The sequence below is a fragment of the Papaver somniferum genome, unplaced genomic scaffold, assembly GCF_003573695.1.
Source record: "Papaver somniferum cultivar HN1 unplaced genomic scaffold, ASM357369v1 unplaced-scaffold_107, whole genome shotgun sequence".
Taxonomy (NCBI): Eukaryota; Viridiplantae; Streptophyta; class Magnoliopsida; order Ranunculales; family Papaveraceae; genus Papaver; species Papaver somniferum.
The window spans coordinates 7770801-7842889 of NW_020619603.1; the positions used below are offsets into that span (position 1 = coordinate 7770801).

The 72089-nt window shown below is 39.1% G+C and overlaps 3 protein-coding genes and 1 long non-coding RNA gene across 6 annotated transcripts; 2 read left to right on the forward strand and 2 right to left on the reverse strand.

The window, feature by feature from the left end:
• The first annotated feature begins 7762 nt into the window (after positions 1-7762).
• Positions 7763-9622, forward strand: LOC113327755 (cytochrome P450 71B10-like). The gene is made up of 2 exons (XM_026574883.1): positions 7763-8725; positions 8844-9622. Exons 1-2 carry the CDS (start codon positions 7808-7810, stop codon positions 9462-9464), a joined length of 1539 nt encoding a protein of 512 aa, XP_026430668.1. The 5' UTR covers positions 7763-7807; the 3' UTR covers positions 9465-9622.
• A 2160-nt stretch (positions 9623-11782) lies between these two features.
• Positions 11783-16039, forward strand: LOC113328434. Of its 2 annotated transcripts, none has more exons than XR_003349403.1 (5): positions 11783-12357; positions 12459-12820; positions 13293-13394; positions 14179-14283; positions 15613-16039. It is a non-coding gene; the product is annotated as an uncharacterized LOC113328434 (long non-coding RNA). The 2 variants fall into 2 exon arrangements; XR_003349402.1 differs by having other exon boundaries at positions 12459-12751.
• Positions 16040-28033: 11994 nt separating this feature from the next.
• On the reverse strand, positions 28034-31901 carry LOC113328380 (3beta-hydroxysteroid-dehydrogenase/decarboxylase-like). Of its 2 annotated transcripts, XM_026575499.1 has the most exons (9): positions 31822-31901; positions 30514-30766; positions 30165-30254; positions 29933-30066; positions 29561-29731; positions 29320-29445; positions 28986-29065; positions 28658-28856; positions 28034-28439 (listed from the first exon to the last, which is right to left on the reverse strand). In XM_026575499.1, exons 2-9 carry the CDS (start codon positions 30740-30742, stop codon positions 28377-28379), a joined length of 1092 nt encoding a protein of 363 aa, XP_026431284.1. In that variant the 5' UTR covers positions 30743-30766; positions 31822-31901; the 3' UTR covers positions 28034-28376. The 2 variants fall into 2 exon arrangements, with proteins under 2 accessions (XP_026431284.1, XP_026431285.1); XM_026575500.1 differs by lacking the exon at positions 28034-28439 and having other exon boundaries at positions 28679-28856; positions 28986-29013.
• A 4745-nt stretch (positions 31902-36646) lies between these two features.
• Positions 36647-38144, reverse strand: LOC113327745 (probable inactive nicotinamidase At3g16190). Its single transcript, XM_026574875.1, has 5 exons — positions 37985-38144; positions 37796-37900; positions 37468-37702; positions 37271-37387; positions 36647-37113 (listed from the first exon to the last, which is right to left on the reverse strand). Exons 1-5 carry the CDS (start codon positions 38024-38026, stop codon positions 37040-37042), a joined length of 573 nt encoding a protein of 190 aa, XP_026430660.1. The 5' UTR covers positions 38027-38144; the 3' UTR covers positions 36647-37039.
• Positions 38145-72089: the final 33945 nt, after the last annotated feature.

The window sequence follows — 72089 nt, forward strand, 5'->3', positions numbered from 1 at the left end:
TCTAACCAGGTTCGAACCAGTCTTTGGGCGCCTGTTCAACCAGCGCAGTATCCTAGAACCACCCCAAGACTAAGGAAGCATGGCCAACGGTTTTGGATCATACCTATCGAAGTGCTCCCACAACCACGCTTGGAGAAAGGCGGCATGAATATATGAATCCACTTCCATGTAACCATTCAAAGCGCACATATCCGCGACCAGCTGATCCAAGTGTGTGTACAAATAACCAAGAAACTAGCCGCCGAGAGGGAGAACGACGCCTTTTGCCAATTTTATGGCAAACTTGATCAGTTTCAGTCTTATCTCCTTCTTACCTGAGCCGTCATCGAAAACATCCCTGGATAACTAAAGGGACATGAATGTCGCGACATGAAGCGTGATGTTCTTCTTATTAGGCTCCAATTCGTCAGGAAACCACTGAGACACCCACCATCCATAGAAGCACCTCGTCTCGTTTTCCTTCCAAACGAACCCTTTTGATTTCGCAACCAGGACGGCGTTCATTTCTTCTTCATCTGCAGACAATTTAACATCGAGGTTTCCTATTACGGGAAGGTTCGACAACACGGCCACACTCTCTAAGGAGATAGTCATTTCACCCCACCTGCATATAGCCGTGTGAGTTTCTGGACACCATCGGGAAATAAAAGCAACCAAGCCCGAAATATCTTTCCTAATCTGAAGCACTATGGAAGCCGCGACAGCATCAATAATTTGCGCCTTGGTCAAACTAGCTTTTACACACTCCTGGCTCATCATGAATCGCATCCATTTCTCAAAGGGACGCAATGGACTCACAGATATTTAAAGTCAATAGGAGCATGATACTCTTTCCTCTGAAGACAAAACCTTATCACACATCCTGGCCGAACCGACCGGGCCTCTCCTTCACTTTCCAGACCAGTCAGAAGAACCGACACATACTTGGGATGATTTTTCCTAATTGTGGAGGACGTTGTGAAGAACTCATCATCTATATTTTTCTTGGAATTGCAAACATATTTTGGTACGGCAGAACTCTCCTCAAGTGACATCCTAACGAAGATTTTCTCACGCTACTTCCACCCTCCAGACAACTATAATGGAACATCACGAAGAAAAATTATTACGGAAAGTACATGGAAACAATTTTATCACACAGAAGAACCATCCTGGACGCAAGCCGGTTTGTTTGGAAGTTATAATGAGCATAGGCAAAGAAACGGGGACCGACAGACCCTGCATTACCACCTCATGCCAAGGCCGCATCTCGCAGCGAGAAATATGCGCCCGTCCGAGGAGACACGCCCCACCATGGGAGTCGTACGCACGGCCATACAAAGGGGGAAACCCTAGAAGCTAAATTTTCGCGGGAAGGGGATAACGGTTACTAGCACACGCACGCCTACTTTACGCGGTAATTAAGGCGGTCAACATTACTACAATATTCACGCCTAAATGTTACTACAAGCTCATGCAAAGCATATCTACGGCTAAGATTCATACCAACTCAGAAGAACAATATTTCTACAAGTTCATGAAAACATACGCCTATGGCTAGGGTTTTGCACCAACACAAGAACACAAGAAAAACTAGTTAAAGAGGAAGCGCTGGAAGACATACCTGGGATTCGTTCGCTTTACTACTACAACATGGCCAGAATGAAATAAAAATGAAGGTGTGAAGAAGGAGAGGCCGGCCCCCTTTTTATATAGGCGTGATACATGGGAGTTTGAACAAGGAAATGATTTCCTATTTTGATCCAAATAAGGAAAAGAGGAAACCGGTCCCGCAAAGACCAATTACCACGCCAAAGCCGTCCGCATGCTTTGCTTCTCCAAGTCCGTGCCATGTCTTGGCCCCACATGCCAAAGTCGTCTGCACGCTTCGCCTCTCCAAGTCCGCGCCATGCCTTGGCCCCATATACCAAGGGCATCCGCGCATGCTTTGCCTCTCCAAGACGTTCGCGCATGCTTTGCCTCCCCATTGCCTTGGCCCCTGCATGTCGAGCCGTCCGCGTCGTGACTTGCCAATACCAACAAACTCGCCGAGCAGCATCACGATGTCCCCTAAACCCAGCCAAGGAGATGCAAAACCAGATCAGGCCAACAGTTTTCATCTCACCACATCAAGGTCTGCGTTACCAGTACAATTTATGCAAGGCCGCCAACATCGGAAACACAAACTCTCTTTACCTCTCGAAAAAGGTTAGTCGGACTTTCCTGACCATCTTATCGTGACTTGTTGTTTCGATTTCTTGTCCTAGCCTGACACCATCTTATGCTTACCTCGCAACGATGCTCCCGTTCCGAGCTAAGCAGGGGACTTAATGTTGATGGTGGTTTTTTAGCCTAGGGTTAAAATCGTAAAAACGCACATCTGACATGACGTCATTATGACCGTTAGCACATTTATTGATCCGATCATCATGCTTACTAAGAAATATCAGGGTACCTTTTTTCTTTCTATGTGTCATGTTCCACGACAGAACCCTTAACATTGATTGACATCACCTGTGCAAAACCCTAAAATTCGCATGTTACCGCGCCAAGGCATGCCAACCATGCCAGCCGCACCACTGTGCCAAAGGCAAGACGTGCCATCCACATCTCCGCGCCAAGGCATGCCAACCATGCCAGCCTCACCACTGTGCCAATGGCAAGCCGTGCCAGCCACATCTCCGCGCCAAGGCATGCCAACCATGCCAGCCGCACCACTATGCCAATGGAAAACCGTGCCAGCCGCATCTCCGCGCCAAGGCATGCCAACCATGCCAGACGCACCACTGTGCCAATGAAAAACCGTCCCAGACACATCTTCGCGCCAAGGCATGCCAACCATGTCAGCCGTACCACTGTGCCAATAGAAAACCGTGCCAGCCACATCTCCGCGCCAAGGCATACCAACCATGCCAGCCGCACCATTGTGCCAATGGAAAACCGTGTCATCCACATCTCCGCGCCAAGGCATGTCAACCATGCCAGCCGCACCACTGTGCCAATAGCAAACCGTGCCAGCAACATCTCCGCGCCAAGGCATGACAACCATGCCATCCGCACCATGTGTCAAACGACATGCCAAGCCATTGGCCCTACCTCTCCAAGCCAAACGCACCTTTCCTTGGCCCTAGCCATGCTAGTCGCACCAAGTTCCAAACGGCGTGCCAAGCCCTTGGCCCCACTATGCCAAAACGCACCTAGCCATGCTAGCCGCACCATGTGCCTAACGACATGCCAAGCCATTGGCCCCACCTTGCCAAGCCAAACGCACCTTGCCTTGGACTTATCCATGCTAGCCGCACCATGTGCCAAACGACATTCCAAGTCATTGTCCCTACCTCGCCAAGCCAAACACACCTTTCCTTGGCCCTAGCCATGCTAGCCGCACCAAGTGCCAAACGGCATGCCAAACCCTTGGCCCCACCATGCCGAACGCACCTTTCCCTATCCATGTTAGCCACGCCACCATGCTGTCCTTCCCTATGCGGTTACTAAAACGAAGGCGTGCGACAATCAACGGTCGCCCTTCAATCCCAGGAGCAAATCCTAGCCATCCAAGGTTACCAGACAACGTATGGTAACCTTTGTCCAAAACCCTAATTTGGCCGCGCCAAACCGCGCCAAGGCATGCCATGCCAATGTCATGCCAACCTAGCCGCGCGACCATGCTGGCCTTCCCTATGCGGCTACTAAAACGAAGGCGTGCGACAATCAACGGTAGACCTTCCCAGGACCAAATCCTAGCCCTCCAAGGTTACCAGACAACGCATGGTAACCTTTGGCCCGAAACCCTAATTTGGTCGCGCCAAACCGCGCCAAGGCATGCCATGCCAATGGAATGCCAACCTAGCCGCTCCACTATGTTGTCTTTCCCTATGCGGATACTAAAACGAAGGCGTGCGACAATCAACGATCGCCCTTAAATACCAATAGAAAATCCTAGCCATCCAAGGTTACCAAACAACGCATGGTAACCTTTGGCCCGAAACCCTAGTTTGGCCACTCCAAACCACGCCATGCCAATGGCATGCCAACCTAGCCGTGCCACCATGCTGGCCTTCCCTATGTGGCTACCGAAACGAAGGTGTGCGACAATCAACGGTCGCCCTTCAATCCCAGGAGCAAATCCTAGCCATCCAAGGTTACCAGACAACGCATGGTAACCTTTGTCCCGAAACCCTAGTTTGGCCACGCCAAACTGCTCCATGGCATGCCAACTTTTCCTCGCCTCCATATTATCCTTCCCTATGCGACTACCAAAGAACGGAAGCGTGCGATGATCAACGACTACCTTTCCTCATAAGATGCGAAATCTCGACCGTCGAAGGTCACCAAGCTAGCAAGTCCCCAAAGCTCGACTTGCCAGGCAAACAACAACATGCTACATATTTTCCACGAAAACATTCGAGACATCAACACATATCACAAACTGGGGGATCCTATTTGGGTATTGGTTTGGCGGTTTACAGCATGCCGCGTACACTAGACCCGTTATGAGAAAGTGTAATAAGAATGAGGCGGTTAGTAAACATGGAAGTAATGGTGAAACGCTTTCTTTTATGGAACATGAATTCCAAGCGTGACCGGTCATCACCTCCTCCCATTTACTCACTCATTTACCATTCTTTAATGAGACCAGAGTACGTTTCACTTCGACTTGTATAAATAGGTTTTACCTATTTCCACCGAATAACAAGTTCAGTCAGGAGCAATACAACACTCGGAAACATTCGCTATCTTTCCATACGTGAGCTTCCCATTTTTTTATACAAGTCGTGAAATAACTACTCTTCCAGAATCAACCTGGTCTCAACACTTTCTTCGCTTCCCTCCCCAAAACCAACCCATTCTCCTTCATTTTGTGACCGAAGCAAGTCTGGAACGACCATTTCTTGGTTTAGGCCGGATATGTACAGATTGATCTCTCGAATCTAAAGTACTCCCTTGAAGTACATTGTTGAGGGTTTAAACTCGTTTCTCACCCACACACCCGAAATTACCGAAATCAGCAGAAATCGTTTTCACCCATGAACAGTACTCCACCTCCAGTAAAGGGGGAGACACCAGTTACATCTAGACAAATGTCACGACCATTATCCCAATTATAAAATAGAATATCCGAAGGTCTCAAGGAAAACCATTGTCAGAAAGGAAACCCATGTCCACTTCTTTTCTAACCGACACGCCTGCACAATAGCATATGTCAGCAAGGGTGTCGCGTACTAAATCACTTTTATTATATATATATATATATATATATATATATATTTTCTTTTAATATTTTTTATTAACTTTAGTTTGACGAGGTGTTTTAATTTTTTTTAGCCGATTTCGACTAGTTACATTTATGTTCTAGACTAATTTAATGAGTTGAACAACATACAAATTGGACTACGTTTCTTTTCTTTTTTTTCTCCAAGGCGAAACCAATACAATTGGTTTTTCTTCTTCCTTTTTTTGGAAATGTAAAAAGTAAAAAATAAAAACAAAAAAATAGACAAGATGTTCCTCTTGGTTTCCTGACAGATGAAGACAAAGGTTTGAAGCCTGCTGATATTTTCGTGCTCAATTGGGAGAATGGACAAGATGTTTGTATGGATGTCACAGGAGTATCACCCTTTATCGGCGAAGGGGTTAGATCTTTTGTCCAGGAAAGGAAATATCAAGTGTTGTTTCACGTAAACATAAATATTTGGAGAAGTGTGTTTCACATGGCCATGTTTTTGGTGTCCTAACTTTTACTATTTTAGGGGAACTTGGTGAAGATACTTTGTTTTTTTCAAGCGTCTGAAAAATTGTTTAGTTAGCAATGATGCTAGTAGTGGTTTTGGCAATTTTATTTTTCATAAATTAGGAGTTGCTATTCAAAGAGGTGTTGGAGCCCAACTTGTTACTAGGTTACCAACCAATAGCTTTGTTTAATCATCCTACTAATATAATATCAAAAGTAATAAAAAAATATATAGAAATATAAATATTTATTTAATCAAAAGGTAACTTAATCATTTGCTAAATCTAAGACACCACTTATAAGTGGAGGGCAGATGGCCTAAGCACGTTCCCCATAAACATGAGGGGTGCCTCCAAAAGGGACTAGCTGGTTTCCTTGTCTTGGCCAAGCCCACTGTCCATATATAAATGGGCCATAACAAACATAGATATGTGTAACGTTTGTATCGACTGTCATTATCATCCGTGCGGCTAACTTGCTCGTAATGGCCAATTATCATCAATAATACATACAGGAACTTCGCATCAGTTTGTATTATTGCAGGAACCACAACCATGGTTATTACAAGGATACTACAAGAATACAAACAGAACATCTGAGAAAATATAACAAGAAAGTTTAGCGTCCACAGTAATAGTAATTCTTTGAAAATCAAGATTTACTTGAGAATTATACTCAACGAAAATCAATAGGAACCTAGGAAAGATCATCCACAGTAATACTGTGAAGAATCAATACTGTTGGAAACAAGATACTAAGTACTTGCAACCAAATCTGTGAAGAAGATCTGAAAAATTCAGATCAAATCCAACAGATTTGGAAGGAAATATTTGGAGATCAGGAATTGGAAAAAACGGTTACGAAACCAAGAAAGGAGAAGAGTATAAAAAAAATTTTCACTGGATTTTGCTTTGGCTCTATAAAGTTCATTTGCTTTTTATGTGATACATGAATCACGATTAAAAGAAATTGGTATATCATGTGATAATTAGATAGAAATATAATCTAGGCTTCCCAGTTTGATCATTTTTGATGATGGATATGTAACTTAATTCCACCCTGTAATTTTTGATGATGGATATGTAACTTACCCATTGAGTACTCACGCTTATAAATGTTATTAAGTTGTTACAAACGCTGTTACAAAACTATCACATAAAACCAGCACCCTGTAATTCCACCGGAGCGCTCCACCCACCCACACCGCATTGCGGTCATCTAGTAAATAGAGTAAAATCTTGTTAAGAAACAAAACAGAAAGCAAACATGATAACAAGGCAAACCCAAAACTGAAATCTTTTTGAAATGGATTCCAAGTTGGCAACTGAAATGTAATCAAATAATTGATATGTAGTCATATTTTTGAACTGCTAAGCAGCCGACACAACAAATTATATTAAATAATTGATATGTAAGCACATTTGAACTGCAACCCAACCCACTATCTTTTGTCTTCACTGGAACAATGGGAGAGTTGTTTTCCGTATCATAGTAGTATGTAAAGATTTTGTCTTAAGATTATTGGACTTTTTTTTTCTATGCAACCAATGTAGACTGAATTACGACAATCAAAAGATCTGAGAATGTTAAATCCTCTGTCCTTAGAGAAGAAAACAAGGAAACCGACGTAGGCTGATTTGTGACAGGAGTTCATTTGTCGGAGGCGGCGAAAATGGTGGCTTATTGAACATTGATTTTCTTTTGCCTAAAAAGCAATAATAGAATTAATCTTCAATCGATTGTATTTATTTGCAATCCAATCGATTACATCAGTGATCACAAAAATATAAAAAAAATACAAAAGTTGAAGTCTCGAATTCAAAGAACTACAAACGGAAAAGATACTTCACGTGTTTTAATACCCCAGTTAATTCGTCATACAATGAACAATTCGTAGAAAACAACTAAAAACCGAACTATACAGGGTAATTTATACTCTATTTGACCAGTTGGTACGACCGATGGTCGTAGAGGATCAATATATCAAAGAAATTGATAATTAATAATGAAAATCCTTGATATCTACGTAATTGTCCGATTCCATCCACCACGCCTTATAAAACAAGCAACGAAAACACCATTGATTCACAACAAAATATGAGCATCATGGAGCTTCTTCTTCCTTATTGTAATTTCTTTCTGCTTCTTCCTCTACTTCTCCTCCTAGCTCTATATTTTCTCAAAACCAGAAAGAATGGTCATCATCCTCCAGGTCCACCTAGACTTCCCATCATTGGTAACTTGCATCAACTAGGAAAACCGATGCATCAAGTACTAGACGAACTATCTAAAAAATATGGTCCAGTCATGCTTCTACAACTTGGTCGCGTGCCAACACTCGTAATCTCCTCCCCTGAAGCTGCCAAACAAATCTTGAAAACGTACGATCTTCAGTTTTGCAATAGGCCTTCGCTTGCTGCATCTAAACGTTTATCGTATAATCACTTGGATATTGCTTCTGGAACTTATGGAGAGTATTATAGGGAGATTCGAAAAATATGCCTACTTGAACTTTTTAGTACAAAAAGGGTGCAGTCTTTTAAGACGGTCAGGGCAGAGGAAATGGAGTTGTTGATTGATTCCTTATCGTCTTCTTCTGCAAATTCTACCCCTGTTGATGTTATTAAAAAGTTAACAAATTTTACACATAGAACAGTTTTTAGGATTGCTTTTGGAAGCAAAAAGACTGGTGATCATAGTAGGAATGAACTGGCTGATTCCAGGCTTATGGAAATCCTTGACGAGCTCATGGTAGGTTTAACTGGATTCTCTGCGTCCGATTTCTTTCCCAAAGTAGGCTGGATTATTGATAGGATTACTGGAAGTCATGCTACAATTGAAAAATGCTTTCATGATTTGGATGAATTTTTTCAACAAATGATAGACCAACATCTCGACCCCGAGAGACTCAAACCAGACCGGGATGATATTATAGACGTCTTGCTGAAACTAGATAAAGATCATCAAGCGAGTAAAATTCGTTTTACGAATAACCATATCAAAGCAATTCTTATGGTATGTATAGCTAATATTCTTCTATATTTGGCTTCCTATCATTCTACTTGTGCTTATATAATGATTTGATTGATTATTTTGAGCATGAACTAATATTATGAATAAAAAATGCAATCAGAATGTTTTTGTTGCTGGAATAGATGCACCAACCGTAACAATGAATTGGGCGATGACAGAACTGGCTAGAAATCCAGAAGCAATGAAGAAAGTTCAAGAAGAGATACGAAACTATGTGGGATCGAAAGGAAAAGTAGAAGAATCAGACCTTGATAATTTCCACTACTTAAAAATGGTAGTCAAAGAGGCTCTACGGATGCACGCACCAGCCCCACTGCTATCTCCAAGAGAATGCATTAAACACAGTAAGATTGATGGATACGACGTATACCCGAAAACAAGGGTCCTAATTAATGCATGGGCAATGGGGAGGAATCCTAAGTATTGGAAGAATCCAGAGGAATTCATGCCGGAGAGGTTTAAAGATAGCTTCAATATGGATTTTGCAGGTACTCAAAATTTTGAATACGTACCATTTGGGGCAGGTCGAAGGATTTGTCCTGGAATGAACATGGGAATTGTGTTGACAGAGTTCGTCCTTGCCAATATATTGTATGCTTTCGATTGGAAATTACCAAATGGACTCAAGAAGGAAGACATAAACATGGAGGAATCATCAGGGATTAGTATCCATAAGAAATATCCACTTGAGCTTGTACCCGTCAAGCAGATGCAAAGTTAGGAAATTTGACTAGGAAAAAATAAAATTGTGTGCTCTATGTTATGTAATGTATGCTTTTGGAATCACCAAACAATCTTTTATTTTGTGTGAAATGTAATGTAATAAATGCTTTTGCGATCACCAAGGTATCTTTTATTTTGAGCGAAATGTTTGGCTAATCACAAGCAAACTATTATCGGTTGGTCTTCAAACAATGATATGCTCCATGGCTACTCAACTTCGCAAATTATTTTCAACCAGTGGGGGCAAGTTTATTTTTCTGATTTTGTATGTTGATGATATCATACTTGCTACTAATAATCTTTATATGCTACATGATACGATGAAGTTTCTATCAACTAATTTTGAGATAAAACACTTTGGAGAAGCACCCTGAGTCCTAGATATTAAGATAAGCCCTGACAGAAAGAGATGTTTATTAGGCTTATCTCAAGAAGCTTATGTAAAGAAGATTCTGAAAAGGTTTAAAATGCATAATTACGCGGCGGATGAAGCACCTATTCTTAAAAGTCGCAATAATAATAAACTGCATTGTCCAGGATCAGAACTGGAAAGGAGTCGAATCGACTTAAAACGGTGTGCATTAGCAATCAGTAGCTTAATGTATGCCATGATTTGCACCCTTCCACATTTAAGTTTTGATGTTGGGATGACGCGACGCTGTCAGCATAATCCAGATGAATCTCATTAGAAGGAAGTAAAGAAAGTATTTCGATACTAACAGCGAACAAAGTATTTTCAGCTTGTTTACGGAAAAGTTTCTCTGATTCTGATTTTCTGGGTCCGGATAGTCTGAAATCTACTTCAGCATATGTTTTTATGTTCGCTAGTGGTGCTATTTCATGGAAAAGTGTGAGTATCTTGCTTGTTACTAGGCATCTACTCAAGTTGTTTGGTTAAAGAACCTTATGAGGGATCTTCAAGTTATAAATTTTGTATCTAGACCAATGAAGTTTTGTTGTGACAACCGAGCTGCAACAAGTTTAGAAAAAGATAATCAAGGAACACGAAGAGCAACAAAATGTTGTTGTGAAGTATCTCATGGTAAAGCAAAAATCAAGAATTATTTAAATCTGTAAACCAAGATAGGCCTCCAATTAAAGTTTGAAAAAGAGGGAAAGAGATGATAAAAATATTTTCCATACTAGTTTTTAACTAAGTACGCCTTAAGTTGTGCACGCGACAGGGAATTCAAAGCTTTTTAAGATGCAAGAAAGCTATAATATGACGTAGAATTCAGAATAACACCATTTATGCTCCATATCCATAACATCTTGATGGTTCAGGATCATCCATTATGTATGAAGCATCTCACATAGTCATAACCATGACAATGTTAGTTATAGAAGATAGGGGTAGGGATGACTTTACATTCATGAGGCTCCAGGTTTCGAAAGTCTTACTAATAACTGAAAAATGAGTTGCACTACGTATTAGATAGGGCTGGGAAATTTTCACATTTTACATTCATGAGGCTCCAGTCAGGTTTTGAAGTTCTACTAATAACAGAAAAATGAGTTATACTATGTTATTAGATAATACCACGATGATTGCACAACAGAAGACAGATATGCTAACTCCAACCCAGGGAAACAAAAATGAAATTTCGACCTAAAATACAAAGGCATGACGATTCAGTGACCAACGTGTAAACCATGGATTTCTGTAAATTACATTGAACAGAGAATCCCCATGCATATTATTCAGGATTACGTTTGTTCAACGGTACCTAATATCGTGCGGCAAAATATCCAAACAACATACCAAACTGGAAACAGAAAACTCATATTTGAGATATCAATGCCAGTCAACATTCATCCCTAGCTGAACACGTCAAACCAGAAACTGAAAACTCATATTTGAGACAACAGTGTCAGTCTACACCCATCCCCTAGCTGAGATAGGTCCCCCACCCTACCCAACCAAGCCCAAAACGAACATCTTCCTCCTGAAAGGCCTCGACAAAATAAGCTCTCACGCTGAGCGAAGATGGAACCATCACTTCCTATTGGTCGAAATAAATCTTTTTTAATGCAGAAGTTATGGTGAGGACACTTGGCATAACTCTACTGGTCAGGATATTAAAAATAGGGTTACACTTTGTTTACATCAAGTATTTAACCGTCAGTTAGTAACGCCGTCAATAAGGAGGAAGGTGGACAACATTTTTATGAGAGTTTTAATCTAATTAATTTACTTACATCGTGTTTACACCGAACATTTAACTGTACGTTACTAACACCGTCTCGGGCGGACAATACCTCCATCATACCATCGAAAAATTTAGGCAGCCGACAAAACAAAACAATAAAGAACAAAACAAGATTGAGTTAGGAAAGCTAATACAATTTTGGTTATTCGAGAACACCGATTCCCTTATTGGGAATTCAATACAAATTTAATTGCATGGAAGCACTGTTTTTCTTAACAAAGGCTTCTCTGAAACCTATATACAAGACACACGATCGCACAGTTGTGTTGCTATTGAGCCGAAAACCAGGAAAGAAAGTGACAGACGTTTGCTGCCATCGATTGTGGATGATTAACAGAGCCAAAAGAGCGAGTCTGTGGAAAGATCACGAAGGATGGGTTGGCCTTGAATTCGAGTTTGATAGGTTTTTGGTGAACTATTGCCATGAGACCAAACCAAGTTTGCTGCCATCAAAATTAATGGTTGTTTTTGAGAATTTGTGAATGTTTAGAAATGTGGATTGTGTACGAATTCGTATTTTCAGGGAAGGAGAACAAATAAGGAACAAGAAGAGGACCTACAGTGTCTTCTCAATCAACCTCTCGAAATGCAAATAAGCTGTTTGTTTAAATGCCTGAACGACCAGATTAGCAGCAGCTTTTGTTTTTCACTGAACCGAGCTGTTACTGACAGTTAACTAAGGTACGTAGGCTGTTTACCAATAGTTAAAAGAAGGCTTTTAGGAAATTTGTGTTTATCTCCAATTTTAATTTTTCAATTGTGTATGTTTGTCACGGTTGCAGGAGTTTACCAATTCTGTCTTAATGTAAACTCACTGGAAACCTGCAATGCGTGAATATGGTGCAGGATACCTGTTTGGTGATTGATTGTCTTGCTTCCAACAGCAGTGGTGATCATGCTCTTATAGGGTGTATAGGGCTATCAACGAGTTCATAACATTATCTTTCAATGTTAATTATATTTAAATTACAAGCACACATGTGTAAATTTTGTCAATGTCTACGTGTATGTTTCTTTTTACAGCATGAGTAGACCAGTGATGGCCGATTTGGAGAGCGAGAAAGACCTGTTCGAGGTAAAAAGCTTGCAAATTTTAACCTCTGAATTGGTCTTGCGAATTTGCATGAGATGCATACATGGTCTGGTTTGTATTTCAAAACCTACTATATTCTTTTCTTCCTTTTCCTTTTAAGTTTCATATATATATTTGGGTCTACTTTTCCTCTGAGGAACACAAGATTTTACTTACTAAGATATTTTTTCTTTGGTTTCGAAAAATGAGGATATTTTTTCATTACTAAGGTTTTACTGTTTTTTTGGTTTAAATGGGATTCTCTTTTAAACTGTTTTTTTCTTCTTTGGCATGGTTGAGGAGGAGTGGATTCCTTGAAACATCATGCAGGTAGACCTTTAGGAAGTACGGCGGATCCTTTTGCATTATTAATATGTTGGATAAATGGGAAAATGTAATTTCAGAAGCAGAGTTATCAGTGTCTTGCATTGTGATAGCTAGAGGGAATCCCTTTTAAGCAATTGTTTGCAGATATGAAGTTCTTAATTAAGCAAACAAATGATTGATTAACCAGGAAATAACACTAATTTCTCAAATTATGTAGCTTTGGATGGCAGTGAAGCCACCCCTATAACACTCCATAGAAGTCCTAGGATAATTGTGTAAGCTCGCCATCGAGGAACTATACATGTGCAGAATCTACTAGGTAGGATCTTCTTTTAAAAAAATAAATTAATTGTATATGTATCCTTTTGTTTCTTGGTTTGTTGATTGTCTAGAAGTTGACGTTCAGGCACCCTCTAATTTTTGTCGCACCCTGCTTATGCTTTGTCTTTGGGTTGCATGATTTTTAACCATATGATTGTTTGCAAAGTAGGATTTTGCACACTACTTTAGCAGGGATTGAGATGACTCTCGGGATAAAGTAGGATCTTCTTTTCCTTTTTATTTGGTGATGAATGTGATAAACTTCAGAATAGAGCTAAGTCATAGTTCCAGAACTGAATCCTCTGTTAGAAGCTGTGGAATGTAGTTTTATATTTTTTGCGCAGCTGAGCGATGAGTTTTTATTACTGTTTCTACCTATTATTTGTAGGACTGTAAATGCCCGACACTAAATACCACACTAAATACCGGTAAAATACGGGTAAACTGTCTGACCTAATCGCGTAACTGTTTACAGTTTACAATAAATTGTGATCCCCTCTTCTGGAATTGTTTTCCATATATGCGGAGTGACAAACTAACTAGACAGTGACTTCCTACTCGAATTCTTTTTTTTTTTAATGTGGATTGAGAAACTAGCAAATTACACATTCTGGGTATTATTTCTATTTGTTTCATTCGAAGCCTGTGAACTAAATAAATGGAAGGGAAAAGAATTAGTACATTTTAGAATAAAGGGTGATTAATTCTTTTATGATTCGTGGAATTTAGCATTGATGTGATTTGATTCAGATGGACTAATCAGAAATTCCTTTTTTCTCCAGCATCTCAATCTACCAGAAGTTTTAACAGACGACGGACAATGCAGTCAAGGTTTTGTGGAGTTTCTGACGAGGTACTTCATAGATTGATTGGTGGCCTTGCACAAGGTGATTTTGGTTTCTTGATCATGTGGGTCATAAAATATATTAGTAACCTTTTCTTCCTAGATCATGAAAAATACATTGACACTGGGCGGGGGAAGCTCCACGCACACCAATGCATCGCCACGGGGCGGGGCTAAGCCCCGCACATGTCAAGTTAAAAGAAAGAGAATGCCCGGTACGTAGCACGGGCACTAATCTAGTAAATAAGGACACCATTATCACGGCATGAACACAAGTGAAGAATGAATGCCAAGGTCATTGCATTAGAAAGATGTGTATATTTTGAAATTGAAGCTAACCAATGGTATAATAATGAAGCAATAAATCTATGTAAGAGCACTAATTCCAGAAACAATAGAAAACCCTAACTAATAGATCTGATTCGGTGAAACTTGTTAAACCTAGAAATACCGACCCCAAAGAGACAGAAAATTTCTGAACTACACCAATAATCGTCTGAGTCACAACCAAAACTCTACGTACCAAACCTAAATAACGAGAATTTTGGTTGCCTGAACGAAAACCCTACCTAATCGACTTCACGACAAGGTTAGATAAAACAAGGAGATCAATCCATTCTTAGCTACATACCTTCCGTCCCTAGGTGATGCACGGGTAAGGAAGATGGATTTGTTTGATGGATTTGGTAAAGACAGCGTCTATCGTCTTTCTTCCGAGTTCAGAAAGTGTGTTTAGATAATAAAAAAAGTGGAAATTGAATAGTTGCCCCTCCTTCTTATGGGCCTTCACAAATATCCCTAACAAACTTTACAAATATCCCTCATGATATAATTGAAAATTTATTTAAAATCATATTTTCCCTAGTTTCCATTTTTAACCTTTATGTGATATATACTTCAATTCTGATAAAAACACGTACCACATCATCTCAGTCTCCGTTACCACCACAACAATCTCCGTCGCCACCACAACCAACACCACCAGTACCATAACCACCACCACCACCTCTTTATTCACCGTCTCCATCTTTATAACAGATTCAGGAACCAATATATTATATTTGAGATTGATAAGATTTGAAATTGAGAGAGATCTGTGATTCAAAATCAAACCAAACCAATCCCACCGCCACCATCTTCATCGTCACCGAACCTACAACTATCACCACCTTCGCCGTCGCCAACTAATTCAGGATGTTGAAGATTAATTTTAAATAGTAAATCTCATCCAAGGATTCAATTTCTGGTAATTCGATTTTCTTTGAGATTCGGATCTACAAATTTAGGTCTAAATTCATAAAATCATGCTTAGATTTAAAACTATATAGAGATTGTTGAAATTTGATTTCATTTGTTTTTGCTGTAAATGCAGTTGCATGTGTGGTACTAATACTGTTGATTTGTGAGGAAGATTTGGAGTCGGATGTGTTGTTGGTGGTGACAAAGTTGGAGGTGGTGCTGGTGGAAGTGGAGGATTAGGTTTGGAGAAGGAGATGCTTCTGTGTTGGTGATGGAATTGGTGGACTTGGTAGTGGTGGCAGTGGACTTGGTATGGTGGATTTTGGGACCGATTATGTACAACACTCAGAGTCATGTTAGGAATTTTTCACTTTGTGTGCTTTCACAATAGTAATTGTTAGTGTTACTGTCAAGAGTGGTGTTACTGAAATCTACGTTGAGATTGTATATCATTATTCAGGATTGAGCAAATGCTTAGTATTCAACCTGAACAGTAGTGTAGAATCTTATCCCACTTCTTTCTTTTTTATTTATACATTATCTCCCATTTGAAACAGGAAGATCAGTATAATGGATGTCTCAAGAAAGTACAGTCTGGAGTATAGTATGCTTCATGTTATTACCAATGGGCATCCTTGGTATAGTGGACGGGGTTATGAGTTTGGTGCTGGAAGCTTTGCACTCACAGCTGATACTTATAAAAAATTAGTAGCAACGTTGGTGTTAATGTATTAGCATTTTAGGTATTATGTATAGTAGTGAGCATTTTATTTTTGGTTGATTTCTCATTTGTTATTATGTGTAGTAGAGACGGAACATAAGTATGATGTGCATGAACTTGAATTTTTATTGTTGGTTGCGATTTTAGATGACACTTACATTTTGTATTTATTGTTGCAGCCGTTACATATATTGACTCCAGCGTTGTTCAAGCAATAAGAGACCTGCACATTTATTTTGGTTGCATTTGTTGATGGTATTCCAGCAATTTTTCTTTCAGTAAACCTATTTACTTCAGTTTTTACAGGATCAACTATTGTTGTTGATCCAATTTATGGGATCAACTATTAGTGTTGATCCAATTTATGGGATCAACTGTTATTGTTGACCCAATTTTTTATGGGATCAACTGCGGTTGTTAATCCATTTATGGGATCAACTCCTGTTGTTGACCCAATTTTTTATAGGATCAGCTATTGTTGTTGATCCTTTCAACTCATACTGTGGCATTATTTCCTTGGATAAGTATAATTATGCTTGTAGTTTAAATCATGATTGTAGTTTAAATCATGATTGTAGTTTAAATCATGCTTGTAGTTTAAATCATGTAATTTTCTTCCAATGTTAAACTTGTGGTGCAATGGTAGCATGACTGACTCCATGTCAGATGATGCGTGTTCGACTCATGCCAAGTTCACTCCATTTACATGGATCAACATCATTGTTGATCCAATTTAGTGGATCAACTACCATTGTCGATCCTGAAAAAGCGGGGGTCTAACAACAACACCCAATATTTCTCTTAGCAATCTGTATGGACTAACTCCGAAATACTTTGTTGGAGAATCAACTAGACAGTCAGACTCAATCTAGATAAAAGTATCTCAAGGAGTTAATATCTCTTTCTTGATTTGATTTTTACTCAAGCTAAAAACAATAGCGAGTCTTTATCAAATACAAGGAATACTTAGACGGTACCAAAGACCAATGTCCAAGGATCAATCGATATCAATCAACAACCAAAGGTTGGATTTCCAATTGAGCACAAGACAGTACCAAAGACGAATGCACAACCTATATTATTTAAATTATATAAAATATAATGCGGAAAAAAAATAACACAGACACCAGAGATTTTGTTAACGAGGAAACCGCAAATGCAGAAAAACCCCGATACCTAGTCCAGATTGAATACACATTGTATTAAGCCGCTATAGACACTAGCCTACTGCAAACTAATTTTGGACTGGACTATAATTGAATCCAATCAGTCTCCCACCGATCCAAGGTACAGTTGTACTCCTACGCCTCTGATCCCAGCAGGATACTGCGCACTTGATTCCCTTAGTTGATCTCACCCACAACCAAGAGTTGATGTAACCCAAAATCACAGACTTGATAATAAACAGATCTGTCTCACACAGAAAAGTATATAAAAGGATAAATCTGTCTCCCACATATAAACCCTAGGTTTTATTCCGTCTTAAGATATAAAATCAAGGCGAACATGAACCAATTGATAATCCGGTCTTATATTCTCGAAGAACGGCCTAGATTAATCAATCACCTCTCTACAATCCTTCCTGACTACACAAGCGGATTGTCGAGGTATCACAAACAGTGAGACGAAGATGTTTGTGAATTCTTTATCTTGCCTATCGGAGAACTCTCACGATCTCAAGCAATCAATCGATTGTACTCGTACGATAGAAGATGCAAGATCAGATCACACAACTACGATAAAGTAGTATCGGTCTGGCTTCACAATCCCAATGAAGTCTTTAAGTCGTTAACCTGATTTTAGAGAAGAAAATCAAAGGTTAATGGAGATCGACTCTAGCGGGCGCACTAGTAGCACACAGACGTGTGGGGATTAGTTTTGCACAATGCTAGATGTCTCCTTTATATAGCCTTCAAATCAGGGTTTTGCCTTAGTTACAAAGCAATCCTTATTCACCGTTAGATGAAAACCTGATTTAGATTCAAGCTAATATTTCTCAACCGTTAGATCGAAAACTTAGCTTGTCACACACACTTGGGTAGACGTTTACTGGGTTCGTGAAAACCATGCCCAAACGTGTACGTGTATGTTGGTTCAACATAGTAACCCAAAAGGTTAACCATATGAGCATTTCATATTAACCTTGTTCTTCTTCACCATAACTAGTTCAATTGACTCAAATGAACTAGTTAAAGAGTTGTTCAATTGCTATGAGATCTTATGTAACTACACAAGACACAATTGAAACAAAGATGATTCGATTCGATTGAATCGGCTCATGAACATTATAGCCACGGTTTGCATAAAGCATTCCTTAGTAATTTAATGTTTCATGTTCAGAGCACATCTTTAGATCATAACCTCTTAAGTTCACAAACAAGTTCGCGGACTTAAGTTAATCGGTTGAGTTTTCCAAACTCAGCAGAAATTCTGAAAGAGAACTTCCGCCAGTTCGCGGACTGGGTTCGCGACTTAGCACACAAACGAGTTTTGGAAAATCCAGCAGAAATTCTCGGTCGAGAACTTCCGACAGTTCGCGAGTCGGACTGGGTTCGCGACTTGGCAAGCCAATTCCACAATCCTCCCGATTTCTCTTGATCAACAAAGTTCGAAAACTTCGGTTCAAGGAATACATGGTTATGTAATCTAAACTCTCATTTCAATCATTGAGACATTCTCAGAGGACGCTATGTAGCCGTTATTCACAGACCGATTCACGTCAGAGCAATTCTCAAAGTGATTGAAACTTTTCATGACTTTCGTCACTAGGTGAAGATAAACTTGATCAAAGCGAAACGCTTTACCAACACACGATTTCGAGATAAAAGATAAGCAATGAATGCTCAGCTCGAAATGTCAAATGTGTATGATCTAGTCTATATAGCATACGACTTTTGTCTCATAAGAAGTAGGAGATAGAAGAGATAGACTTTTGAGTGATAGATAAGTTCAAGTCTCCACATACCTTTTTGTTGATGAAGTTCCACGGTTCCTTGTATAGATCTTCGTCGTTGTATGATGAATCGCCATGAAGTCCTTGAGCTCAACTACACTTTTCTATCCTAGTCCGAGACTTAGCTATGTAGGCTAGAAATCAAGACTTATAGTTTTGATCACTAACATTGACAAACATGCTTGAGATAGCAACGCATGCGAGGTTGACCGAGCTATGCTCTAACAAATCCCCCTTTGTCAATTTTAGTGACAAAACTATTAATACATATGGAATACAAAAAAGATAAACTTTAGTGGCTCCTATTCCATAGTCTAATCTTCAACGTTCCTTGAAATCTTCGTCCTTCCAAGTACTCCAATGATCCCAAAGGTTGTAAGTTTAGCACCATCGTTGTTGAAGATCCGTAGCTATAACAATGAGAGAAATCGAGATTCTCGATCATTATTATAGTGTCATAGTATTATTATATACATCAAAGTCCAATTGTATCACGACTTTAACAATAATACTACGGTGATATGTATCACTCCCCCTTAGTCAATACTCCATCTCGATCATGGAAACCACTCCCCCTTACACAATGATCCGAAAACCATATGTATTTGTAGTGTGAACTACAATATTCTCCCCCTTTTTGTCAATAAAATTGGCAAAGGTACAAGAATGGGATCATAATGAAATTTCCACAAGAGACATTTCATGACCAAAAGAAAAATACATACCAACTTAATTTAGATGCAATCTAATGGCCGAAGCTGACAGCATTCGTCAAGGAGTTTTAAGATACAAGATAACCCTTATAAAATTCCACAGCCGCACTCCCTGCAAGATATTACCATTAAGCACAAGTTCAAAAAACTCTCCCCCATTTGATGTCATTCCCGAGAGAAAAACAAGAGCGACCTTAATTTCGAAAGAAAAGAATGATTTTTATTGGACACCAAGAACCATAGGAATGATTTTCTATATCCAAAGCTCAACCAAACTAACCACAAGTAAACCCATGATTAATTCAATTAGAATGCGCAACTAAATCAAACCACAAAAGTGATCAATTTAATTGAAAGTGCTCAACATAAGTAAACTCACGGAGCTACGACTAAGTCAATCACACGGAGGTGACTAATTTAACTGTTCAAATACTCAACATAAGGAAAACCTTACGGAATATATGACTACATTAACCAAAGAACATGATAGTGTATCCTTTCATATACTCAACACAATAACTTGTGGAATATATGAAAACTCAACTAGATTAATTACAAGAGAACCAATAATTAATTTAATTGGAATACAAACAACCAAACTAATCACCGAAGTAATCAATTTAATTATTTTGGGCTCAACATAAGAGAACTTATGGAACCCCGACTAAGTTCATCATAGAATATGACAACCTTAACCGTACATCTACTCGACATAAAAAAAATTATGGAGTACTAACTAAATAACCAAACTAGTTGATTAATTTAGTTTCTAATGCTCGACATATAGCATCTTATGGAACAACCAACAAAGCCAAGGTAAATCGACTTAGTTGTAAGGTGCTCAACATAAGACACACAATGGAGCCTTCATGGTAAAACATAATAAAATGGATCAATGAAAATCAATATCGTGGATAACATACAAGGATTTATTCTATTATCCATCATAACGACATAATAGACTTTATCCTTGTCGAACAAAAGATTTTATCCTATTTTCCATCAAATACATGACTGCATAGGTATAAATTTTGTATATGTCAAAAGTCCATTCGTCTTTTCATCCATACGAATACCGATTCATGAACGACTTTACTTTTAACTGCAATATGGGACCTTCAAGTTCACGGACGTAAACAATACATATCCCATAAAAATATTGCAATATCACAAACCATTAAAATACTGCAATAAACATCATCCTCCAAATATTTTTAGAATTTAATACCAATAATTCTAAAAAATAACATAAGAAGCTGAAAACAAAAATAGCTATGTATAGTCACAATCATCGCTATTCAAAGCACTAGTTATTCTTCCAACTAATCCAAAAAGAAGACATCCTAGGCGACAATGCCTTTGAGAAATTCAGCATCATTCCCAAACTCCTTGTTGTTAACAACCATTGGAACATACGGTTCACGAAGATAGGAGTTTATATCAACGAAGTGTCTTGGTTGATTATGTCGTACCAAGGCTCTCTGAATTTCTAAGGACTTTGACACAAAAGCCTTTATTTCACGAATCTCCTTTCTTACTTCCTTCAACTCATCAAGAACATCGGAAAACATCTGAGAGTTAGAAGGCACAGCCCTGGGATTTCTTGTATTCCTTCTTTTTCTTTTCAGGGACTTAGAAACATGAGATTTTTCTTTTTCCTTGATTGAAGATTTAACAATCATGTTGACATCCTTTCCATCTGACATGGTGCTTTGAAAACAGTTATAAACAACTGGATTTGTTTGATTGAATCACTTAAATCAACAAGTAATCTTATATAGGATGTTAAAAAGGAAAAAGGAATTTAGGGTTCGAAACCTATTGACAGGTTCGTATACGCCCAACTCTAAAACCCTACAAAGGGTAAAATTGTCGATAATAATCCTTAATTTTATTTGATAGACAGAAAATAACAAATCTAAGAAAGGAAGGAAAAACTTTACTGAAGCTCGAATCAACACTCAATCTTGTCTATTTTCGATCAGGCACATGAGACAAGATTTTCCAACAACACAATCAAGTTGTGTTGCGATGAACAACGATTTGTCCATCTTTTTCCTCAAGGTAGGAATCTTCAGACTTCTGTCTATCAAAACGATTCGACCATACTTTCTTTTCAAATGGTCTTAGTCTATCCCTGGAAACCAACTTCTTATACGAAGATAAGATCCTATATACCTCGGCGGTCTTCTGAGCAAGTTTCAGCTTCCTTGCTAATCGATCTGCTCTTCGTTGAAGTTTGCTGGCATGCCTTATTTGGTACTTGTACTTGTAACACCTTGATAGTTCTTGTCCCTTCATTGAACAAAACGATCACGTCAAACTTGGATAGTATTCAGGCATTTGAGATGTGCAAGCAGCTAGACATACAGTAGGTCCTGAAACATTACTGACATGGTTTCCAATTAGAGAATCTTCCAGCTTGATTGGGTTTCCTTCTTCTTCGAACCCATTGAGGTTGATATATGTATTTCTACAAGTATCAAAATCGATGTTTCACCAAGGAGCCCTACACTTGATTTCCTATCTTCATCGGAATCATAGGTTTCACACAGTTCATCAAGTGTTACAGCTAGACCTTTGTTCCCAGTGTATTTTCTACGATTTGGGAATTCGTTAGCGAAATGGCCAAAACCCTTATACTTAAAGAACCGAGGCATGTCCTCGTCATCAGCCTCGTCAGCATCCCTATTTTTGGCAGGTACGCGACCGTGAGGTTTGTCTGATGACCTAGGTTTGTCTCTTGAAAACCGTTTACTTCTCTTCAACAGAAGATCCCTAAACTGTCTTGTGATCAAGGAGACCGACTTGTCAAGGTCTTCATCTGAAAAATCATTCTCAGAGACATGAACACTTTTACCTTTGGCAAGTAATTTAGTGCTCTTCTGTTCTTTAAAGGCAACATCCTTACCGACTTTGGATGTATGCTCATGGTCAAAGATCTTTAGCTTTCCAACCAAGGTGTTTCTGGTAAGATTATTGAGGTTATTTCCCTCAACGATGGCATGCTTCCTAGACTCGTATCTAGACGGCAGCGATCTGTCACAATGTCCTTTTCAGGAATAGTCTTACCCAATGCAAAAGATGCATTAACAATTTCAGACACTTTGTGATTAAACTCATCAAATGTTTCTTCATCTGTCATACGAAGATTCTCCCAATCGGAATTAAGGTTTTGAAGCCTAGCTTCCTTTTCACTGGAGTTTCCTTCAAATACAGTTTCTAAGATATCCCAAGCATCTTTAGACCTAGTGCAACTAGTCACATGGTGTTGAAGACTTGTGGCAATGGCATGTATGATAACATTTAACCCTTCAGAATTCTACTTTGCAACAAGAATCTCGGCAGCATTATATTCACCAATATTCTTGGGAACAATTCCGTCTCCGGCTGCAACAACGGGCGCATCATAACCATTCAGCACATATACCCATGAATGAAAATTACGCGATTGAAGAAAAGATCGCAGAGCAATTTTCCACCATAAGTAATTGGAGCCATCGAAGACTGGTGGTACGTTAATAGAGATAGCACCTCTGTCCATAGAGTCAGATCGCTGCAAAAACGGACTTGTTAGGTCTTAAACGTGTTTGCCTCCTATGATACCAATTGAAAAGGCCGGGGTCTAACAACATCACCCAATATTTCGCTTAGCAATCTGTATGGACTAACTCCGAAATACTTTGCTAGAGCATCAACTAGACAGTCAGGCTCCATCTAGATAAAAGTATCTCAAGGAGTTAATATCTCTCTCTTGATTTGATTTTTACTCAAGCTAAAAACAATAGCGAGTCTTTATCAAATACAAGGAATACTTGGAGGATACCAAAGACCAATGTCTAAGGATCAATCAATATCAATCAACAACCAAAGTTTGGATTTCCAATTGATGATCACGAACGCACAACCTGTATTATTTCAATTATATAAAATATAATGCGTAAAAGAAATAACACAGACACCAGAGATTTTGTTAACGAGGAAACCACAAATGCAGAAAAACCTCGGTACCTAGTCCATATTGAATACACACTGTATTAATCCGCTACAGACACTAGCCTACTGCAAACTAACTTCAGACTGGACTATAGTTGAACCCCAATCAGTCTCCCACCGATCCAAGGTACATTTGTACTCCTACGCCTCTGATCCCAGCAGGATACTGCGCACTTGATTCCCTTAGCTGATCTCACCCACAACCAGGAGTTGATGTAACCCAAAATCACAGACTTGATAATTAACAGATCTGTCCCACACAGAAAATTCTATAAAAGGATAAATCTGTCTCCCACAGATAAACTCTAGGTTTTGTTCCGTCTTAAGATATAAAATCAAGGTGAACAGGAACCGATTGATAATCCGGTCTTATATTCTCGAAGAACATCCTAGTTTAATCAATCACCTCTCTACAATACTTCCTGACTACACAAGCGGATTGTGGAGGAATCACAAATAGTGAGACGAAGATGTTTGTGACTTCTTTATCTTGCCTATCGGAAAACTCTCACGATCTCAAGTCAATCAATCGATTGTACTCGTACGATAGAAGATGCAAGATCATATCACACAACTACGATAAAGTAGTATCGGTCAAGATTCACAATCCCAATGAAGTCTTTAAGTCGTTAACCTGATTCTAGAGAAGAAAATCAAAGATTAATGGAAATCCACTCTAGAGGGCGCACTAGTAGCACACAGACGTGTGCGGATTAGTTTTGCACAATGCTAGATGTCTCCTTTGTATAGCCTTCAAATCAGGGTTTTTCCTTAGTTACAAAGCAATCCTTATTCACCGTTAAATTAAAACCTGATTTAGATTCAAGCTAATATTTCTCAACCGTTAGATCGAAAACTTAGCTTGTCACACACACTTGGGTAGACGTTTACTGGGTTCGTGAAAACCATGCCCAAACGTGTACGTGTATGTTGGTTCAACATAGTAACCCAAAAGGTTAACCATATGAGCATTTCATATTAACCTTGTTCTTCTTCACCATAACTAGTTCAATTGACTCATATGAACTAGTTAAAGAGTTATTCAATTTCTATGAGATCTTATATAACTACGCAAGATACAATTGAAACAAAGATGATTCGGTTCGGTTGAATCAGCTCATGAACATTATAGCCACGGTTTGCATAAAACATTTCTTAGTAATTTAATGTTTCATGTTCAGAGCACATCTTTAGATCATAACCTCTTAAGTTCACAAAAAAGTTCGCAGACTTAAGTTAATCAGTTGAGTTTTCCAAACTCAACAGAAATTCTCGGAAAGAGAACTTCCGCCAGTTCGCGGACTGAGTTCGCGTACTTAGCACACAAACGAGTTTTGGAAAATCCAGCAGAAATTCTCGGTCGAGAACTTCCGACAGTTCGCGGACTGAGTCTGCGGACTGGGTTCGCGGACTTGGCAAGCCAATTCCACAATCCTCCCGATTTCGGTTTGAAAACTTTGGTTCAAGGAATACATGGTTATGTAATCTAAACTCTCATTTCAATCATTGAGACATTATCCGAGGATGCTATGTAGCCGTTATTCACAGACCGATTCACGTCAGAGCAATTCTCAAAGTGATTGAAACTCTTCATGACTTTCGTCACTAGGTGAAGATAAACTTGATCAAAGCGAAACACTTTACCAACACACGATTTCGATATAAAAGATAAGCAATGAATGCGCAGCTCGAAATGTCAAATGTGTATGATCTAGTCTACATAGCATACAACTTTTGTCTCACAAGAAGTAGGAGATAGAAGAGATAGACTTTTGAGTGATAGATAATTTCAAGTCTCCACATACCTTTTTGTTGATGAAGTTCCACGGTTCCTTGTATAGATCTTCGTCGTTGTATGATGAATCGTCATGAAGTCCTTGAGCTCAACTACACTTTTCTATCCTAGTCCGATACTTAGCTATGTAGGCTAGTAATCAAGACTTATAGTTTTGATCACTAACATTGACAAACATGCTTGAGACAGCAACGCATGCGAGGTTGACCGAGCTATGCTCTAACAGATCCCCTAAATTGGATCAACTTCTACTGTTGATCCTTTTTTTGGATCAACTACCGTTGTTGATCCCCTAAATTGGATCAACTTATACTGTTGGTTCTTTTTTTATTTGGATCAACTATTGTTGTTGATCCAAAAACATCTGAACTAGTGGTGGGGGCGGTGGTGACGGTGGCGGCGGCGATGGACTAGTAGTGGTGGAGGATTGTTGGTGGTGTAATGGTGGTGGTGGAATATTAGTGGTGATGGTGATTGGTAGGTGGTGGTCGTTGAACGGTGGTGGTGGAATGGTAGTTGAATGTTGGTGGTTGTGGTGCTAGTGGTGGTGATGAAGTGGTAAATGAAGAAATTTGTTCCATTTTGAAATAAAGAAAAATATTATATAGGTGAGGGTATTAAGGTAATCTAATTTTAAATGGATAAGGTTATTAAATAGTAGGGACATATTTATTGTTGTATAAGGATATATTTATTGAGTGTCAAAAGTAGGGACATATAAATAATGTACCAAAAAAAAAGGGTTAATAGTGAATGTAGTCACAAAACGGTTGGGGTTTTTGCACTCTAGTCCCCTCTTCAAAGCCTCTTCCGCAGTGGCCCAAGTTGTACGATTTTGTCCGAATAATTACGATTTGGGGCGTGTGAATTTTTTCACTAGTACTAGGTGTGACGCCCGTGCTCTGCACGGCCCAGATATTTGCAGAAAAATATGTATGTCGACATCATATCTTGGATCCTCGCCTGATGTCGGCATCTCCCCCTGATTACTTTCAGAGTTGTTCCAGACAAGGGCCGAGCCTTCCCATTACAAGGGTGTGCAGTTGCACCACATGCCCAGCTGGTTCCAAAGCCCATTTTAAGCCCTTTAAGATTTTTTTTTTTATAGTTAAGCTTGTTTTAGCATTTTGCACTCCCTAAAATTTTTGGTTGCACCCACACCAAATTTTTGCACCCCCTTCCCATGATTCTAGGCTCCGCCCCTGGTTCCAGACAGTTCCTTTAGTCTACCATATCTCCCCTGATTACTTTCGTTGGAGAAGAGATTATTGTTCCTTCATAATCAACAACTTTTGGATTGTACTTTCATTAGCATTCCTTTTTATGTCTTTGCAGGGATAAAACAAATTTATCTCAATGGTTACTGTTAATTACATGATTACATTCACTGTACCATTCCAATGACGTTGTGTTGGCGCTAAGCTATATCTAGTTAACAAGTTCCCTGAGAATGTAAAAATTTAATCGAGTACATTATTATACTAAGTACAACAATGCGTCTATTGTACTTAGCTATGGGAATTTCATCTCCCAATACGTCTTCATCATCTTCCTTTAGACGAAATGGTCACTTACTTACATTTGAACCTCAACTAATCATGGGAGTGCTATCAGGATGCATGTCTTTGTTAAATTGCCTGACAACTTTAGACATATGCAAATTGGTGGAATAATATACCACAAGCTCAGTCTTCGATCAAGCTTTCTCCATATTTTTATCTCAATTTTCGGATTTCAAATAGCTTTTAAGGTGTCTTATTACATCAAGAGTATCCATCATGTCTGTACCATCGACATAGATAGCTACAATTTCAAATCAGGAACTTTCTTTAAAGAAGACGAGTTCGACAGAGCATTGAGTCGACATCGCCCACAAATAAAATGAAGACACGTGTCCTTAATTAGTAGTGTTTCCTTTATTAATTGTGTTTCCTTAATTTGATAGAACTGTAAACACCCGTTGTAATTCAAGAAGGAAGATCAAATAAAAGTTGATGATGTCTGCCGACGAAGTTAGCTCTGAAGGAAGCAGCGGGAATACTTCTGATTCAGAAGGATATGCCTCCTCTATCAACTATTGTTACTCAGAGGAAGAGACATATTATGTCCCGGAAAATGATGATACATGTGATGAAAATCGTGCGAAGTCCCAAGATGAACATGTAGATAAGACTGAACGTCTACAGATGTCAGTTTACGAAGATTACCAGGTTTAAAAGGGGATGATAAGTCACCTCTTGTTTATCTAAATGCCGAAGAATCCACTTTAATGTTAAGAAAGACTCCCTCTAGGGCTAATTGGATAAGGACTTGGCCAACGACAACCAAGCAAGCTTTGGTCAGCAATTGAATAGCCAAATCTGTAAAACATGGAACTTCAGTGATGAAAATAGTATGGGATATGTCGTCTTCATTATATGCCAAGGGGCGATAAAAAGGCAGTTCTTAAAACTGGGTCGAAAGATACATGTAAACTTCACAAAGTTACTTTAGAGAAGATGTAAATACTATATAGATTTAGAAGGTAGAAACCCATGAACAAACAAGAAGAATGTTTTCACCATGATAAGCTTTGAAACAGCGGTAATGATGGTATACTGACATGCAAAGAAAGCGAGAAATCTCCAGACATCATCAACTTTTAAGTGGAAAAAAATAAATGAAAATCATGAAAATGGAGGTTCATGTAGCCTTTCCACCAATAAGATTTGGACGGTCCTTATCTCTTAGTTAAATCAGCTCTTAAGTGTGAGTACGACTCAATTGTTCTCTTCAGGCCCTCCTACATTCGTCAGTCAAATACATTGAAATAAGCAATGGACTGAATATCAGCTATATCACAACTTTATTAACCAAGTCCAAAAGAGCACACTCAACAACTACCAAGTCAAGATTCTTGTTTCCTATTTGTAAAATGTCAGATGCATGTGTGAATGTTCTGTTCTGTATGTGAAAAGAAAATTAAGGAACAGAATTTTAAGAACGCTTCCAGAGACATACCTGAAGTGAGACAATAGGTGTATAAGAGATCCGGTCCTCGGCTTTCGAACAACTGAAAGTTCTGTTGCATGTGAGCAGACTAATCCTTGAAGGTGTCAGTTGTGGAACAGGCATCCCGTAGGGCCCTAATACCTTATACGCCAAAGCTACCAACTGCGCTATCGGCTTCATGACAGGGGCTGGAATCTTGATACTTGGTCTGTTAGGGTAAAAAGAATTATAAATAGAGAAGCTAACAATATGGAAATAATTACCTAATTAAATCCTACGAACTCCTCCATTCTTTACTTCAAGAAAGCTGTAGCTCAATAAGTAACTCAAGGTATACCTCTCATAGCCAAGACCATCAAGGATAACTGCGACAAATTCCCAAAACTTCATTGGTTCCATATTCGTGATAAAGTAGGCCTATGAGCAAGCATCAGAGTTTAAAGTTTAAAGATTATATCCCAGAACATGGACTGATCCGAACTAGCATTTATATGGATTTAATGATTAATGCAGAAAACACATGTGTAGTGCCCCAGAATTGGGTACATTTTGACAAGTTATAAATGAGATAATGACACGTTGAACTATCTAGTGCTTTATCTGTGTGGACATTGACAGCTGACCCGTCCCAACTCCCAATTCATTAATATATCCAGTGAGAATATAAGTACCTGACCAGCTGCTCTTTCCGCAGTTTCCCCACCTGAGGATAGAGCTTTCTCAGCACATATATGGGCATGAGCCACGTTTTCGACATACGTGAAATCGTAAAAGTTATTGCCATCACCGATGATGAACTGATGAAAAATTTAAACAAGAAAAAAAGATATAAGAGAAAGCAGATATTCAAAAGAGTAAAATTATCCGACTGCTATAAGCAAATAAGCTACTATGCGATTGATGTATCCTTACTTTAGACTTTCCGGCTCTTGCAGCCGTAACTAAGGATGGAACGAACAGCCTATCACCAGGACCAAAAATGCTACTGGGGCGTATGCAGCATGTTAGGAGCCCATTTTTACCATTTGCCTTTAAAGCTAACACCTCTCCTTCAGTTTTAGTTGCTGAATAGGAATCATTATGCTGAAAAACAAGTAAAAATCTGACTGAATAAAAAGAGATAGGCTGCGAGTTTGAGGATGCACTTAAAAATTGTGAAATATCCATTAGCGGTCTAAGGAAAAAAAAGATTTTTTTATAAGATGGCTTAATACGAGAATGTCTTGAACATATATCTATCAGCACATAACCAGGTGTGTACAGTATAAAATGCTTGTAGAAAACCTTAGATGGGTATGGCATTGTTTCATCTGCATTATCTGTACCATGAACCCCATCAAAGACGACACTAGGAGAGCTAGTATGGATGAGTCTCTTCACTTTGCACTCAAAACAGGCATCAATAACGTTCTTGGTTCCTGAAAACCCACTTGAAGCAGATAAGAAAATAAACATCGAAAAGTGAACTCTTAAACATTTGACCACTAGGTTCACGCATGAAAGCACCACTCTTTACCTTCTACATTGACTGAGTAATGCAGCTTGTGATTGTTGATCGATGAATCTGGAGCAGCCATGTGAAAAACAGCCTCTGCCCCTTCCAAGGCTGCAGAGACAAACAGTAGGCTCATAAGATTAAATAACAAAGGAGAAGGTTCTATTAGAGCCAGTATAGTAAAATGTCCAATCACTGCTCTAGACCACCTATCTTCTCATATGCTTTAATCAATGGACGCATAAATTTTTCATATGGTCTCAGAAATGAAGAAAGTCACTTAATGATCAACAGATAGTCAGATAGCCAGTAAGTACAAATCTACCAGCTTAATAAATTCATATTAATTTAAATAGAGAATGTCAATGACCTTTAATCACTTGGGCTTTGTCTCGAAGATCCGCAGAGACATACTGAGCACCGCCTGATCGAAGAGCTTCACCAAGAACTTCTTCCTCATATGGTTCAAGCATAATATCGGGCCCTAAATCAGCAACTCTAACTAACCATTCCCCTGATTTAATGAGCATTGTCACCAAATGACGGGCAGCAAAACCCCTCCCACCTGTCACAACACAATATCTCTCCACCCCAACCATCTTGTATTTAATCCTTCTTCCACTCTGTAAAATCATAACATTACTGTTGGATATATATTCTTTAAAACAAATTTATTCCGGTTTACCAAAATTGTTTTTAATAGTCATAATTATTTTTATTAAAGAAATTTATTTAGTTATTAATTTCTTGATCGTTTTATTTAGGGAAGTTAATGGTGTTAATTCGGTGATAAATAAGAGTGATTAATTATTGAAATTCTTGAATACAAGAAAACATATTTTTGTTTGAAAACATAAGGAAGAGAGTTTTCATCTTAACGTTTTTGGAGTTCTAAAACAAAAATAAGAATTTTTTGAGAGAAAGAGAACTAGTGTGTGATCATCACTTGTTTTCGACAAGTTTGATTTTGAGCAAGAATAAAAGTCTACAAGTATCACATACTCTCAGAGTGCAAGAGTGATTGTGAAAGAGATTTACTCGGCTGTTTTATCCTGGGGACAACGCGAAATGGAAAAACTGTTTGCACAATTTTGGGCATAGCCACGAAACGTCTTAAAGAGAGCAACCTGGTCGTGACTCAGCCATAACATTTTTTTTTATTTGTTTGGTTCATGATTGTTTTGCGGGCGGATTTCGACAATTGTTCTAACAACTACTAGTTTCAAAAAAAAAAATCATAACGCAAGCAGAAGAACTGAACAGAGATTTAAAATAAAATCTTAGAAATTCGGAAACAGTGTCCACTTGAAACTGTATTCAAGATTCGAATAAACGACCAGATAACTGAAATGGCTATAACCAAGTTTTTTAGCGAAGTTCAAGTATACAGTTGTTATGGCCAAGAGAGACATACAATTACATATAAGCATAGACCGAATATAGATTTTTGAGATCGAATCATAGATCAAAATGTCACACGACATGCCTAAAATGTGTTCTACTACATCAATTAGTTTAGGGATCATAAAGAAAACTCAGAGAACAGCTTTCAAAAACTACAAACACTTCAAAAAAATTCAACAAGTCAACTATGAATTACACGCATCTGCTTCGACATTTCTATTATGAAATTACTGATAAACAAATCAATGTAGCTTCAATTAGTGGTGATGCTTACCTCTTTCAAAGGGCAATGATACGAGTTCTAATTGCAGAAGCTATTTCCTTGTGTTGAGAGATCGAACAAGAAGGGAGAGACTACATAGACATTAGAAAGTGAATTATTCGTGCTTATTTTATTATTAATGTATTGTCAACTTGTGCGGCGCCTCTGTCGTAGTTATTATAAAATTGAAATATTGCAAAATAGTTTCTATAGAATTATTAGATTAACATTATTGCAAATCACCAAAATCCCCATTATAATATATCAGCAGATTTGAATTTTATGAGTTGACAGATTTGTCCATATACTAATTAACAAATAAACTAATGAAGACAATTGAGGTGAAAGGAAGGACGAAAGCCAGACCCGACTCCATTACCTTGTGATAAAGATGACTTGATATAACTTCAATATAAGTCTTCTTCAGAAAACTGAAACAATTCTTCTGATAATTTCTGATAATTTTCAAAATGTTGTTATGAGTGAACTTTACCTCTGAAGCATTATTAGTTCTGGTAGTACTACTGTTGGTTTCACCGTACCATGTTGTTGTATTTGCTTCTGAACAAGAAGTGAAGGCACTTTTGAAAAGGAAATCAACCCTTAGGAGTACAACGAATCCATGCAAATGGCATGGAATATCTTGCAACAACGGAAGCGTCGCGGAATTGATAAACACTACGCAAACTGGCCAAGAAGAGCCTGAAAATTTATTTGGTTCAACAATATATTTTCCTAACACGCACAGTCTTTGGCCGATATCCTCTTATGCTTTGGTTTCAAACTCCCCCTTGCGCATTTTTTCTAGTATCTGAGCTGTTTCTTTCAAATCGTCGAGGTCATCCATCATATCTTCAAGGTTTAAGGACATCGATGTTGCGAAATCACCTATTTCATTCTCGCCCCATTTTTCCCTTAACAACAATAATTTCTGTAACATAATCTTTACAGCAGCATTAGCACTTTGCGTTTTACGCTCAAGATCTGGCCACATTATAGGACGCCCTATGGATTCTTTAGCCAAGTCTATTTTATCCCTGGCATCACCATACAAATGATCTACTTCTTCCTTAAGGTGTGACCATAATAAAGGATCAGCTAGAACTACTTAGGTTTAGGTTTAGATTATCTTAGAAGAAGAGAAGAGAAGATAGATTTAAACTGAACTTTATTATTGATTTCAACTGTACAAAGAATACATACAGACTCGACAATATATATACATGGGTTTCTTGAAGTTCAGGAAACCGTATTTCCAAACTAAAGACTATTTCCTAATATACAAAGAATACCAAAAATAGACCAACTCTTATTAGAGAACCTTCCGTGTACATTGTTGAGTCACAATGTTCACGTACTGGATGTTGTGTTAACAGGATCATCACATTCTTTTAATTCTTCTTTTGAAAATCCTGCATTATTATTATCACAAGCTTGAAAATACAAGCGATCCACTTCATCATCCATCTTTCTGTTTTTACCATCAATTTTTTTCGTTTGGGGTAAGAAAATGTTTTTAACCTCTGTGGGTAATCCATTAACAAACTCGACCTTTCGTTTCAACCATTCAACATCTTTTCTCATATTATCAAGATATAAGCTCATAGAACTCACCAAATCTTCTCCTTGTTTGTTCTTCTCATGACCCAGCTGTTTTTCCTTCAAAACCTCAAATTTCTCTAGCACAATCTTTACAACATCATCAGACTTAGTCTTATGGGCTAAATTGGAGGTGCTAGATTAGCACTTAAGTGTTCCAATTCAAATACTTAGCACTTAATCTAGCTGCCAGACTAGCACCCCATAAGACTTAGACTCACCACGTTGCGTTTCATCCTGATGAAATGTCCATAGAGGGAACTCGCTTCACATCATTGCTTTTTTATCTTATCACAAGCTTGAGAATACAAACAATCTACTTCATCTTTGAGATATAACCATGATTTAGGACACTCTTTTTCTTCAAGCGAATTTCTCTTTTTTGTTCGTCTATTAGTTCTTTCACGTAATCATTAGAAGTTTTTGCGTCGGCATCAGATGTTCTTAAATCATAATGTGGAGTGCTGGAATATGATTCCTGCTGCTATAATGTGGGTGATTTGGGGAGAAAGGAACGCCCGTACTTTTGAAAATAAGCACATCTTCAAAACAGATTTTGATTTAATCATGGAAGCTAAATCTCTAGTTATTGCTTGGGCTACAGTTTTTGGGCATCATATTATCTGGACAGAGGACAATTGAGATGCAATTTTTTCCTAATTCCTTTTCTTTTTCTGTTTTATTTTTCTTTCTTTGCTATTACTTGTAGCTCTTTTGTACATTCTTTCTTTCAATAAAATCTATCACTTCCAATCAAAAAAAAAGTTTTTGCGTCGGCTCCAGTAGTGTATTCACTAACTTGAAAATGGTTTTTCTTACGGTTTGATGAAAAGAAGATTTGACAAGTACGGTGGAATCCTTTTGAGATTAAGGAAGAATATTTGATCTTAGATTGTGATTTACTCAAAGAAATTCTTAAGAGAACCTTATTCATCTTCGGAAACCTAATACCTAGCCGTATTTTTGTTTAGTCAAGTTTGACCAGCATTGTAACCGAGTGGCTGAGCCAAAAAACTTGCTATCGGAATGGAAACTCTTGCTGGGAATGCAATTAAGAAAAATGGGCTTGAAGCCCAAATTCTGAAAAATGCTTAGGTTTGGGAGCTAGCAGTGTGTTACTAGTAGTGGTGAGCAAAAAATACGGAATCGCGGATTTCACTCGTATCCGTCCGCAAAATTGCGGGTGAAACTCAATCCGCAAGATATATGAGCCGGACACGGATGGAATTTTCAAATCCGCACTTTTAACGGTTTGGTTGCGGTTGGACTTTGTAATCCGCGAATTAATCCGCATCACATGGCAATAAAGGAAATTATAGATCTCACGTTATAATCAGAACGTTAAAGCACAAACTACTCTTGTAATATGGAAACAAAGTTTAGTTTAGTACGCCTCCTTAGCTAAACGGGAGTGCATCAAAACCTCAGTCAGTCACACTTTCGCATGAGGTGACCAATCCGTGCTAAATATAGTGGGAAAAGGACGAAAGTACATGTATATAGCTCTTCTATTTTGCTTTGGATTTCGACATCCCAAAGTTGCGCGTGTCATCTCTACAAAACCTAGACGAAACAACAACTAATGATTCAAAGAGCCAACACATCATTCGTACAGGCTAACGCAAATAAATATTTATGGACGTACAAGGCAACATGGTACTTTGGTTAAATTAAAGATAACTTGCCCATAAGATTTTAGGCTTCAGAAGTTTTTTCTTTTTTTCTGATTAAATCCGATTAATCTGTATCCGGTCCGTATTATCTGTGGATCCGTGGATGTTAAATCCGCGGGTGATTTGGCCGGACACAGTTGGATTTTCCAAATCCGCAATTTTGACGGTTTGGAGGCGGTGACTCCTAATCCGCAACCGTCCGTCCGTTGCACACCCCTAGTTACTACACTCCGAAGTCTCCCATGCTTCAGGAGGATCTGCGCTTGTTGTAATATGAAGATATTGGGGATATGCCCGAAAATCAACTGTCATCTTGGGAATATGCTCCAGGATTCTAGTTTTCGGGAATATACCCCGACCGTCCATAATTCCATCCAAAACCGTTAAGTAGTCAATATTCACACACACTTGGGATTACATATGCGAATTAAAAAACAGATATACTACATACTAACACCTTTACAAGGTTCAGGAACATATTCAGACAAAAAGAAAGTTCAAACACATTTACGATAAATTGACTATTTAATGGTTCCTTGGCGAAAACAGTTACTTTGGGGCATATTCCCAAAAATTGGAATCCTGAGGTATATCTCCATGATGACAGTCGATTTTGGGACATACCCCCAATTTTCCCTTGTTTTATTACTAAATTGTACGATCAGACCCCATGGGTATCGTGGTGTTTCTTAGATTTTAAAGTCAACTTCTGATAAATATTTTAAAAAAAATCGCCAAAGCTAAATGCTAATTACTATTACTTTTGTTTTTAAAAAAGAAAAGAGATAATAGACAAAATTGAAAAGTGAAAGTGTATATTTTTTAAAAACCGAAGGAGTATTTTTTTTCTAGCCGGCTCTATAGGAAAAGATCAGAGATGGATTAAATTACTATTACAAGCCGATCGTTACCAATCTTACGTACAAGATAAAAGAATCTATACTACCGTTGAGATAACTGGTTTTCACTTTGAAAATCACTGGATTAGGTTTCTATGGATGACAGAAAGATTACTACGGCAAGAACAAATTCATTTCTTTTTTTTTCCTCTTAGAGAATCTTCCAATTTAACAAAGTTTTGGTCAATGAAATCTGAATCGGGGTATTTAGAAAAAACATATATGTGTCCACTAATGACCGGTGGGGATAGGGGGCCAGGGGTCTTTCCTGGACAGACGATCTGGAGCCGCTTTTGTTTGATAAGACAAATTTGTTTGCTTAGAGTTTTTACTAAAGAGTGATGATAGACCCACTGAAGAACAGCACCGTGATGTGTACCGAGAGGGGATCGGACGACCTCAATGTCATTCTCTCTGCATTGGGATAGGGGTAGGGCATGAGTGATCCCCACTACACTCTCACACGGTGCAGTCTCGGTGAAAATGTTTTCGATGTACGAATCATTTTCCTTTACTAAAAGCACACATCACAAACAAGTTTGGTTTTTTTTTTAGATTGGTAGAGAATTTGATGCTATGAAGTTTCGTGTTCAAGTCACTCGTGTCATCAACCAATGATTTTACTATTGTATTATTGTAACATTAGGCTTTGTTTGATATCTTTAATTTCCTATAATATTATATATTGCATAGGGAACGGATAAGGTGTGCAGTACTTTGAAGATTACTTCGAGATTTCCCACAGTGCAATTATTGAAAAACTACATCTGTTCAATTATACAAGACCAGACAGTACTAAAACAAGAGAAAAGAAACAACCCACACTCTCAAGTCTCATCTAAATTATTGCTTCCGGCCGGGCAGCAGAGCAGAATCTCAGGGCCAGCATTTATCTAAAACACTACAACTGAACTTGTTGATATCTTGCTTTTTATTCATGCAGTTGAGTACACTGGCTACACTACTATTGACCTTGACTGAAGAAAAACTTGAAGCTCCTTCGCAAATGTCGCTAAAGAATTAATAACAAATGTTGCTAGCATATTTCAACGCCATCTATCATGCATCAGATTCACACCATTCCTGTAACGTTGGTGTGGCTACTCCGATATTCTTCATGTCGACCATATTGGCTAGTGTATCATGAAAGAAATTAAGTGCGTGCAAAAGGGGAAAATTAGTAGAAGTCCAGGGAATTAGAATTTAGAAGTACAACTTTTTGCTTTACTTAAAGTTTTCACCGTTCTTATTCTGAAAATTGATGTACCAAATCGATCGTAATTAACATACCTTCATGTACTGCAGATGTAGAAGCAGCCGTGGCATCACTAATGACCGTAACGGATTTATAATCCAATGATACCGCATCAAAAACAGTCTGCCTAATACAATTTGGGGTCTGAACACCTAAACAGCAAAAATAATTACTTCAGCAAAGAAATCATTAAAACAGGAACTATTAGAGCTTTGAAATTGCCATAACTTACCGACAACAACTAATTTCTCAATTCCCGAACTTTGAAGAAATGAATGGAGGTTTGTTGCGAAGAAGGCACTAAACCGTGTCTTCACTAATTTATAATCATCTCCGGTAATCTCAAGGCCGTCCACTAATTCTGCACCCTTGCTTCCCTTAACAACTGGGCCAGTTTTGTTGTCACCATACATATGTCTGCGGAAGCGTTCTATATCTCGTCCCAGACGGTCATGTTCCCGGACAACCTAATTTGTATCAAAACCCCACAAAATAATCATAAAATTAGTAAAAAGAAGATTGCAGAAAAGGGAAGAACAAACACGGAAGAATATGAATACCCAAACTACAAGAACACCACGCTGTCTTGCAATATCCACTGCTTTTATCACTGAAGGAATAATTGCTTGACCAAAATCTGGAGTTCCTGGACCAACAAAATCTTTCTGCGAAACATCATATAGAAAGTTTAGAGACCATATTACCAAAATATGAAATGAATGGAAAATCTATAAAGAGGCGGGATAAACCTGCATATCTAGGACTAGCAGAGCTGTGTTAGTCAAAACCATGTTGGCGAAAATATATAGCTCGATTATTGATCTTTACTGTAACTTTTTGTGATGGTTTTCATTATTGTATCACTCCTCACTCTTTGGTGTATATGTATACCAGTAAACCCAACAACTACCTTTAATAAGTGCCAATCAATGTGTTGCTGATTTGTGTCGAGTTGTAAAGTTACTTTAAGTACGAAAAAAGGAAGGAAAAAAAGAGTTGGTAACACATAATAATCTCAATTATTGTTGATGAACTAAGCAATAGTTAGCTAGTGGGCTCTCGTCGTAGGTTCTTGTGATTAGGTATTTAATTGGGAAAATTAGGGGCAGATAAAAAAAATAAATAATATTTTTTTGTGAGACCCACAATTAAATTTAGGTATTGTGACATTTATAATTATTTCCGTGACACTCATAATTATATGAAATTATTAAAAATGCATGCATGACGGATTATGCATCCGCATGACGGGTTATGCATCAGGGGTATAATTGACAACGCAACTTGGACATAACATATCTAAAAATCCGCGTCTTGAAATTTTACATATTTTATATCGTTAGAAATCTTTTTAAGAGAGCTACGCAACGAGTACAAACAACAATATAAAATTTAAATTTTGCGAAATAAATTAGAGGCGATTGTTCTTTTAAGCAAAATTTCAAAAATTAGGTACATAACCATTATGCAACCACCAAAAACGATGTATAACACATTATGCAGACACAACAAAAGATGCATAAAACGTTATGCAACCATATTTTGGTTCATGCATCTATTAATTTATGCATAACATGTCATGCAACCATTTCCTTGGATGCATAAAAAATTATTCATCAATTTTTTTAATTCAATGCTTACAAAAATATGGTTGCATAATGCTTTATGGATCCATTTTCTCGACAGCATAACATGTTAGTTATGTTATGCATGAAAAGTTATGCAGTTTTTTTTTGTTGGTTTCAATACTAACAAAAAAGTAGCGGCATAACGTGTTATGCAACCATTCTCTAGACTGCATAACAAATTATGCAACAATAATTGTAGGTGCATGACAAGTTATGTAGCCTTTTTTTTGTTGGTTTCAATGCTAACAAAAATGTTGTTGCATAACGTGTTATGCAATCATTTTCGGGACTGCATAACAAGTTATGCAACAAATTTTACAGATACATGATAGGTTATGCAACCATTTTCATAGCTGCATAACAGATTATTCAATCATTATGACCAAATTAACATCAACACCAATATGACCAAATACATCTGCAGAATATGAAACAACATGAGTAAACTAAAGAGCAAGAATTTAGGAGCAAGGGGATGATCAATGCATTATGGTTATTGTCTAAGAAAATGACATACAGGATTAGGACTTAATTAGTGGCTAATGACTAGAACCGATCTCATTGATCAACCATGCTAGATTAAGATTGCACATTATGGTAAATTCTCAACAAACTTTCATCTGGAAGAAGACAACAAACATATAAACATAAAAAAATAAATGAGTGGCCAGTCATTTTTTAATTCAATAGGTGCAGATGTGACACAATATCCTGATCCCCAACCACAATTCATAAGTAGGTGTCTCCTGACTGTTACATATAGACATGTATTGTCATTCAATATTTGAGATGATACTGCATAGTGCATATTATATAAGCTGATAAACGTTCTTCTTTTTCAGCTTTGAAGGAAGCTTTGAAGATGATACGGTATCGCCCTTTCATAGAGGATAACCGCATACATTAGAATGAACCTTTCAGTCACAACATCTTCATAATCCTTTTTAGAAATCAAAGACCCAGCTGCAAACAGCTTGTTCTCATCTTGTATACCCTGAACCTGAAGAAGTGCAAGTTGTAGCTTACGTATGGCGTTTTTTGTAAAGTCTAATTCAGCTACAGCCATAATAGAAAAAACTCCAGTGTAACTTGTATCCAATTGAAACCTAGATTTAAGTTAATGCAAATCAAAGTTGAGATTTTTAACAATGCACACCAACAAATCCTAAATTGAAGTTTCAAAAAAATTACATAGATTAATCAAGTATATGAGAAGTGGGACGATACTTGCCTGATAAAACAAGAAGAACTAAATCTTTTGGATATGGATCAGAAACAAAATGATTAAGGATGAGCGGAAGAGGAGGGACTACACCAAATTCACTAATCTGCAACATACATAAACTGATAAACATTCTTCTTTGACTGTTAAACTGTGTACACATATATCTCACTATCAGACACGTGTATATAAAAAGGTACGTGGAAAGCATGCAGGCCAAAACATCAAAACATGATGCACCACGAAACACCAAATAAACTCCGAGGAGTTACTTTATCTCATCCCCAAAAGAGGAGCTAAGATCAACGGTGGAGAGGAAGTTAGCTGACACGGACTGACAGGGGCAGAAGACACTTGTCTGACACGAGCAGACCCCTCAACTACCCACATTAAACACTCTGAACAGTGTACGTGTCGACCAACCTGTGGAATGAGCGAGGATGCCTCTGCGGGATCAAGGGGCAAACGCAGACCTCCGCGTGATGGACGCAAGGACACAAGAAGATAAGGTTCCAACGGTCTTCAGAGATGGGTTCCACGTTCTAACCTTATAAATACCCAATCTCCACCAAGAGGAAGGGGGATCGAAAATATCAGGAAGGGAATGAGAGAGAGAGAAATAGTAAGGGTAAGTTAATCCCTTAGAGGAGAGAAACATGTAAACCCCAAAAGTCATTCAACTATTTGTGTAACCATGAAGAACATAGTAAAACAACAAACCCCGTGGATGTAGGCCTTAGTGCTGAACCACGTAAACCTTGATCTTATTTACATTTCAGCACTTTACATTCATTTAGCTCCGTGCATGTTTACTTGTATGTTTTGTTTTCCTTAATACTTTTATCCCATGCACAAACGCCACGCATGGAGCTGTTGGATGAGGCCATGATAAACCCGAAGGTTTTGAGCCAATGAATCAACACCCGGGTATCTTCATCGTAATCTCTTTAGATGATAATGATTGATTGTGAGCGTTCGGACCCCCTCGTGGTTTGTGTGCTCACAATTTGGCGCTAGAAACAGGGATGAACGAAGAACAGGCGACCGAAAATTCGAAGATCAAGTTTACACGAAACTCAATGCTAGCTATGCTCGTATCCTACGAGAGATCAAAGGGAGGGAAAACTTAGAGTGGCCATGGTCTAAGGGAAAGCATCCCCCGAGATCCGAGAAGTCTAAAGATTACTGTGAGTATCACTGTTTCAACGGACACCAGACCGAAAAATGCAAGAACCTTAAAATAATGATCCAAAAATTAATTGATGCGGGAGAGCTCAAACATTACATACGAAAGGATGCTACCGAGGACAGATCCAAACGAACCAAACCATTCCAACTTCCGGAAGAAAACCGAACAATCAACACCATCTCGTGTTCCGAAGCCACAGGACCCTCACTCACAGCACAGATTGGAAAAAGGTTACGGAAGCAATTCGAAGACCGCTGCGAGTTATATAAGGTCGATGGGATAGCGGTGGACGAACGCGAAGAATGGATGGAATCTCCCATCATCTTCGATGCCGAGGATATCGAAGAAGATATGGAAGACCATAACGATCCCTTGGTCCTAACATTACCAGTAGATGGATGTAACCTCAAAAAGATCCTCATAGACGGGGGAAGCTCTGTAAATGTCCTATTCTATGATGCATTCAAATGAATGAAGCTCCATGATGAACAGCTGATGACCTCTTATCACACCATCTACGGATTCAATGGAGCAGCCACGAAGCCCTTGGGAGACATCGTGTTACAGGTTAACGCAGGGCCCATGAAACTGGATACCCGATTCAGTGTGGTGGATACCCCTTCCCCCTACAACGCCATTATTGGACGAAAATGGGTACACAAGCTCAAAGGAGTTGCGGCAACATATCACCAATACCTCAGATTTCCAACACCTGAGGGAATAATGGAGATCAAGGGAGATCGAATCGCTACGCGAGAGTGCCAGGCCACTCAGGATCATATCAACAATGAGCAAGAAGAGCAGCGAAAAATCCGAAGAGTAAGAAATCAAGAAACCGCGAAAGAGAAAGCCGTAGACCTATTCCTTAAGGAAACTACAGGAAAAGGCTTGACAAAAGATGGTAATGTCCAAGGCTCGGAAACAAGTACCTCAACAACCAGCGAAGAGCGGAAACACGCTAAATAGCAATTAAAGAGCGCCCCAGTCCTCGGAAACCCGAAGCCTGTGTTCACACCAGTAGAACCCGTAAAGGAAATCAACATAGGAACGGAAGAAGACCCGAAGATGGTCAAAATTGGGACCATCATGGACGAAGGAAGAGAACATTCCTTAACCAGATTACTTAAGGAATATGCGGATGTGTTCGCCTGGAAGTTAGGAGATATGCCGGGGATTGACCCAAAAGTAATCCAACATGAACTACGCATCAAACCGGGCACGCCCCCGTTCAGGCAGAAAATACGAAAAGTGGCTCCAGAATATCATGAGGCAGTAGAAACAGAACTTCGGAAGCTACTAGACGCAGGATTTATCAAGGAAGTCAAGTACCCAACCTGGATCTCCAACATGGTCATTGTTCCTAAGAAAAATGGAGGGGTTAGAATATGCATCAACTTTACTAATCTCAACAAGGCATGTCCAAAGGACAGCTATCCCCTACCGAGCATAGACCAGCTGGTAGAAGCAGTAGAAGGATACGAAGAACTATCATTCATGGATGGACATTCTGGTTACAACCAAGTAGCCCTGGCAGAAGAAGATCAGCCACACACAGCGTTCTATACACACAGCGTTCTATACCCCTACCCACAGACAAGTGTCTTGCTATACCAGAATGCCTTTCGGGCTCCGAAACGCAGGGGAAACATACCAAAGGATGGTCGATGCTATCTTCAAGCCATGGATTACGTCAGCAAGACACTCAATTCCGCGGAAAGAAATTATACTAAGATTGAACAACTCATCCTCGCACTAGTATGGGCTACCCAAAAACTGAGAACCTACTTCCTAACTCACCTCGTCAGGGTACCATGCAAAGCACCATTGGAAGCAGTCCTCAAAAGCACGGGAAAAGTGGGCCGAATAGCCAAATGGAACACCCATCTGGACCAATTCAACATCATTCATGAAATTCAACATTCTCAGAAGTCCCAAGTGCTGACAGATTTCTTAGCATACCTCCCCCTTGACAACGACGAAGAGATTAAGGGAATACCAGAAGCCGAGGAAGAAATCAAGGATCCAATGGATATCCTCGAACCTGCGAGTCATAGACAATGGGAAGTCTTTGTCGACGGATCTAAAAATAAGGAAGGAGCAGGAATAGGTATTGTCATTATCACCCCAACTGGAGAAAGGATTATACAGGCACTTAGATTGGAATTCAAAGAGCATACCAATAACATTGTTGAATACGAAGCTGTCGTACATGCCCTACGTATAATAATAGAGATGGGGGTAACCGATGTAAGGCTGACAAGTGATTCGCAGCTTGTCATACGGCAAATAGGGCTCGAGTATAATGTGTACGATGACACCCTTTCAGCTTACATGGCCTTGGTCCAAACATTGGCATCACAAATCCCGAACATTAAGTTCCGGCACTTATGCAGAAGGGACCTCAGGCACGCGGATGCCCTAGCATATATATCATCCATGCTGAGGGATAAAAATGCCGAAGGTATTAAAATAGCAAGGGTATACGAGCCTTCGATTGCATCTCAATTCTCCTTCGCTACCAATCAAGATGTGATGGAAGAAAATATCGAAGACCAGGTAGGAGAAGACATCCATAATGACTTTGATGAAGGACATCCTGTCAAGAGCAAATCAAGACGAAGACTTCAGCAACGAAGATGACTGGAGGGTGACAATACATGCCTTTCTCGAAAAAGGAAGCTTACCTGCGGATCGGAAACAAGCTAGGAAGATACTCTCCAAAGTGGGAAGATATGATCTTCGGGAGGGGGTCCTGTATAGAAATCCTTCCTTGGACCATTACTACGCTGCTTGTCCCGGAAAGAGGGGCATCGAATTCTAAATGATATCCATTATGGTGACGGGGAATCATAGCGGCATGAGATCACTAGCTGACAAGCAAAAACGCAAGGATATTACTGGCCGACATGATACAAGATGCGCGAGGATGTCCCGACGATGTGAAGAATGTCAGCGCTTCGCGAAAAAAATCCACGCGCCGGCAACAATGTTAAACTCTGTCGATAGCCCGTGGCCATTTGCAAAATGGGGCGTAGACATCGTCGGGCCTTTCATCGAAGGATCAGGGAAGAGACGATTTTTGATAGTAGCCACGGACTACTTCAGTAAATGGGTGGAGGCTAAGGCCTTGGCCAGGATCAGAGACGCGGATGTGTTCACTTTCATATTCCAGAACATCATTTGCAGATTTGGTATACCTGCTGAAATTGTATCTGATAACGGCAAGCAATTACAGGGAAAAAATATAGACATGCTCTTCGACACTTTCAAAATAAGAAAGAACAAGTCCACCCCCTTATACCCTCAAAGCAACGGACAAGCGGAAGCTACCAACAAGACCCTCGCCCTTATACTCAAAAAACAATTAGACGAGCATAAGGGAAGATGGTGCGAACAACTGCACAATGTCTTATGGGCATACAGGACAACACGAAGATCCGCTACCGGGGAATCCCCGTTTCTTCTAACTTATGGAGCTGAAGCAGTCATACCTACGGAAATCCTCATGCCAACCACGAAGACCGAAGCTTGGGAGAAAAACCTCACAACAGATATGATGTTAGAAAGGTTGGACGACTTGGAAGGAAGAAGGGAAGTAGCATTGCAAAAGATGGAAAATTATCAACGAAGACTAGCAAGGGAGTACAACAAAAAGGTAAAGCTACGGAATTTTGTAGAGGGACAGTATGTGTTGAGAACAATCCCACGGTATCAGCAAGAAAAGAAATGGGGAAAGTTAGCACCTACATGGGGAGGACCTTTTATGATCCACGACATTGCGGGTAACGGTTCCTACTACCTTCGTAATCTAAAAGGCGAGGTCCTCCGGCATCCTTGGAATGCTAAATGGCTCAAACCATACTTCCCATAGAAGCAACGCAGATTTGAATCTGCTTGGAGTGTACCAGAAGAAGGGAGCCTGACCGCTCCACATGTTTCTATCTCTGGAAGAGGAATTGCAGACCTCAACTTATCAATCAAACAAGCTTTCAAATTATCAAGTCAGTGGAATCTACCTACAATATTGGGGAAAGTAGTTAATCTACAATCTCTCAGGGCTCCCCCATCAGTGTCCATAAGTGTAGGACCAGGGGGAAGGCACCCAGCAGAAAGAGATACCCAACCAATCTTAAGGCAACGGGTCGACGGAATGGGTGCGTAAATATTTTAATCCCATATCCTAGAACGTTGCCCCGGCCCCCACCGTCTGGGAATCCTCTGGCCCAGGATTCGCCAGCGGGGTGACAGGTCTCAAGACGATCACGAAGGTACCTTCCTTCAGTATCGCACTCAAAAACACTTAAAAACTTTTGTTTTGTTTTTCACAAATACTTAAAAAAAACAAAACAACATTGTAGGTATATCAAGAAGAGGATTCATTTCATAAAGGGTGATTACAAGAAGTGAAAGGCCAAAGTCAAGGATACACAATCAAAAAATATTCCTTTTACAGGATCATCAGCAAAAAATATCCTTGTTACATGATTACAAAAAAGTATAATGATCCGCGGATCCTACAAACGCTGCGATCTCTACCTAGTGGCGGCCCCATCGGGGATTATTCCGAAGACTTGATGGGACGCTCCCACCAGAAGAGGGCCCGAGGAGCTGGGCAAGGCAGAAGGAACGGGACGACGAGGATAGTTCTTCACGAGACCATGTTCATTCCTTAGGCCAAGTTCTATCCTCTCCAGCATCTTGTTCGTCTCCTCAGCCAATTGACAACGAGCCTTGTGTTTAATAACTGTTGTCCGCTGTTGGGCTTGGGATAATAACGAAGATAGCCGATTCACTTCTCTAGAAGCAGCACCAACGGCCTCCTCGCGGGTTGCTGCTAAATTCTTGAAGTGATTGGTCTGTTCTTCCTGCTGCGCTAAGGAAGATTGAGCCTTTTCAAGTTTTTCATTTGTGACGCGAAGGCGTCCCTCGAGCTCTGAAAAAGACAACACCACGGAGTTAGCGTAGAAAAAACAAGGTCACACTCGATGAAATGGGATTATACCTTCGACACAAGCCGAAGCCTCTTCATACTCATTAACAACCGCATCTCGCGCTTCATCAAGATGATCATATTCCGCGGATAATTTCTTATAGTCTAGTTGAAGGTTGGTGAGAGTAAATTGACAGGCATCTAATTCTACCTGCTTCATCGAGTCCATGACGAAGGTGGTCGACCTCTTTATTTATCTCTGAGACCCCTTTGCTGAGTCTGTACATGCACACTTCAAGATTCCTCTCAGACTCAGCATGACGAGCTACGTCGGCACGAGACGCGGAAAGAGCATTGCTGAGAGCGTAGACTTCAGCACGAGCATCATCTCTTTCCTGGCAAGACAGAGCATATTATCCTGGACCCCTGAAAGAGGAATGGATCGAGCCGTCTGTAATTCTTCTTCCAACAGCTGAATCCTAGATTCCAACAAGGAAGTGCGCTCACGGGCTTCCCGCAGATTATCACGGGTCCACAGCAGTGTGCCATTAAATAAAGCACGATCATGGTTGTACAGATTTTGCATGTCGACCATCTGAACATGCCGCGCGCGCCATACCTCAGCCCGAGCATCCCATTTCTTAGCTTCACTCTTAATTTTCTCAACCAAATCTCTAATACGAGATTTTTGCCGAGCTCTTTCGTTTCGAAGCCATATCAGCTCGGGGACGCCACCCACTGGAGATAGGGTGGGGAGACTCAGACAGAACAACTAAGAGATAAAAGAATGACGACATACGGCGAGGGAAAAGAACCAAACCTGTGAAAGTGGAAACTTGGCTACGAGTTTGCTCTAACTCAGCGCGCACTGCAACAAGTTCTGAACGAAGATCAGCCTCTGCTTCACCCAGCTTTTCTTTCTCCTTAAGGCTTTTCTTCAGCTCTTCTATTTCCACCTCAGCCGCAGATAATTCCTTTTCTCGTGACGAAGCTTAGCCTCGAGCTTCAGAGATTTCGCTTTGAAGAACTGATACAGCACGTGGTTACAATGCTCGCTCCTCATCATCTACACATCAAGATGACAAAACATTATTTCACCGAAGCGTCTGATCGTCACGTAGAAGTATGTACGAAAATTTACCTCCAGCACACGCTGCTGCGGAAAGCCATATTGATACCCGTCGGCGATGGCCATCATATCGGCAACGGAAGTAGGAGGCTCCGGCACGAGGGTAGCTTCGGGAACAGTCAACCTTTTTCCCCAGGCTTCAGACACCTGCGCCTTGAAGACATCTCCATCATGCGACGGGTATACGCGGTTGATTCCTTTTCCCCAGCAACAACAGGAGCGGGATGAGAGACAAACAGAAGATTCTTTTCCTTAAACCAATCCATGATGGCGTCCTCACCCTCAGACGTCGGCGACTGGGGAAGACTATCGGCGGGCGCATCAACGACAGATTTTCCTTTCTCTGACGACCCCCTCAGCACGAATGTTGGCATGCTCCTCCGCGCCTACATGCACAGCAGGCTCCTCCGCACCAACATCTTCTACAGTAGCATCCCATTACCATCACCACCAAGAACATCCCAATCATCATTGGGGGAAAGTAGAGATAAGTCCTCGGGAAAATCAAGGGCTTCGTCAAAGAACTCCCCCGTGGAATACATCCGATCAAAAGAAAATTCTTGATAAGTGGGAAGGGTATCCGCGACATCACCAGCAGAGACGGAAACATCCCCGATAACAACGTCATCAGCCACCACAGCTTTGTTCCTTCCTTCATCACCAGCGTGACCAGCGAAGACCTATTCTTAGACATTGATGGGGGAGGTACCAGTACGTTCCTCCCCATCTGTAATCTCGTCCTCAGCAAACTCTTCGTTCACTGGACTAGTAACTTCTTCTTGGGCTTCAACCTCGCCCATCACCATAGTAGAAGACTGCTTCGGCCTAATCTTTTTCTTCTTCAATACCTGAAACCAACACCACAAAAAGAATTATTTTTCCCGTCTAATGGAAGTTCAAAAAAAATATAAACGCAGCTAGAATATGCGTACCTGAGCAGCTGAGATATTCTTCGGTGGGAGTATAGCACCGGAACCATCCTCCTCGTCTCCCTCTACGACGTCCAGGGCATAAGGAAAATTCATGCCCGCAAAGTTCAGACGCCAGGGGCAGAAATCTCCATAGCGAACAGGAGGAGACTCGCGCGGATTACTATTCTCGGTAGGCCGCCAACCGCGAGGACCAGGAATCCAACCGTAAGCCCACGGACCAACTATCTCGATAACGGTGGCGTGCCACTCGTAATCATGATCGCGCTTGATCCTCTCTCGTGCGGGGAAGAGTTTCCGACGACTGGACGCCTCCGTGCCAGGAACATACTTCAGCTTGGCGTCGCTGACCTCATTTAACAGACGAATTTCGCCTCGAGGAGCAGGGAGATTCCGAAGACTGACACTCCACGGCTTCCGATTCCTACTATTGACGTAATCACCGAAGGAGTTATTGAAATTCTCAGGAGTATACCATTCCTTCTCCATGGGATTGGGGACGTAACAAGTCATCGACGTTTCCCCCTTACTCCGCAGATAGCATTCCTTCAGGGCGCGGAGATAATTCCCCGATAGTTGGGATACGGAACGGCTGTGAGTATTGGTGGAAGAACCCTCACGACTAGCGAGCACGTCGTAGTAGAAGAAATCACCTGATTTGTACAACGGCAGCATGAGACCAGCTTCGAACGCCCCAACCGTCGTTAACAAATGAAATTCATCGAACTCATATTTGGAGATAAGCTCATACGTAATATCATCCTCAGGGGCATAGAAACGAACCCCGAAGGCTTGAAGCTCATGCTTTTCCTTGAATATTTCAAGATCGATATGCTTGAAGGTTACCTTTTTCCTGCTAACAGAGACACTGCGTATCAAGGGAGCAGCCTCATCCTCCTCGGCGGGGCCGGATGAACTAACGAACGCTTCCGAAGCTTTTCTCTTCACGGGGGGATTCTTTGAAGATTCAACCCTAGGAGCTACACCCTTCGTATTCTTCCCTTTAAAAGTTGGAGAAGACCGTAGATGATGCTCGGGCACTAACGAACGTAGAGGAGGAATGTCAAAAGCAACAGCGCGGGGCGGAGCCTGCGTACTCCTAGTATCATCACGAGGACGAGCCACTGAGCGATCAAAGACTCTTCGAGAACCAGACGGAATTATCGGAGGAATCTCTTCCCTAGAGGACGAGGCTTTCGCTCCAGAAGAAACTCGACTCCGACGAACATCATCTTGAGACTCTCGCCGCGGAGGAGATCTCGATAACCCAGAATCAGGAGTCTGATAAGTAGGCCGCGGACGGTCAGACATAGCTGCGGAAAGAATAAAATCAAGAACAAGTTACACACAATCAAAAAAAAAACATTACCAAAAATCAAAAAACACATCCATAGCAATACAACCACGATAACGTAGCAACCCTAGAATTAGTATACATGCTCAAAATTTCACCCTCGAAGTAACGGCTTCCTTAATTTAAGATGAAGAACAGGGGCAAACTAGTATACAAGCATCAGAAGAAGTTCTTCATCATAAACAAGGAACAACAGTAGCAGAGAATTCACAAATCAACACAGCATAAAACGGTGGAAATAAAGAAAAGAAAAACTTACCGGCAAAAACAGCAGTAGAAGGAACAAACAGGAGAAGCGGGCGTGATTAATGCTAAGGTGGAGAGAATTTAAGATCAAAGGTGCAATGAAGACTGACAGAGAATTTAAGGTCACAGGTTCAATGAAGACAGACAGAAAATTTAAAGGCTGAAAAAAGAATGAAAACTGAGAGAGTGTTTAGGAAGAATGAAATTAAATTTTCTTTCTATCCTTAAAATACCCGAAAGAAAGAGAAGGAAATTAAGGGAGGAATGGGAAACGTTCCCATTACATAAGCAGTTAATGCACGAATAAAAGACGTGCCGAAGTATCTAGGAGAAGTTATTAGGAGTGAGAAGAATATGCGACGATAGTTTTTCTTCAAGGCACCCACTAGTCATTCAAGCCCGAAGAAAAGGGGCAAATTGTGTACACATATATCTCACTATCAGACACGTGTATATATAAAGGTACGTGGAAAGCATGCAGGCCAAAACATCAAAACATGATGCACCACGAAACACCAAATAAACCCCGAGGAGTTACTTTATCTCATCCCCAAAAGAGGAGCTAAGATCAACGGTGGAGAGGAAGTTAGCTGACACGGACTGACAGGGGCAGAAGACACTTGTCTGACACGAGCAGACCCCTCAACTACCCACATTAAACACTCTGAACAGTGTACGTGTCGACCAACCTGTGGAACGAGCGAGGATGCCTCTGCGGGATCAAGGGGCAAACGCAGACCTCCGCGTGATGGACGCAAGGACACAAGAAGATAAGGTTCCAACGGTCTTCAGAGATGGGTCCCACGTTCTAACCTTATAAATACCCAATCTCCACCAAGAGGAAGGGGGATCGAAAATATCAGGAAGGGAAGGATAGAGAGAGAGAGAAATAGTAAGGGTAAGTTAATCCCTTAGAGGAGAGAAACATGTAAACCCCAAAAGTCATTCAACTATTTGTGTAACCATGAAGAACATAGTAAAACAACAAACCCCGTGGATGTAGGCCTTAGTGCTGAACCACGTAAACCTTGATCTTATTTACATTTCAGCACTTTACATTCATTTAGCTCCGTGCATGTTTACTTGTATGTTTTATTTTCCTTAATACTTTTATCCCATGCACAAACGCCACGCATGGAGCTGTTGGATGAGGCCATGATAAACCCGAAGGTTTTGAGCCAATGAATCAACACCCGGGTATCTTCATCGTAATCTCTTTAGATGATAATGATTGATTGTGAGCGTTCGGACCCCCTCGTGGTTTGTGTGCTCACATATACTAAGCAAAACCCATTCACATCTCATCTATCAACAAAAAAACTTCATCTGAATCGTCACCAGATGCAACAAATTCATCTCCGAACCCTTCTTCTCAGATCTCGAATCCACCTCAATCAATCTCCGGTTCACAGTAACAGTAGCAATCTTCATTCTATTTAGCAGTGTTTGTCATCTCCTGTCCGTCTATTTCAGCTTGAAATCACAAGCAACAGCGCAACCATCTCCAGATCTAAAATGAGTTTTATCAAATTGAAGAAAACAAACACGTCCGCAATCAAATTATTAAAATCTGAAAAGCTACAAAAGAAATATTGAATTCTATTCAGGTTATGTCTTCTAGGGTTTTGATTGAATTAGATAGAAGGATATCAAAAGAAAGATGTTGTGAATGGTGTTCTCGTTTCTCTGTGTATAATTTGATCACCGAAAATGGGTGCAACCATGAAGGTTTTTTTGCCGTGGGCTGATGATAGTGTAGAAATCTGAGAAAATGGGTCTCACATTAGTTTTCACTATTTAATTTAATTTTCCTTCTTAAAACTACTAATTACAATAATATACTAATAAGCTAATAATTACAAATTGTATGCACGTATACATTCTTACGTGGATACTTTAATCACCATCGAGCAAAAAGTTTGTTGAGAAAAACGCAACTCTCTACGAGTATAGAGGATCTATCCACGCGAGCAGTTTTTTGGTTTAATAGGCCTTGGAATTGAATTCCTAGGTTTAAAAGACGATCAAAATATGACTAAGGCTTAAAATAACCAAGATTCTTTATTATACTTTTCTAATAGCCCTGGTGGATATTTCGCCCGAATATTTTTCTACCGGTATACTAATGTGCCCTCATATTTTCTGTTTTCTATTTTGCTATACAGAGCAATTGAGATTTGACTTTCTAAAAGATTAAAGTCGCCATTGCTTCCACCTTATGAATCTTCATAGCCAGCTGCTGATGGTAATGTTGAAATACAATTTGATAAACAATTTAACAAACCCACATCTGTAATTCATGAATGGTTGTTCTGTTCTAAATCTCAAATCTCTGTTTGAAATCTACGATTCTGATGCCGAAAACAATAGAGGATGAGTGTGATGTTGCCATTGGGTTGGTATAGATGGATGTGATTTTGAAGCTAACAAGTTTATGGAAGAGGTTGATTGAGTTTATGGAGATTCAGATAAGGAATTTTGGCCGATAAAATAGGGAAGAAATAGTCCATTAATCAAAGATGGCTAACCAAGATTCATGTGGTTGTGATAATTGGGTTGTGTGGATTCCATATGTCAGGAAAGAAAAGAGGTGTTGCTTGTGGTGAAGTATACACATTTTCGAATTTCAGTGAGATTACAAGGAAGAAATTGTAATTGTTGTTGGGTATTGGCAATGAAAGAAGAAGATTATGAAGAAAAAAGGTGAGTTGTATCATTGATGGTGACAACTAAAGGGGTTTTGTTACAACACCGACACCTTTTCCTGTTTCCTTAAATTACTATTACGTATTTTAGCTTGTTAGTTTCTTGGTTTGGTTAGACTTATTTTATTAACTTAGCGTGTTTAAGTTTCCTAGTTTACATTGCTTGCTACTCAAGCCTCTTGAGCTATAAATACTTAGCAATTTTGGATTCATTAAGAAAAACTCAGTTTATTTTTATCCTTTACTCTCGTATTTGGTTGCTCACCCCAAAGAAAAAGTATTTTTATCTGGTTCTATTGTATTCCTTGTTTGACATCCTGTGTTAGAGGTCTAGTACCCTAACATCTGGTTCAGAACCGTTCCGATCAAAAACCTAAGAAAACACCAATTTTTTTTTTAAGATGACATATAGAAGATTTGTTGGCACTCCAACAGAGTATTACATGTATTGGTGATAAGTTAGACACCCTTACTGAGACTATCACCAACTTCCATGTTTTCGATGAAGATAAGCATACTAAGAAGGCAGCAACCAAGCTTTTGCAAAGAGAGCAAGCAACCACTGCTCTTGCTGACAGGCTTACGAAAACTCTCAACACTTCCTTAGAAGCTTCTTTACGTACTGTATTCACATAATTTCTTCCTCGACTTCGCCAGAATAATGGAGCTTCCCCTCCACCACCACCTCCGCCACCACCTCCTCTTAATGGTGAACATCCTCGTCCTCCTCATAACAACATCAAGTTTCCTACTTTCAATGGTAAGGAACCTGATGGTTGTATATTCAATGCTAACCAGTACTTTAGCGTATATAACAACTCTGATGCTCTCAAACTAATTGTTGCTGATGCACAACTCAAGGGAGAGGCCAATATTTGGTATAGATGGAAGAGAAACATAGTTGCTATAACAACATTACAGGACTTTTGTACCTTACTTCGTGCACGATTTAATCCCGACAAGTTTGTGGATGCTCTCCAAGCTATTAGCACCATTGAACAAAAAGGTACAGTTCATCAACATATCTCTGAGTTTGAAAAATTACTCAATTTTGTTGATTTCCCGGAAGATTACTTGATTAGTTGTTTCATCCGTTCCCTTAAACCGCATATTGGGTATGTGGTAAAAATGCTTGCACCACAAACTTTGGAGGAGGTCTCACTAAAGCAATGCATCAAGAAGAAGCCTATGCAGCCACCAGAATTATCCCAAGACAACCATATCGACCACCTCCATTTAGAAATCCAATTAATACTCACCAGGCTCCACAGCAGCAGCCAACTTTTCCCCCTGGATACAGAAGATTATCACCTGAAGAACAAAGAGAACGAAGAGCTAAGGGTATGTGCTTCAACTGCGAATAACCCTTCAGACCAAATCATCTATGTGTTAATCCTCAACTAACTCTATTAAATATTGATGACACTACAATGGAGAATTCCACGCAAGCTGAATATTTTACTCCTGACACTGATATTGTTGAATCAGTGGTTGTGGATTCTACGGTATACGTTGCTCTCAGTATCTCACGGAATTCACTTATGGGTTCTCCCTTTCCTACCACAATGTGTATTACAGGTTCCTTGAAAGCTCAACCAATTATTGTTCTCGCAGACTCTGGTTCTACTCACAAATTTCTTAGCCCATCATTCGCAAAGCAAGGTGGTTATCACATTCACTCCAAAGATACTTCTCTTCGTGTTACAGTAGGTGATGGTGGCCATATACACACTCAAGGGACATGTTTAAACGTACCAGTTCAGCTGCAAAATCACATGTTTACAATTGATTTCCATGTATTGGATGTGATACTTTTTTAGGGGTCCAGTGGTTGCGCAAGTTAGGACCTATTGAATGGGATTTCGACAAACTGTTGATGAGGTTCAAATATAATGGTGAAGACATTCAATTATTGGGTAATAACTCTTCAACATTGCTGGGCTTGGATACTGCTCCCATGCAGAAGTTGTTACGTAGAGAAAATTATGGAATTCTTCTTCAATTATCTCCAGTACACACTTCTGCATTAACTGCTCCTTTAATTGAAGACCCTACAATTAAGAATTTGATATCTACTTTTAAAGATGTGCTTGATACACCAACTTCTCTTCCTTCTGAAAGGGTACATGACCATCATATTCCATTACTACCAGACTCGGCTCCTGTTAATGTTCGTCCAATATAGATACCCACATTTTCAGAAAGACGAAATTGAAAAGATCATTGAAGAACTTCGGCAAGCAGGTTTTATACGACCAAGTTCCAGTCCATTTTCTTTACCTATATTAATGGTTCGAAAGAAAGATGGATCCTCGAGAATGTGTGTTGATTACAGGGCTTTAAACAAGTTGACAATCAAAGATCGATATCCTATTCCTATGGTGGATGAGTTGTTAGATGAACTGCATGGTGCCATTATTTTCACGAAGATTGATTTAAGTTATGTCTATTGTCAAATACGCTTACATGGATCAGATATTCATAAAACGACATTTAGAACTCACAATGGTCATTATGAGTTTCTTGTCATTCCTTTTTGACTATCCAATGCGCCAACTACCTTCCAAAGCTTGATGAATCATATATTCAGGCCATATTTGAGGAAATTTATGCTCGTTTTTTTTGACGATATATTGGTGTGTAGCAAAAACATGACAGAGCACGTTCAACATTTAACTTTAGTATTTGAAATTCTTCGTCAGCATCAGCTATTTGTCAAGGAATCGAAGTGCACTTTGCACAGCCATCAGTGGGTTATCTTGGGCATGTTATCTCCTCTGAAGGTGTAGCGGTTGAGAAAGATAAGATTGATAGTGTTCTTTCTTGGCCTATACCTACTACAGTTAAAAGTTTACGAGGGTTTTTGGGTTTGGCTGGTTATTACCAGAAGTTTGTAAGGAACTTTGGAAAGATTTGTGTTCCTTTGACCCAATTGCTAAAAAAGGATTCATTTTCATGGACTGATGAATCTACTTCCGCCTTTCAAGATTTACAAAAGGCATTAACAACTACACCTGTTTTGATTCTTCCAGACTTTACGAAAGAATTTTATATTGACGCATCAGGGAATGGTTTGGGAGCTGTTCTAATGAAAGATGGTCGGCCAATTGCTTATTATAGCAAAGCATTGGCAGGTAAGAATCTTAATCTTTCTATTTATGATAAGGAGATGCTTGCAATCATTTGAGCAGTTCAAAAGTGGAGACCCTATTTGTTGGGCAGGCACATTAAAATTTACACTAATCACAATAGTTTGAAGTACTTTTTGGATCAGCGTATATCCTCAATTGAGCAACAGAAATGGGTTTCTAAACTTCTAGGATATGATTATGAAATAATTTTTCGCAAAGGAAAAGAAAATATTGCATCTGATGCTCTTTCTCGAAATCCTGGTTTAGCATTCAATGCTATGACTTCTCCAGTATTCGCGGGAGTTAATGAGATCATTCAGGAGACCAATGGCGATCAAGAATTTGGAGCCTTAATTGATCAGTTACGACGCAATTCTACATGTAAGCCCAATTACTCTCTTCTTAATGATGTAAGATACAAGGGACGCATTGTAGTTAAACCAACATCTTCTTTGTGTTCTAAACTCCTTCATGAGTTTCATTCAACTCAATTAGGCGTTCACTCTGGATTCCTTCGAACATACAAAAGAATTCAGCACAATTTTTATTGGAGAAGATTAAAAAAATCAGTTAAGGATTTTATTTCTCAATGCGATGTTTGTCAGAGAAGCAAAGCCGAAGCCGTATCACCTCCAGGATTGTTGCAGCCTTTGCCTATTCCTACTGATATTTGGTTAGATTTGTCAAAGGATTTAATTGATAGCTTTCCTTCTGCCAACCGTAAAACTTCAATATTAGTGGTGGTTGATAGATCGTCAAAATATGCACATTTCATTTCTCTTGTGCATCCATATACAACTGCTGATATTGCAACCATTTTTGTTCGAGAAATTGTTCGTCTACACGGAATGCCGAGAAGTATTGTTAGTGGTCGTGATCCCATATTCATGAGTAATTTTTGGGAAGCCTATTTTGCAATGCACAATAAATAATTATGCCGCAACACTACCTACCATGCCCAATCAGATGGTCAAACTAAGGTAACTAATCGAACTCTACAATGTTATCTTAGGTGTTTTGCAAGTGTCAAACCCTCTGAGTGGGTTAAGTGGTTACCATGGGCCGAATGGTGGTACAATACCAGTCACCATTCTGCCATTAATATGTCTCCATACCAAGCTGTGTATAGCAGACCTCCACCAACAATCTCTAGTTATCTTCCTGGTTCTACAACTATGCATGATGTTGACGTAATGTAACGAGCTAGAGATCGTACAATGAAGATACTTAAGTTTCATCTTCAAGCTGCTCAAACTCGGATGAAGACTTATGCCGATGCTCATCGCATCGAAAGGAGTTTCAACATCAATGATTGGGTATTTTTACGTTTACATCCGTATAGACAATCATCAGTGGATGCTCAACCATTCACCAAGCTTTCCCCTAAGTATTATGGTCCTTTTCGTGTCATCGAACGCATAGGAGAAGTTGCTTATAAATTGCAATTGCCGGCAGAAAGCCGTATTCATCCAGTCTTTCATGTTTCACAACTGAAATTAAAGCTTGGCTCTTCTGTTAATGTTGAGACTATTTTACCTACTATTATTGGTTATGATAAATGGGAACCTGCAGCTGTTTTGGATCGAAAGATGTTTAAGAAAGGCAACAAGGCTGGTACTCAAATGTTAATTCATCGGAAAGATCGTGCTGTGGAAGATGCTACTTGGGAAGATGCAGATGAGTTACTCATGCGTTTTCCAGACTTTGTGTCTTGAGGACAAGCCATTTTTCAGGCGCGGTGAGATGTTACAACACCAACACCTTTTCTTGTTTCCTTAAATTGCTATTACCTATTTTAGCTTGTTAGTTTCATGGTTTGGCTAGACTTCTTTTATTAATTAACTAAGCGTGTTTAAGTTTTCTAGTTTACATTGCTTGCTACTCAAGCCTCTTGAGCTATAAATACTTAGCAGACGATTGTATTTTGGATTCATTAAGAAAAACTCAGTTTATTTTTATCCTTTACTCTCGTAATTGGTTACTCATCCCAAAAAAAAGGGTTTTTATCTGGTTCTATTGTATTCCTTACTTGATATCCTGTGTTAGAGGTCTAGTACCCTAACAGTTTTATGTTGAATTTGTTTCTTGCAGCGAAGGAGAACTAATGAGGGAAACAGAAAAATCCATAAGAGTTTATTTCCATTACCTTTTTGTGAAACGCATACGGCCTGTTCGGTAAAAAGTATGCGATAAAGCTCTTGTCAACCATAATGAACCACCACCAATTGAGTTTCACTACGGGGTTGTTGGTGCCTTAGTGACCAACTCTACAAAGTATTCATCATGTGTCTATTTGTCCTGTACGGTAGGTTGTCTTTTCTTCTTTTTTCCGAATTTATGACATGAACAACGTTACCATCTTGTGCTTAGTGATACAATAAAGATCACTTTTGTTATAGAGAGGGGGATTTTGGATCAAGGGAGTGAGAAACTCGCACTCAACTCACCTGTTATGGCCTGTTCAAGATTTTCTTACGAGTTGGACAGAACTACCCTCGCATAACCCCCCGTTTCAAATCAAAAGTTAACCTTCCTTCTTTACTTCTTCTTCGTATTAACTGTGAAGAACTCTCATAAACCCTAAAATCTTAATTTCATGTATGATTCAGCTAATGCAAAACTATGAAGATTCCACACCATTCATTACCGAAACTATATCTTCCAAAAAGGTGAGACCGCAATGATGGGTGAATATCTAGACAGGTAAGAACAAATTTTGAAAGATAAGGAAGTCAACTGAAACATATTGTGAATCCTTGGTTCCGTAGTACCAGTTGAAGAGAAGCGAAACATTCTCGTCCACAAGATGAAACATGAATACCAAATTTTACAACCATGTAGGTTATGGTGATATGCAACATTTCACTGCCACTTGACTGCCGGTGAAATAGAACACTTCACTGCCATACTAGTGACGGTGAGCATACTAGTTCCGAACAACATAAATCAATCAAGAAATATGAGGTAAGAGTATAACTAAAGCAAATTTTAAGTTTTTATAAGCACAAGTCACTTAATAAAACTGGAATAAATTGTCCACATCTATCTTTGTCTTTGTTTTCGGCTGCTAGAATTTGACGGTTCTTTTTCCCCCAGCTTATCCATAATCGTCACAATTTTGTCAACATGATCACGGAAAGATGTCTCTTGTGGTAGCATTTCACCCTTAACATGATCTTTCATAATTTGCTTCTTTGACATAACACATTGTGCACTTTCAGTAATTCCGGCTCTTCAACGTTGCTGGTGCTAGCTTGGATATGCAACTGGCATTGGATGGGTTTATTTATTGCGAGAGAGAGAGAGAGCTGCAAATGGGAGAAACTTGACATTCAAAGTGTAAGCAAGACTAAACAATCAAAACTAAAAGAAACAATGGAAATGAAATATTCTATTTCACCATAACTTGGCTGGAAGTGACATGTTGTGTTTCCCTGTAACTTGGCTGGAAGTGAACTGCTGGTTTCACCGTCACTCATATAGTAGAAAAATCAGGTATTCACGTTTTGCAATGTGGACGTGAATGCTTCTTTTTACTGCCTCTGATCCGAAAGAACCAAGGTCCTCAAACTGATTTCAATTCATCTGTAGTTCTATACAGACTATACTACATAAAAACAAGAGAATCATGCTCTTATGGAACGGGAGATTCTATGTTTACAGCTCACGTACTTTTGGGGATAAATTAACAAATTGTTTCAACTAAATCTCTTAGCTTTTCGAATTGAAGATTAGCTTTTCGGACTGGAGATGGGAGTATTAAGGATCGAGTGTCACCATTCCAACCTTCAAAATCTTGATATTATTCTGTGGCTTTGCTGAATCGTGTAATATGTTTTATGTGGTAGTCCAGGGCAAATTTATCTGATTCAATGGAGAGTTTAGACTCGGTTCCATTTAACGAGTCGAGCACGATTTTTTCCCTCCCGTGATCCCAAAACCTCCTCCCTATAACGAAACTGATAAAGATAATGCCAAATTTAAGCGGTTGCTTATCAATTGTAAAATGAAAACTATATTAATATATAACAGACTTTAATATTTGACATATAACAGTGACTTGTTATAAACCTAGATTTATCCACGAAACCCACAAAATGCACATGAGTGCATAATGCATATTCTGACGAAAAAAATATATTTTTGGCCAGGTTGCACCGAGTGCATAATGTGATTTTCTTTTATTTATTTTTTGTTGTTCTTATTTCTTTCTCGAAGTACACAAGATGTACCTGAGTGCATAATGTATAATTCTGACGGGAAATAGGTTTTGGATAGTTGCACCCGAGTGCATAATGTATATTTTCTTGATTCTTCTTATAAGAAAAATGTTTTGTCCAGGTTCCACCTAGGTGCATAATGCATATTCTTATAGAAAATAAATTTTGGCCACGTTACACCTAGGTACATAATGCATAATTTATATGAAATAAATTTTGGCAAGTTGCACCTGGGTGCATAATGCATATTCTTATTGGAAATTAGTTTTGGTCAAGTTGCACCTTGTGCATAATGTTCATCGACGTGGTTTTTTTTTTCGAATTTCATATCAACAATGGATCTTGTTTTGTAGAGAATTTCGAACCATATCCAAAAATATAAATTTTATTAAAATCCGACTTATATTTCGAAAATTAAGACCATTTTTATGATTAATTTTAAATTAGAGATAGAAAATAAATAGGAGAAAGAAAATGATATGATAAAGAATAAAGTTTAAAGTAGGGGTATATATGCCTAAATTTTATTGTGTCTTTTTAACCAGACCTATATTTTACAAGTCCATTGCTCCCGCACTTTATGGATTTTTGGACAAATGACTCATTTTTCGTCCACGTTGAGTGGGGTGTATTGTAACATTTTTGCAACGGCAAGTGGATTTCATAGCCTAGGACAGGACTAGGAACTTGTGTCCTACATCTTATCTTACTTATAAAGAAATGAGGTATTTTTGATAGGTGACCCCTTAAATTACTTAGTTGTCCTTATTTTTTACATATCTACGGCAATGTCATTGTTTTAAAAATATCACAATTCTTAAAAACTTAATATCTTTCAAAATATACACCGGATTTTTATATTTTTGAAAAGCTCTTTCAATTATCTACTTAACGAGTACAAATAAGAATAATAAATTTTTATTTACGCAAAAACTTTCATTGCTTTCAAATTTAGTATGGTTGGATGAGTAAAATTCAAGCATGTACATCGCACATGTGTTCTTACTAGTCTTACTTAAACATAACCCGTGTATTCCCGTCCTTTATGTAACCGAGACAAAAACACAGCTATTTGATTCCCTTCTTCCAGAAAAGTATCCTCAATAATTTCATTGTACATTTGTACTCGGTACCTTATTATTATTATTGCATCAATTATTTACCTTCCACCTCCAAGGTCCTTACTATTCACGCACCGACGATAATTTAACCTCGCGTTTTTAGGGGCCATCCGAAAGGATTTAGGGGCCATCAATTTATATCCAGCCAAAGACTCTAGTTAAGGGGTACCCTATATGATATTGAAGTTACATAAATGCCCTTCTGGTAAAACTGTATAAAAACCAAATCAAAAAAAATTCTACTCATTTCAACTATTCTTCTTCCAGTTTCATATTATCTTCCGATTGTGGAAGAAAAAAACTTTCCCTCGTTCAACCGAAACATCGCCGCGAATCGTAAAATCAAAACATCGTCGATTCGTTTATGAAACCCACAGACCTAGAACCAAAAATGTTGCTCGGGGTATCGATCCGAAGATTGGGATTTTAGAAAGAAATAAAGAAATTGTTGCTGCAAATGAAGAAGAACGCGAAGAAGAAGTACCCGACAATGTAGTCGGTGGTGGCGATTCCGATAGTCAAACACTTCGTCAACTTCAAATGACCCCAATTAGGTAAGAATATATCATTTTTGGGATTTATTTCGCTTTAATTCGACGAATCGAGAAAAAATTTTCTAGGGTTTTCGGTTATTTATCCAGATTCGGGCGATATTCATGCTTATTTACTTTCGAATGTAGTCGTGTTCTTCATTTCTCAAGAACATCGACAGTATTCGGGAGAAATATTTGTTGGTTATCTGCCGAATATTGTTGGCCATATCTTCCTGGATACAAACTGGTAATAATCGGTAGTTTAATGAATTTTTTGGCTCCCGAATATATTTAAGTAGACACACAGTATTCAGAAGTACACTCACTACCGAATATATATATATTGAAAAAATCTCAAAATTTCTGATATAGGAAAAATCCCATTTTGGGGCCAGTATTTATTCGGAAGACAATATAATGTTTTATACCTCCGATTGTGTAGGATAAAATTTTAGAGTTTCTGAACTCCAGTTGATGAATATTCGGTTGTAAACATGTTTAGTTATATTCCGATTGTTTTTTATTCGGGAAAAATATGGGTCTTCTTACTTCCGAATTTGTTCATTCGGGTTATAGTTGTGTACTTTGTCTTCCGATTGTGTAGGATGAAAAATTTAGAGCTTCTGAACTCCAATTGATGCATATTCGGTTGTAAATATGTTTAGTTAGCTTTCGATTGTTTTGTATTCGGGAACAGTATGTGTCTTCTTACGTCCGAATGTGTACATTCGGGTTATATTTCCATACTTTGTCTTCCGATTGTATAGTTTGTAAATATTGTTCCTTTCTTTGTTGTTTAGACAAAGTCGAGAAAGGAGGAAGAAAGTGACAGCTAGTGCTAGGAGGGAAAGGAGTGCCAAAGATAATTCAAGTGCTCAACAAAGCTTACAAGAACAAAGCAGTCAACAAGGAGTGCAACCAAGTGCTGAACAAAGTGTAGAACAACAAGGCAGTGAACAAGGGGTGCAACCAAATGTTGAACCACACGCTCAACAAAGTGCAGAACCAACTTATCCACAAGTTACACCCCACCATGAAATTGAACCAGTTGATCCAGTTCCAAGAGTAGAAGAAGAAGGACAACCAAGTGGTACCCAAAAATCCAAAAAAGGAAAAGATGGTGTAAAGAAGGATATTGCTAAGAAAGCATCACATCTTGTCCCTCAGCACTTGAAGAAGAAGGGTATTCCAGCAGGCACAATCCTTGGGATACCGGCGGATGGAGGAAAATTGCTATTTGGATACAAAGACTCATGGGCCAGAGAAATATACGAAATCGAGGTAATAAAATTACTATTTTTTTATTAATGTATTGTCTATGTGTTATATCGTAATATTTGTATTAAGGATTTTTTATGTACTTTAATAGGATCATCAAGATGCGGTCCGCCTACTCAAACCTACCGCCACTCCAACAAAAATGCTTGCGTGGCCTTTATCAGGTGAATGTGAAAGGTTCAAGTCAATTGTTGCCAACTCGGGGTTAGCTAATGCCGCCGAGAATTCATTGTTGGAACATGATCGTGTGGCCATATCAGCGCTCGTGGAGAGAATGTATCCTGAGACCGATACTTTCCATATGCCGTTTAGGGAGATGACGATTACCCCGGATGATGTTGTGCAGATTCTTAACCTTCCCGACCAAGGCACAACTGTGAAGTTTAACTACACAAAGCAGTTAAGTTGGGCACAACTTTATGCTCTAACTAAAAAGTGCTTAGGTTGGGATGAAGAGACAACAACAGCAGATTTTAGGAGGCATGCAAGTTACAGAACAAGACAGATCAACATTACATCTTTGATGAATATGTTCTGAGGCACCTTGGAGAAGGAAAAGAATGGAACGTTAACTGATGAGCAAGTGAACCACGCTGCCACCGCATATCTCCTTTGTGTGTTGGGATGTGTCATATTCCCCAATACTTCTGGAAACCGGATAGACGCCAATCTTATACAACTTTTGGATCCTCTCCATGAAGTCGGTGACTATTCTAAGGGCACGGCATGCCTATCATTCTTGATGGAAGAGTTGAGAAAGGCTTCGAGGCTAGGAACCTGCCAAGTTTCCGGGAACGTGGCTCTATTGCAGGTTTTTTCTTTAACTCTATAACTCACTCTATAGTTATTCGGTAGACAATACATATGATGCATATTCATAACTCCAAATGACGCATATTCGGTAGGAAATGATCCATCTCTTTTTCCGAATGTTGGTTATTCGGTGGCTAGGTACTTATTTGTTTTTCCGATTATATATAATCGGAAATATTCTTTTGATATTAGAACCGAATATACAGGCCATAAAAACTATAGGTTACTGAACTCCAAATGACGCATATTCGGTAGGAAATGATCCATCTCTGTTTCCGAATGTTAGTTATTCGGTGGATAGGTACTTACTTTGTTTTCCGATTATATATAATCGGAAATATTCATTTGATATTAGAACCGAATATACATGCCAGAAAAACTATAGGTTACTGAACTCCAAATGACGCATATTCGGTAGGAAATGACTCATCTCTCTTTCCGAATGTTGGTTATTCGGTGGATAGGTACTCAGTTTTATTTCCGATTATATATAATCGGAAATAATGTTTGGAAATTACTACCGAATATACACAATCTATTTACTAAAACTTGGTTTCTTATGTATATAGGCATGGATCTATGACCACTTCCCTATCCTGAAGTTGGCCGGAGAGAACCCGGGGTGGTGCAAAGGTACTCTTAGAGGAACAAAGTATATATTTGAAGACAACCGTTCTAGGACAAAAGAGCAGCAGTTGATTCGCATGAGGGAGATTTTGGACCAATTGAAGGCCTCAGACGTATGCTTTGATCCATACAAGGAAGATCGATCCAATGGGCATATAAATGTTCGGTCGGACTTTTCCCTTTATTTTGGACCATTGTGGCACCCCACAGGATATGTGATGTATAACCCCTCTAGGGTGATGCGACAACACGGGTATATACAACATTAACCTGTGGAGAAAATGGGGGATTACTACAAATTGGAGTTTGAGTTGTGCTCTTCTAGTGGTGATAATCTCACGATTGTTCACACAGGCCCACCTACTATTCTTGATAACTGGGATAAGAGGAATGACTTCATTATCGACACTGGTAGACGAACCACCCGAGGTGATGAAAATTCTCCAGACTATATGAGTTGGTATAACAAGGTATCACATCCTTTGGTTATCCGTGAAATCAAATCCAACACTACTGCGGCGGGTTCAAGTTATAATTGTATCATCAAAGACAAACCAGCTGGTTATGATAGACTGGTGCGTGTTCTTATATTTTTGTTCATTTTATATTATTCCTATAAATCTTAGGTAATTACCGTTTGATGTTATGTCATTACGTATAAAAAACAGGTGAATAGGTTCAAGCGTGTTTCCAAAATGTTAACTGCATGCCTGAAGAGCGGAGATCCCATGCCAGCTGAGAAGATCAAATAGGCTAGAGATCTAGTTGATAATATGGATAACGAAGATTATGCTCCCCAGTTTGGGGAGAAAGTCACGAAGAGGCATCCGTCCAAGGTGGCAGTATCAAAGACGGGTAAAAGAACTCGAGCTTCATCGAGCGCTGAAGGTGCTCAAACCCGTGGTCGTGCAGGACTGGGAGGTAGTCACGGTCGTAAAGTAAAGAAGAGCAGATAAATGACAATGATTTTTGTTGTACATTCGGAAATTTGGGTAACTAAGTTAGACAAGTTCAAATGACAATGATTTGTGTGGTACATTCGGAAGTTTTGGTAACTAAGTTAACTTCCGATTATTTCAAGTTCAAAATTTGAAAAGTATCAGTTTTTCCCAAATTCTAATTTTTGGGCCATCGTACATTCGGGACTTTATCAAAAAAAATTATCCTCCGAATATTACAATTTCAAAACAAACCATGCCATGGCTCTAGGTGGTTCCAAGGGACAATATAGAAGGTTAAAAAACCCATATTCGGAAGTTTTGGTAACTAAGTTAACTTCCGATTATTTCAAGTTCAAAATTTGAAAAGTATCAGTTTTTCCCAAATTCTGATTTTTGGGCCATCGTACATTCGGGACTTTACCAAAAAAATTATCCTCCGAATATTACAAGTTCAAAACAAACCATGCCATGGCTCTAGGTGGTTCCAAGGGCCAATATAGAAGGTTAGACAACCCATATTCGTAAGTTTTGGTGACTAAGTTAACTTCCGATTATTTCAAGTTCAAAATTTGAAAAGTATCAGTTTTTCCCAAATTCTGATTTTTTGGGCCATCGTACATTCAGGACTTTACCAAAAAAAATTATCCTCCGAATATTACAAGTTCAAAACAAACCATGCCATGGCTCTAGGTGGTTCCAAGGGCCAATATAGAAGGTTAGACAACCCATATTCGGAAGTTTTGGTAACTAAGTTAACTTCCGATTATTTCAAGTTCAAAATTTGAAAAGTATCAGTTTTTCCCAAATTCTGATTTTTGGGCCATCGTACATTCGGGACTTTACCAAAAAAAATTATCCTCCGAATATTACAAGTTCAAAACAAACCATGCCATGGCTCTAGGTGGTTCCAAGGGACAATATAGAAGGTTAGACAACCCATATTTGGAAGTTTTGGTAACTAAGTTAACTTCCGATTATTTCAAGTTCAAAATTTGAAAAGTATCAGTTTTTCCCAAATTCTGATTTTTTGGCCATCGTACATTCGGGACTTTACCAAAAAAAATTATCCTCCGAATATTACAAGTTCAAACAAACCATGCCATGGCTCTAGGTGGTTCCAAGGGCCAATATATAAGGTTAGACAACCCATATTCGGAAGTTTTAGTAACTAAGTTAACTTCCGATTATTTCAAGTTCAAAATTTGAAAAGGATCAGTTTTTCCCAAATTCTGATTTTTGGGCCATCGTACATTCGGGACTTTACAAAAAAAAATTATCCTCCGAATAATATAGTCGTGTTTAGAAATACCAACTTAATCGGTAGATAAAAATTTAAGTTCGATACCGAATATCTTATTCGGAGGGAATACGTGTATCGTTAGCAACCGATTGTAGTGCATCATTGATATGAAACCTCAACGGCCATATTTTCAGAAACCTCAACGGCCATATTTTCAAAAATTAGATCCGTTGGAACTCTAATCTATATAAGGAGGGTAACCCCTCTCAGTTATTATTGAGTAAAAAATCAGAATGAAAAACCTTTTCAATGTCAAGTCCATCATCAATCGAAAACATACTTCGAAGATGCAAGCGAACAACTACATCAATTGCAGCAATGGAAGAAGAAATACAAAAAAGGAACAAACAACCCAAAAAAAATTAAACCATCGTTAGTGGCAACGAAGGAGGAGGAAGAGGAAATCAAGGCTAAGAAGCGTGGTCAAGAACAATTCCATCATGGAGAAAGATTAAAACAAGTTGAGGAAGAGACCAAATGGATAAAAAATTATTACATTGTGAAAGATCTACCCAAAGAACAGCAGGACGATCGTATATTTTGGATTAACGTTTCATTGGGTCCTTTTGTTGGTAAGTAAAATAAGCCACGCTAAAATTATGAACCATCCCATGTTTCTTCAAGGTTGCACCATGTTATAAAATTGTGCACCGAGTACAACCGTATTCTTGGTAGGCACATAGACGACAGGTTTGCGGCATAAGATGCTTATTCCAAGTGGAGAGGAGAGTCGTTTCTACATTTCGAAGCCGCGTTGATTGTTGCATCTCGGACTGGGAAAAAAGAATAGCATGTGATGTTTGAGTGCTGTAAATTCAAATTTTTAATATTAATCGGCGGTTTGATAAAATATGGAATTCCCGAATATGATTAATCGGATTGAAGTGTTATAATACTGTTGTTCCGATTACATAGTTTCAAAAAAAAAAATATAGCCGTGCCTCGAAATATCCACCAAATCGGTAGATAGATATTTAAGAGTTCTACCGATTATAATATTCAGAATCAAAACGTGTATCATTACCAACCGATTATAATATTCGGAATCAAAACGTGTATCAAAGAGCCCGATTCCTACATTCGGGAGACAACATTGTATTTTTTGCGACCGATTAAATCATATATCTTCACAAAAAAGTTTCCAAAAAACTTGTACAAATTACATGTTCGAAAAAAAAACGATCAAACATCGTCATCATCCGAGGGGATCAATTCAAGTAACTCAGCGGGAAAGTTGTTGTCCATAACGCGATCCCAATCAACCATGTTGGACTCATATTGTTTCACCCAATCCTTGCAATGGTTCATCGGGAAGTAAACCGTGCCACTTACTCAACGGAGGTAACGGACAATCTTTCTTTACTCTTAAACCGATAAAATGCATTTCATTCACAAATGCCATTATGATTCTTCTATCTTTAACCGACTCGTCGCAAGCCGTACTTGTGGGTGCAAACGTCATGCTAAGTCCATACATAGGAGGAACAAATAAATGTACCACGCAATTCAAAACGTCCGCTAGGAGATATCCAAATTTAGGCATTGTCATCCAAAACTTGGATCTGATTGTCTTCAATCCCTTTCGGCACTTCACACGCGCAACTAAGTCTTTGAACTCTTGTTCTTTGTCGTATATATCTCCTCGCCTCATCATCTCCATATAAAAACCCTTGTCCTTCACTAGTTGTACCGCCATCTTATTTCTTAAATATTGGCATTGGGTGACATCTTCGATATCCGCCTCTCTAAAGTAACCCATTTGTTCCGTAGCAACGTGAAACCCACAATTTCCATCCCCATCAACCTCGTCGGTCGACAAAACAAATGGAATGATAAGTGGAGGGAGTTGTTCCAAATACTCTTTGTATATTGTATATGTGGATCGATTTGGTCTTCCATTAAGATCTCTAGGGCAACGAAGAGTACCTTTTCCTCTTTTATAGTAAGAATTTCCATTGGTTGGGTTTGTTGCGTGGCGTTCATTTGCTCAACAACTTCTTCGACAACATTGGGTTGACTTACTTGAGAAGGCTCTGTAGAGATCTTTGGCCTTACTTGTCGGGTGGTTGGTCCACTTTGATCATTTCTTGGACGACCTCTTTTCTTAGGTTCCGGCTCATCTTCAAATTCGGCTTCCGAACGCTCGTGCCTAGACAATATTCTTTTATTAGACAAATACTCCTTCAACTCTTTTCTTTGGATGGTCCTCGACACTTCGGTGTTCGGCCTACCGGTGTTCTTTTGCTTAATAGGTTCATCAACCTCCCTTAAACAAGGGTGAAGGGCTTCCTCCAAATTATGCATCAATATTTGCTTTTTGGTGCCGTTTGATGTAGCGTAACGCTCGGCTATTCGTGCACACAATTCCGACTCCAAGAAAGACGGACCATCAACTACCGGGGTGTTCGGAGTGAAATTTAATTGCTTCCAAAATGGGTGAATATCATCGATGTCAATCACTTCAACATACCTACCCAACTTATGACGACACGGGAGTCCAATACCTATCATATCCTTGCAAACACAAACCGTATTCTCGTCATCATAAGTTTTATATAACTTCAATTGTTTCATCATGCGATTTATTGCCCATCTTGAAACTTTATGAACAACTCCCCTTAGAAGCAATTTTTCCTTAATATGTTCCATCGGGAATTGGTGTACACTAAATTGCATACATTTCCTAATCTTTACGAGATCACGATTGGTGAATTCATGGATTGCTTCTTGGATCGACACAACTCCATTTTGACTACCAATTAGTATTTTCTTTAGTCGACCATGAGACCCCTCCGCAATGCTTGTCGCCTCGTTCTTGAAGTTACGATATTCATATGTCCATGCAAACACAAACCTCTCCTTAATCGTTAACCATTGTTTTTTACAATACTCAACCGGTTTTGGGTAGTCCGTGCCGTATTCATCCTCAAATTTCTTCAAGTTACATTCGTAAATTTCCTCGGTCATCGACCAAACGATTTTGTCCCATGCTTTCATGAACATTTTCCAAATAATTCCATCCTCCTTCCACTTTTCTTCAAACCTATCCTCTTCCTTACGTTCTTCCACGGTTAATTTACTAATGCGCTCATCCTCTTCCTTTGACCTCTTGGTACCCTTCCTTGGTCTTTTAGCTTGGAAATGATGATGGCAATTGGTTTTGAGATTGCATTGAATGTGCCACGTACATTGCAAGTTTTGGGCTTCCGGAAACACTACCGCTATTGCATGCATTAAGGCTTGATCGTTATCCGTTACAATAACCCTTGGAAAATTATCACCGTTATAAATGGACCTCAACGTCTCCAACATCCAAATGAAACTCACATTGTTCTCATGATCCATTAAACCCGATGCAATCGTAAACGTGTTTTTGTCCGAAGTATGGCAAGCAATGTTCAACAACGGCATGTTATACTTTTTTGTCTTATAAGTAGCATCTATCAACAAAATTTGATGAAAGCATTGAGACAATTGGATCATTTCGGGATGTGCCAAGAAAATACGAACCACTATACCATCCTTTTCTTCCCTTCTCAAGGTGTAGCCGTGTAACTCCGCTAACCACTCCGATTGTTGCATCACCGTTTTACCATCCCATTCAGTCCTTTTGATCGTATATAGGGCCGACTTAATTGTAGACAAAGAAGACAAGTTGTCGGGGTCGTCCGCCTTTATTTTACTCAAGATCGCACTCGCTTTTTGGATCCGCATAGACCTCACCGTCTGCATTTGATGTGGTTTTAACTTGGCAACCATTACATGTCCAATTAAATCCAACGGATCATCATGGTTGTGACAACCGTTATCAACTTTATACATTTTATACTCTTTACCTTTAATACCATCGGGATTATAGAAGACAATCTTAAATGGGCATCCTATTTTCTTGGTATTGCTTCGGTATTTCCTATTCGTCTTCCTTACGTACTTAATATTCTTTCCCTCGTGACTCTTTCGCGTCCCACCTCGCTCACAAATCATTTCAAATCGAGTGTCACTAACATGATTATTTTGAACTACCACTCACATGTTATCTTTTGCCTTGTTCATAAGCCATTCCTTTGCCTCCTTCTTACTTCCAAATGTCTAAACGTGCATAAAACAAAAAAAATCTAATAAGCATAACCATTTAACATATAAATTTTGAAAAAAAAAGTAGTAATGAGTATACCAAATCGTTTGCATAGTATAGGGAAGTGTCGGGCCTCAAATAGAAATCATCAACAAACTATTCAACGGCCTGCATATGAAAGCAACAAATTATTATACAATAATCTGAGGTTATTAAATAAGTCAAACTGCCGAATATACTATATTCGGAATCCTATCGGTTACCCAAAACACCCGATTTATGCAAATGAATGTACACAGTTTACTGAGTGCAAAAAATGATATAATCGGAAGCTAAAATATATAGTAAAACAGCCGAATATAAATAACCGAGAGATAACTTTAATCGATAAACATCTGATTTTCAAGTTTTCGAAAATTTTATTTTGAGGCCACTGTTATATTCGGCAGTCAAATAATGTTAAAATATTACCGATTGTAAAGGATAAGAATACTGAGTTTTGAAATTTTTTGAGGAATTCGTTTTTGGGGCCATTCGGGGGTAAATAACTCTACATAACTACCGAATGTAGATTTTTTGGAAAACCAGTTTGGGGTTTTTTCTCATATTCGACAGTAAACTACTATCTTGGAACTACCAAGTATACATATTTGGTACTCAGTGTGTTATATTCGTAAGTTTAATCGAGAAATTATCTACCGAATCTGGGTAGTTCATGGCATTCAATTCATGCAATAATCGGTTTTTCTTGTTTACAAAAGCACACAAACGCATGCAAATCGAGTATTTGAGTTTCTTAACACAAGACCTGTGTTTTACATGCATCGTTAGCTTCAATATCAGACGATTCTCCATTTTCTTCCATGAAAGGGTCGTCTAGGTTTTCCTCTCCACAAAAGCTTGGATCATTCAACATATACCCCAAATCGTCTTCTCTAAACGGTCGTGAACCTCAACATTTTGTTCTTCGCCATGATTCTCACCTTCTTCTTCATATCCATCCTTTTTTGTAGTGATAAAATGGGTTTTCCCTTTTTTCCTTCACCTTCTTCTCTATAACTCTAACAACTCAAAAATGAAAAAGAAATGGAAAAAATGAAACAAAAATCATTCTAATACTGCACTGACTACAATCGGAAGTCTGGGTAATATTTTGGCTTCCGATTGCAGTCGGAGGATAACAATGTTATCATATCCTCCGAATATATAAGGGTAATTTCGCCATTACGAATTACGTGAGATAAGGGCTGATTACATTTTCCCTTTGGGTGACCTTTTTTGTTTTATTGATGGCCCCTAAATCCTTTTGAGTGGCCCCTAAAAACGCGAGGTAATTTAAGTGAAACACAAAAGAAAAAAGAAACGGTTGTTATAAGGTCCTTACTGTTTCAAGCGTATATAAGCCTATAAATATTTGAAACACAAAAGAAAAAAGAAACGGTTGTTATAAGATTAGGCATCTCCTTAAATAGCACCGAGGCCT

Excerpts from the sequence above, each read along its gene's own strand:
- LOC113327755 (XM_026574883.1), top strand. The coding sequence starts at position 7,808 with ATGAGCATCATGGAGCTTCTTCTTCCTTATTGTAATTTCTTTCTGCTT. Across the intron at positions 8,726-8,843 it reads ATATCAAAGCAATTCTTATG|AATGTTTTTGTTGCTGGAAT; the intron begins GTATGTATAGCT and ends AAATGCAATCAG.
- LOC113328380 (XM_026575499.1), bottom strand. The coding sequence starts at position 30,742 with ATGGTTGGGGTGGAGAGATATTGTGTTGTGACAGGTGGGAGGGGTTTT. Across the intron at positions 30,067-30,164 it reads TTACTCAGTCAATGTAGAAG|GAACCAAGAACGTTATTGAT; the intron begins GTAAAGAGTGGT and ends GTGGGTTTTCAG. Across the intron at positions 28,857-28,985 it reads GATGGTCTTGGCTATGAGAG|ACCAAGTATCAAGATTCCAG; the intron begins GTATACCTTGAG and ends TTACCCTAACAG.
- LOC113327745 (XM_026574875.1), bottom strand. The coding sequence starts at position 38,026 with ATGGTTTTGACTAACACAGCTCTGCTAGTCCTAGATATGCAG. Across the intron at positions 37,388-37,467 it reads TGAGAAATTAGTTGTTGTCG|GTGTTCAGACCCCAAATTGT; the intron begins GTAAGTTATGGC and ends TTTGCTGTTTAG. Across the intron at positions 37,114-37,270 it reads TACATCTGCAGTACATGAAG|CCAATATGGTCGACATGAAG; the intron begins GTATGTTAATTA and ends ATGATACACTAG.